General features: G+C 41.3%; 1 long non-coding RNA gene across 1 annotated transcript; it reads right to left on the bottom strand.

The window, feature by feature from the left end:
• Positions 1–26,192: 26,192 nt before the first annotated feature.
• LOC129052843 (uncharacterized) lies at positions 26,193–58,763 on the bottom strand. Its single transcript, XR_008517963.1, has 3 exons — positions 58,708–58,763; positions 29,565–29,745; positions 26,193–26,382 (listed from the first exon to the last, which is right to left on the bottom strand). It is a non-coding gene; the product is annotated as an uncharacterized LOC129052843 (long non-coding RNA).
• Between the last annotated feature and the right edge of the window lie 13,326 nt (positions 58,764–72,089).

Genomic DNA, 72,089 nt, shown 5'->3' with positions numbered 1-72,089 from the left:
ATTAAAATGAAAAAGTCTTGCTTCTTCTTAAACTCCTCTTGAAAAACTAAATCAAACCTGTGGGTCTGGAGGGGCACAGTGTCTCATGCCTAGAATCCCAGCACTTTGGGAGACTGAATGAAGCTGGTGGATCACTTGAGCCCAGGAGTTTGAGACCAGTCTGGGCAACATGGCAAAAGGCAGTCTCTACTAAGAATACAAAAATTAGCTGGACACGGTGCCAGGTACCTGTAGTCCTGGCTACTTGGAGGGCTGGGGTGGGAGAATCACTTGAGCCTGGGAGGGCGAGGCTGTAGTGAGCCGTGAATGTGCCACTGCACTCCAGCCTGGGCAACAGAGCAAGATCCTGTTTCAAAACAAACAAACAAAAAACCTGTGGGTCATCCTGTGGGGTGCTGTGATCATGAATCTAGGATTTGAGACAGATATGTACCCTGACCACCAAAAATCCCCTGTTGCCACCATGGGCAACATGCAAATGAAGGGACTCTGAGGTTGGCTAAGAATTTTCTTCTTGAAGCTATGATTATAGATGACTGGAGGAGGAATCATAATAGTAACAATAAAACTCTTGACTTCAAAGGATCAGGCAAAAAAAAAAAAAAAGAGAGTTCTACAACAGCAGAAGTTTCTTTGCATTAAGCTGTTGGGAGGGAGGGTGGGAGGGAGGGAGGACAGCCGTCTCCATTGCTGTTGCATGGTACAGCTTAGGCTATCGTGACCATGTGTTTTATTCCCCATACACTAGTAAACTGAACTTTGCAACAGCAAATATTTGTGGGAAGAAAAGGATTTTAAGGACAGAAATTTAAAACACCAAGCTGGGTCAGAAGAGTGAGAGAATCCACATCGATTTAAATACACAAGACATTCTCTAACATGAATCCTGGTCCCATCTGGTGTTCACTGGTAAACCAGAGAGGCTGTATTAGTCCATTTTCACGCTGCTGATAAAGACATACCTGAGACTGGGCAATTTACAAAAGAAAGAAATCATGGTTCCATGTGGCTGGGGAGGCCTCACGATCATGGCGGGTGAAAGCCATGGCTCACATGGTGACAGACAAGAGAACTTGTCTAGGGAAACTCACCTTTATAAAACCACCAGATCTTCTGAGCCTTATTCACTACCCTGAGACTAGCATGGGAAAGACCCACCCCCGTGATTCAATTACCTCCCACTGAGTCCCTCCCACAACACATGGGAATTGTGGGAGCTACAATTCAAGATGAGATTTTGGTAAAGAAATAGCCAAACCATATCAGAGGCTAAATTTGAGCTGTGTCTTTGTGTCAGGGTCTTGCTTCACAGTTTGCTTATCCTCATTCCTTCTGCGAACCCTGGAGGTACTCAGACACAAAGATGCACTTTGGGGACCTTTTCTGGGTCCAGTTGAGTTCCCCGCATTGTAGTTCGTTATGATGATGGGTCCAGCCCCTACAGCAACTCCAGGACACAGGTCCAGAGAGCCTTGGGGTGCAGAAGGTGCCAGAGGCTTGAGGCAGATTCAACACAAGTGAAATCACCAGGAAGCATGTCCTGCTTCCCCTTTGGGAGTTTTGAAGAGCCAAGGAAAAGTACTGTCATGCATCTTCAAAGAGGATAAATGGAAGTTGGCATGCATGGGTGTATCATTGCATACAAAAATGCAGTGCTTCCTCTAGGTCACCAATAGGGAAAGTGAGACATAACCTTATGCATAGACTTTCTAGATGGATTGATGGAAACCACATCTGCGTCACATAATGTGTCACCAAAGACAATAAAAATAGCCTTCTCAGAAACACCTCTTGGACCATCTCAGAGTAAAGCACTTGGAAAGGCTCAGTGGGCACACGTCTTTGATAAGCAATCTGGCTTTCCTTTCAGGAATCTCATAACGTCATCCTTACCATCGTTTAGAGAGGAGGACATCTAAGGAAGTTGGGCAAATTCTTGGGCTGTGAACTTGATCACCCAGTTGAAGAAACATGCTGACTTAGAGTGTCACTTTCTAGAATTTACAAAAAAAAAAAAAAAATTCTTACTTTGTTAAATGTCATCGCATTCTGCTCTTGTACGGTTCTGCTATTTTTACATCGACGTGTGCGTGTCTCTTCCAAACACGACCTCATTTGCTTGTGTCGGTGGGTCTTTGAACGTCCATGGCAAACAATTTCAGAATCACTTTCTCACCAAGGATCCTAAGAAGTTCTTGACCTTGTGTGGTGTTTTTTCCACTTATCCATTGCCAAAGTCTGACAACAGATGTCTGAAACACTCAACTTTTTTCTTTCTTTTTCTTTTTATTTTTTGAGACAGAGTCTTGCTCTGTCGCCCAGGCTGGAGTGCAGTGATGCGATCTCAGCTCACTGCAACCTCCGCTCCTGGGTGCACGCCATTCTCCTGCCTCAGCCTCCCAAGTAGCTGGGGCTACCAGCACCTGCCACCACGCCCGGCTATTTTTTTTTTTTGGTATTTTTAGTAGAGACGGGGTTTCACCGTGTTAGCCAGGATGGTCTTGATCTCCTGACCTCGTGATCCACCTGCCTCAGCCTCCCAAAGTGCTGGGATTACAGGTATGAGCCACCGCGCCCGGCCAACTTTTTTTTTTTCTGTTCAAATTACACTTTTGGCAGAAAACAGGCATTTGAGCTTCCAGAGAAGAAATAACGCAGGTTTTCTTTTCCCTGTGGCTTTGAATGTATTTGAGTAACATTGGCTTATTTTTCTTCCTTTTACATCTTGAAATGTAATACAATTGTTTAGTAGGATGTTATGTGTAATATAAATATAATCACTTTACAAGGTCATTGCTAGGTCATATTCTATTCATGATTTTACATCCTCGACATGTCTACATTTCTAGAGTAGCATGGTAGAAATAAAATTCAGGGCCAGGCAAGGTGGCTCACACCTGTAATCTCAGAACTTTCTGAGGCCAAGGCGGGCGGATCGCTTGAGCTCAGGAGGTCGAGGCCAGCCTGGGCAACATGATGAAATGCTGTCTCTGCTAAAAATACAAAAATTAGCCAGGTGTGGTGGCGGGTGCCTATAATTCTAGCTACTCAGGAGGCTGAGGCACAAGAATCACTTGAACCTGGGAGGCGGAGGCTGCAGTGAGCTGAGATCGCACCACTGCACTCTAGCCTGGGCGACAGGGCGAGACCCTGTCTCAAAAAAAAAGGAAAAAGAAAGAAAGAAAATTTACTAGAGCTACATGAAATTAAAATATTTCAGAAGTGAATTCTTGATTTTGTGACTAACGAGTGGCTTAGCATAATGTGGAGATGACGATGTACTCATGGAATATGAAGGGAGAATGATGTTCTCTGTCCAAAGATTCTGTAACAAGAAGGTAGTGAAGTCACCTAAAGGGCCAAATATCCCATTAGGACATTTCAGAATCGTTGGCTTCTTTTAGCCATCACTTCTATGATTAAATGCCTTTGGAGAATTCTGCTTGCATTACATGTCTTTAGCAAATGAATCAGTAAAAGAAAATAGAAGTTGAAAGTCTGTTTCCATCATTAGTTGCCCACATAATAATGTAAACACCCTGATGTCTTCAGCATGGAGCCACAGAGGTTCTGCCTACAGAAACACTTGTGCTCACTCTGGGCCCTCAAACATTGATTTTAACAGCGTGGGATACCGGAAAAAACCTCCCGAATGCACAAGAAAATCTCCATTAAATCAAGTTTGCTGATAAATTTCAGTGACCTGTTCTTCCGAAACTCAATTCAACGTACACTTTGACAACCAAGTTCTCCGTCTACCCCGACTGCAACAGAGGCTGGCCTACCGTGGCTGTTTTAACTTCTCCTCTGAGTGCATCTTTCCTGTTTTACATTATGCAAACCATTCCCAAATTTTTTAAACCAGTTTCCCATGGCTTAAGCAATGATCCCAGTAATATCGCTCCAAGCTTCAAGGGGGATTCTTACACAGGTTTCTCTGCCAAGAGCAGCTTTTGCCATGCACCTTTCCAAATAATAGTCATGTACTGGCTGGGAGCGGTGGCTCATGCCTGTAATCCCAGTAATTTAGAAGACTGAGGCAGGCAGAGCACCTGAGGTCAGGAGTTTGAGACCAGCCTGGCCAAGATGGTGAAACCCCGTCTCTACTAAAAATACAAAAATTAGCCAAGCACAGTGGCAGGCGCCTGTAATCCAAGCTACTCAGGAGGCTGAGGCAGGAGAATCGCTTGAACCTAGGCGGCAGAGGTTGTAGTGAGCCGAGATCATGCCACTGCACTCCAGCCTGGGTAACAGAGCAAGACTCAGTCTCAAAAAAAAAAAAAAAAAAAAAAAGTAAAGAAAAGAAAAAGACCAGTCCTGTACTAATGATGATGTGCTGATTTTATCCACAGATACGGCATTCAAGGAAGCGCAGCTCCCTGCCTCAGAGTGTCCTGTAGAAACGTTGGAAAGTCCCCGTTCCTGGTCTTTCAGCTTTGCTGTACTAAATGATTCTCCAGTGGTGGGGATTACAAATAGACTCTAAGTCCACATGTTTTTTTAATTTATTTCATTGAATTATATTATTTTATTTTTTGTTTTAGAGACAGAGTTTGCTGTCACCAGGCTGGAGTGCAGTGGCGTGATCATAGCTCACTGCAGCCTGGAACTCCTGGGCTCAACTGATTCTCCTTCTTCAGCCTCTGGAGTAGCTGGGACTATGGACATGCACTACTATGCCTGCCTAATTCTTTTAAATTATTTTTGGTAGAGAGGAGATCTCACTGCATTGTCCACGCTGGTCTTGAATTCCTGGGCTGAAGAGAGCCTCTTGCCTCAGTTTCCCGAAGTGCTGGGATTATATAATGAGATATCGTCACTAGTAAAAATAAGAAAAGTAGCCAGGCATGGCAGAGAACACCTGTAATCCCAGCTACTTGGGACGCTGAGGTGGGAGGATCACTTGAGCCCAGGAATTTTAGGCTGCAGTGAGCTCTGATCGTGCCACTGTCCTCTAGCCTGAGTGGCAGAGCTAAACCCTGTCTCAAAAAGAAAAAATAATAATAAATGAATGAATCTTATACAGAATTGAGTGTAGGAACTCAGAGAAATGTTCTTCTCTCTGCAAAGTTGCATTTCTGAATGCTAATTCATGTGTTGCTATAGAAATGATATCTACCATTTACACCAGTCCTCATCGCGGTCTAGGCATTTTACGTGCAAGAACATACCAGGAGTTTCAGAAGAGGCTCTACACAGAGAGGAAACAGGTCCTTATTAACAGGTTTTAGTATTTGCTTTTTTCCACTTTTCCATATCATAGAATAGTGGAAGAGAAATGTCTATGTCAAATCTCTAGAACCTCAGAATGTCACCTTATTTGGCAAAAAGGTATCTGCAGATGTGATTAAGTGAAGGATCTTGGGATGAAATCATAGTGGATTATTTGCGTGGACCCCAAATCTACCAGTGTCCATATAAAGAGAAGAGACACAGAGACACTCAGAGGAGAAGGCCACATGGAGACTGAGAAAGAGACTAGAGCAATGTGGCCACAAGCCCAGGGACACCTGGAGCCCCCGGAGCCGGGAGACGCAGGAAGGAGCCTCCCCTAGAGCTTTCAGAGGGAACTGGGTACAACTGTATAGTGGCCCCTGGAAAGATCTGTCCACATCCTAATGCCCAGAGCCTGTGAATGGGACCTTATTTGGAAATAGGGTCTTTGCAATAAGTTAAGGATCTCAAAATGAGATCATCCTAGAGTAGGGTGAGCCCTAAACCCAATGACCTGTGTCCTTTTAAGAGACAGAAGAGGAGACGGAGGCAGAGACTGGAGTGATGGGGCCACAAGCCCAGGGATGCCTGGAGCCTCCAGGAGCTGGGAGAGGGAGGAAGGACCCTCACCTAGAGCCTCTGGAGGGAACTGGATACAACCGTAATGGATTGAATGGCGACCCCAAACATGTTCATGTCCTATGCCTCCGAACCTGTAAATGGGACTTTGTATTTGGAAATACAGCCTTTGCAGATATAATTAGGAGAAGGATCTTGAGATGAGATCATCCTAGATTAGGATGGGCCCTAAGTGCAATAACAGGTGCCCTTCCAAGAGACAGAAGAGGAGACACAGACACACAGGAGAAGGCCACGTGGAGATGGAGGCAGAGACTGCAGTGATGCAGCCACAAGCCCAGGGATGCCTGGAGCCCCCAGGAGCTGGGAGAGGCAGGAAGGATCCTCCCCTAGAGCCTCTGGAGGGAGCATGGCCCTGTCCACACCTTGATCTGAGACTCCTGGCCTCTAGGACTGGGTGAGTACATTCCTGTTGTGTTAACCCACCCAGCCTGTGGTCATCTGTTGCTCGCTCTAGGAAATGAGAACACACCCTGATAGCAAATGTGCTCTCAGTAGATGCAAGTAAATACAGCTTCAGCCTTGGAGCCTAATATCAGCCATCCGGTTGGGTTCACACAGGGATTTGCAAAGGGACAAGCAGCAAGTGGAACTCTGCACTGTGGCGTATTTTGAGCATCTTCTATTCCCACTGTGGTATCCCTGGATTTCCCGGGCATATAGAGTAGGGGAGCTTTGGTAGATCAGGGTTCCAGGGTGAGATTTGGGCTCAGATGTCAGAGAGCAGGGCTTGCCCAAGCTTCCCGGGAGACGCCAAGAAATGGGCGTGAGTGAACATAGGGTCAGGAACCAGAATGGTGGACTCTAAGAGTTTCCTAGGGTGTCCAGGGCAGATGGGTGAACCCAGTCGGCCTCCTGCGCTGCAGCCCAGGTGAATAAAAGGGAATCATCCCAGGAGGGAGTCCCTGAGTCACTTCCAGGGCTGGACTTCGAAGTTCTGGTGACAACGTTGTGATCAGGGAGAGAGCCACATCGAGTTCCCAGCTGATCTGGGTTCTGCCCCACAGGTGTGTCATCTCCCTGGTTTTTCTCATTCCCATCCTGCCTGCCGGTCCTCAATCCCCCTTCCCTGCCCCCTCCTGCCCCTATCTGCCCTCAGAGGTGGCAGCTGCCCCTCACCTGCCTCAACTACATCAGGTGCTCCTGCAAAAAAAAGGGGGAGGCAGTGAAGAAGAGGAGAAACAGCATCTGCAATTCTCATTCCCCCACGTATAATCACAAAGCTTACTAATGTGTTTAAGTTGATGTAGGAGCTACCATGCATTTCCTGATCTTATTTGATCGCAAAATATCTTTTTCTTTCTTTCTTTTTCCTTCCTTCCTTCTTTTCTTTCTTTTTCTTTCTTTCTTTCCTTTTCTTTCTTCTTTCTGTCTCTTTTTGTTTTGTTTTTCTCTTTTTTCTTTCCTCTTCCTTTTTTCTCTTTCTTTCTTCCTTTCCCCTTCCTCTCTTTCTCCCTCTCTCTTTTTCCCTCTCTCCCTTCCTTTGTGCCTTCCTTGTTTCCTTCCTTCCTTTCCTTCCTCCCTTCCTCCCTCCCTCCCTCCTTCCTTTCTTTCTTTTTTCTTTCCTTCTTTCTTTTTCTTTCTTCTTTTTTCTTTCTTTCCTCTTCCTTTTTCCTATCTTTTTTTCTTCCTTTCCTCTGTCTCTCTTTCTCCCTCTCTTTTTCCCTCCCTTATTTCCTTCCTTTCTTCTTTCTTTCTTCCTTTTTTCTCTCTTTTTTATTCCTTTCCCTTATCTCTCTTTCTCCCTTCCTTCTTTCCTTCCTTCCTTTCTTCTTTTTTGTCTTCTTCTTCCTCTCCCTCTCTTTATTCCTTTTTCTTCTTTCCTTCCTTTCTTTCTCTTTCTTCCTTTGTGTTTTCTCTTTTTTCTTTCTCCCCTTCTGCCTTTCTCCTTCACCTCCCTCCCTTCCCTTCCTCCTTCCTTCCTTATTTCCTTCCTTCCTTGCTCCCTGCCTTCCTTTTTTTTTTTCCAGAGCCCTTTTTAATATCTTGAAGAACCAGTCCCTTGCAGAACAGCCTGGGAAAAATGCTGCTGTACCATTAATGTCTCCCAGGTTTTTGACTACCATCTTTGTGAATTCCACAGTAAGCTCCAATTTCAAACTTCCTCTTGAGTTTTCAAACCATCTAGCGACTGTTCTGCATGTTCAACACAAAGAACCTATGATATTGCGTCATCTCAACTCTCCAAATTATGCATTCCCAGGCTCTCCTATTTCTCAAAAATTTTACATGAAGCTCTCATATCTCTTTCTCTAATATAATAATCTCTCCATTTTATTCCCTCTTTCCCATCAGAAGCCAATCAGCCACTTTGGTTGAATAATTATTATGAACTGAATTATGCCCTTTTGCTCCAAACTCATGGATTTAAGCCATAAATCCTCATGTGAGATTATGTGAAGACAGAGCCTTCAGGGAGGTGATTGGGTTTAGGTAAAATCATAAGGGAGGGGTCTTAATCTGATATGCCTGGCAAATTTATAAGAAGAGGAAAAGATTTCAGAGTTCTCCCTTTGCACACACGCAGAGGGACAAACATGTGAAGACACGGAGAGAAGGCGACATCTACAAGCCAATGAGAGAGGCCGCAGGAAGAACCAGCCCTGCCCATGCCTTGATCTCAGATTTCCAGCTTCCTGTATTGTGGGAGAGTAAACGTCTGTTGTTTAAGCCTCCCAGTCTATGGTATTCTGTGATAGCAGCCTGAAATGGACTGTGACACCTCATAAGAAGAGGAGATGAGGACACAGACACACACACAGAGATGACCCTGTGAGGACACAAGGAGAAGACGGCATCTACAAGCCCACGAGAGAGGCCTCAGGAGGAACCACCCCTGCCCACATCTTGATCTTGGACTTCCAGCTTCAAGGACTGTGGGAGAATCAATGTCTGTTGTTTGAGCCACCAGCTCTGTGGGACTTTGTTACGACAGCCTTAATGGATGGATATGCTGTTCTTTAAGCCTGTGGCCATTACCGTTCCTCTCCTCTGTCACCATCCTCAACCTTCATCAACCTTCATCAACTGTAGCACAGCTCATAAATAGTTCTGAAAAGATTCTTCTGAGTTTTCCATGGGCTCACTGCCAAGAGAAGTTGATTGAGCTACAGAATTTTTTTAAATGTTCAATTATATGCAAGTTATGCGGGACTCCACTCCATGGCGCAGAAGTGGAATAAAGATGACCCTTTTAATCAGTTCCATTTCCTTCTAAAGTTGTTGTTGCTGTTCATTTTTTTTTCTTTAAACATTCTTTGAACAATTTACCACCCTTTTGCCAAAGCTTTCATCATTTTCCATTTCTCCCTGGACTTCTTCCATCTTCTCCAGGTCTGAGTTCGCCATAGCCTGCCTCTCAGCTGCGAGTCTACAAGCCCGCTCTTCTTGGAATTGAGATCTAAGAACACTGGAGATTTTTAGGAGTCCATGAAAATATTTAAAAATGTAATTCAAGTGCATTTATGGCTTGGTCTTGCTAGATGAGGTGACTCATTCTACAGCAACAGAAACACGCTATCTAAAATAGGATTTTAGTTTCTCAGTCATTTAATGTGTATCTCATATCCAGGGCTGTTCAAAGCACACATGCTCTTCGACTTTAACAATAGGGCTACACCCCAATAAACCTGTTATAAGTTGAAAATAGTGTAAGCCTAGGCTGGACACAGTGGCTCACACCTGAAATCCCCGAACTTCGGAAGGCAGAGATGGGAGAATCACTTGAGCCCAGAAGTTTGAGACCAGCCTGCGCAACATATTGAGACTCTGTCTCTACAAAAGAAAAAAAAATTAACTGGGCATGGTGGTGCACACCTGTAGTCCGACTTGGGAGGCTGAGGCAGAAGGATCACTTGAGTACCAGAGGTTGAGGCTGCAGTGAGCTATGATTGTACCACTGTCCTCCAGCTTGGGCAACAGAGTGAGACCCTGTCTCAAAAAAATAAAAAGAAAAAAACAAAATTGTAAGTCTAAAACGCATTTAATACACCTAACCTACTGAATCCTGATACAAAGATTCTATTAAGGAGTTTATCTGGGTGGCGAGCCAGGAAGCACCAACAGAAAGTGGAATAATGAGCTACAGAGTGGAGAAAGTCCCTGAATGGGATGTTTACCAAGCAGGTGACCAACATGGATAACCAGGGTGAAGACCCCGGCTGAAGTAAGCTCCAATTTCAAACTTCCTCTTGAGTATTTCAAACCACCTAGCCACTGTTCTGCACTCTCAACACAAAGATCATATAATATTGCATCATCTCGACTCTCCAAATCATCCATTCCCAGGCTCCCCTATTTCTCAAAAATTTTACATGAAGCTCTCATCTCTCTTTCTCTAATATAATACTCTCCCCATTTTTATTCCCTCTTTCCCACCAGAAGCCAATCATCTACTTTGGTTGAATAATTACTATGAACTGAACTGTGCCCTTTTGCCCCAAATTCATGGGTTTAAGCCCAAAACCCCCATGTGAGATTATGTGAAGACAGAGCCTTAAAGGGGGTGATTGGGTTTAGGTAAAATCGTGAGAGGGATCTTAAACTTTATAAGAAGAGGAAACCATTTCAGAGTTCTCCCTCTGCACACACACAGAGAAACAACCACGTTAAGACACAGGGAGAAGACAGTGTTTACAACCTACAAGCCAAGCAGAGAAGCCTCAGGAGGAAGCAGCCCTGCCCACACCTTAATCTCAGACTTCTAGCTTCCGTGACTCTGAGAGAATCAATGTCTGTTGTTTACAAGCCACCCAGTCTATGGTATTCCGTGATAGCAGCCTGAAACGGACTAAGACATCTCATAAGAAGAGATCAGGATGCAGAGTGCTGCGAGCTTTGGAAAGAGTAGAATACTCTTTCCAGCTGTGGGATAGGCGAGTGAGAGTACTTGCCCTTCAACACTCATCAGTCCTTAGCTGAGGGCGGTTCTTTGTGGGAACTCCTAGATTCTCAGCACTATGGCTTGACTGACACATGTCCAACTATCGGGCTTCCCGGGTCAGATAAAGACTCCAAGCAAAGGAGCACAGAGACTCCCTGTTGGAAGCATTAAGGTCAGCGTGTGCTATAATATAATACAGGAAGGAGGTGACATTACAGATCAGTGAGCAAATGAGGAACTATTCAATAAATAGAGCTGAGACAATTGGTTTTCCATATGGAAAAAATGAAAGCCATATGAACCCTCCCTCCACTACACATACACATATTTCCAGATGGATTAAAGTTAAACCTCTAGAAGGAAATATAGGAAAAATATCTCTCTCATCTTGGAGTCCAAAAGGATTCTTTTTTAAAGACACAAAATATTAACCAGTGAAGGAAATGCCATGCTAACAACTTACCCTTAAGAACTTTTGTTTTTCTAAAGACTCCATAAATGAAAAGGAAATGCCAGTATGGGAGAAAAACTGCGCAAAATCTTCGGAAAAGAAGAGATCAAATGATTTATATCCTGGACATATACAAAGCTTCAGATACATAGAAAAGATACAACTCCTTAGAAAACTCAGAAAGTCAAAGAGGAGGCATTTCAAGCAAGAGACCTCAAAACGTTGGAAATGATGCTTGATTTTGTTAATTCAGGGAAGATAAAACCACAATGTGATAAATATCTTATCCATTTAATTAGCGAAAGTTTCAACATTCTGAAAATGTCAAGCATTGAAGAGAATCTAGATCAACAGAGAGTGCTTAGATAATGATATCTGTTGGGCAAATTAATACCACCTCTTTGGAAATGTTTTTTTCCTTGAGACAGAGTCTCACTCTGTCCCCCAGGCTGGAGTGCAGTGGCACAATCTCAGCTCACTGCAACCTCTGCCTCCCGGGTTCGAGCCATTCTCCTGCCTCAGCCTCCCAAATAGGTGGGACTACAGGCATGCGCCACCACACCCAGCTAATTTTTGTATTTTTAGTAGAGACGGGGTTTGACCATGTTGGCCAGGCTGGTCTCCGACTCCTGACTTCAAGTCATCCGCCTGCCTCTGCCTCCCAAAGTGCTGGGATTACAGGTGAACCACCACCCCCAGCCGAAAACGATTTTTGCATCATCTGTCAGCTACATTCACGTGCCTATGCTTAAGCACTTCCTCTCCTGACTGGATATCGTAGGTAAACACTTGCAGTCATGCCTCCAAACACACGTACTACATTGTGTCCCTGTTGGTAAATAGTCAATCCTGGAAGGGCTCCAAATACCCATCAACAGGAAAATGTACAAATATAATGTGGTCCACCCACTCAACAGGGTATTTTGTACCCCCCCCAAAAAAAAAGAAGAAGAAAAAGAATGAAATACAGACACATGCAACGATATGAATAAATGTAAGCAAAAGAAAATTGAGTGAAAAAGGAAGTCCACAAAACTATTATGAAGTATGATACTATTTTTTTTGTTTTCTGTTTTGGTTTTTTGTATAATTTATTATTTCATTTTATTTTATTTTAAGTTCTGGGGTACATGTGCAGGATGTGCAGGTTTGTTACATAGGCAAATGGGTGCCATAGTGGTTTACTGCACCTATCAACCTGTCACCTAGATATTAAGCCCAGCATGGTTTTTTGTATAAATTTAAGGGGTACAAGTACAATTTTGTTACATGGACACATCGCATAGTGATAAAGTATTGGCTTTTATTGTAACCATCACCCTAATTACTTACATTGTACCCATTAAGCGAGTTCTCATCCCTCACCCCCCTCCCACCTTCCAAGTCTCCAATGACTATTATTCCACACTCTGTCCATGTGCACGCATTATTTGGCTCCCACTTATAAGTGAAAACATGCAGTATTTGGCTTTCTGTTTCTGGGTTGTTTCACCCAAGATACACAGATAGCATCTAGTTCCATCTGTGTTGCTGTAAAAGAAATTATTTTCTTCTTTTTTTTTACTGAGTAGTATTCCATTGTGTGTGTGTGTGTGTATATATATATATATATATATAATATCACATTTTCTTTATCCATTCATGCACTGATGCACACTAAAGTTGATTCTGTGTCTTTGTTATTGTGAATATGCTGTAATAAACATGTGAGAGCCCAGTGTCTTTTTGATATGATGATTTCTTTCCCTTTGGGAAAATACCCAGTACTGGGATTGCTGGGTGGAAGGGTAGTTCTATGATACCATTTTTTTAAGTGTCAAATCAAGCAAATTCTGTATTACCTATTAACAGTGTAGATGTATGTCTAATTTAAAATCAAATATATGTATCTACATGAATACACACGCACTTACAGTTTAGACTTATTAGAATATATAGTAACACAGTTTTTAAAACAAGGAAATGATAAAATCTAAATTCAGAATAGTGGTGAATGCCAGGTAGAAACAAAATAAGGGATGAAATAGGGAAAAAACAGATGAATACAAGATATTGTTACTAATGTAATTATTATGTTGAACAATAGGTATTTTACAGTTCATTATATTATTATGCCTGACATACTTCATATTTTGTATATGGCAAATATTGCATTTAAAATAGAACAAACGCTGGGCATAGTGATTCATGCCTGTAATCCTAGTACTTTGCGAGGCCAAGCCAGGAGGACCATGTGAAGCCAGAAGTTCAAGGCCAGCCTGGGTAACATGGCAAGACCTAATCTCTACAAAAAAATTTTTTAAAAAATAGCCAGGCATGGTAGCACAAGTTTTGTATTGGCCCATTCTCACATTGCTATAAAGAAATACCTGAGACTGGATAATTTATAAGAAAAGAGGTTTAATTGGTTTACGGTTCTGCAGGCTGTACAGGCAGCATAGTGGCTTCTGCTTCTGGGGAGCCCTCAGGAAACTTACAATCACAGTGGAAGGAAAGGGCAAGCAGGCGTCTCAAATGACAGGAGCAGGAGCAAGAGCAGGGTGGGAGGTGCTACACACTTTCAAACAACCAGATCTCGTGAGAACTCACTCACCATAACACAAACAGCACCAAGGGGATGGTGCTAACCCGTTCATGAGAAACCACCCCTAAGATCCAATCACCTCCCACCAGGCTCCACCTCCAACACTGGGAATTACAGTTCAGAATGAGATTTGGGCAGGAACAACATCCAAACTAGATCACACTTGTAGCCCCAGCTACTCAGAAGGCTGAAGCAGGAGGATTGCTTGAGCCCAGGAGTTCAAGGCTACAGTGAGCTATGGTTGTGCCACTGCACTCCAGCCTGGATGACAGAGCAAGACCCTGTCTCTTATAAAGAAAATTAAATAGATAAAAAGTTAATTAAATAGAACGAACTATTTTTTACAAAGGTAAATAACTGTAGCATTCTTGCAACATTTTATTCCGTTATATGTATGCATCTTGTGAAGTCTAATTCTGTTGAAGAAATTCTGCCCAAATCACAGAGTACCCAGAAAATTGTCCTTCTATTTCCATTCTGTTTATTCCAGTTCAATGCTCAGTATGACAGTGTGAGTTGAATATTTCTCTAAAACAATACATTTTATTAATAAGACTTTGATTAATTTTTTAGGATAAACATGTGGAAATATAAGGTATTTGAAGTTTCTCATCTATGTAGACACCTTCAAGCTAAGAAAATAATGGCTGGAAAAAATGAAAACCATGTAAAATGTCTGCTCGTGTAAAACTTTAGAAAAGGTTGTTATGTATCAAGAAAGCTGTCAGCTTCAAATCACCTTTAGAGAGAACGGAGGGCATGGCCTTTAGAAAAACCTGCCAAAATAGCTGATGCACTTCACCAGGAAACGTCCACATGCATTTGCAGTTGGATTTGCATTTACCATAATACTACCAGCTTCCTATTTACGTTCTGAAATTAATTGGGATGGACACATGAAGGGCCTTCACGAGAGCTGATCAAGTTCTATTACTTTCATTGTGTCTGCCTTCTAATAATTCACTAACCCTAGCCCACATCGTATTTTTCTATATTTCTATTGCATTTAATAATAAAAATATAAGCCAGGCGCAGTGGCTTGCATCTGTAATTCCAGCACTTTGGGAGGCTGAGGTGGAAGGATCACTTGAGCCTAGGAGTTCGAGACCAGGCTTGGCTACATAGAGAGACCTTGCCTCTGCCAAAAAATTAAAAAAATAGCTGGGCGTGGTGGCACACGCCTGTGGTCCCAGCTACTCGGGAGGCTGAAGTGGGAAGATCGCTTGAGCCTCAGAGTGTGAGGCTGCAGTGAGCTATGATTGTACCACTGCACTCAGCCTGGGTGACAGAGTGAGACCCTGTCTTAAAAATAATACAGATAGCAATATAAACTAATAATAAAATACACATTTTAAGAAAAATAAGAAAAATGTAAGCATTGATTCATTTTCTATACTTTATCATATGGCTTCAGAGCTGATGTGGTACAGATACTAGCTTACTCTGGCATGCTTTAGAGAGGAAAACTCTAAAGGGATTTAAACTGGATTTTAAAAGAGAAATTTAGAAAAGAAGAGAAAGAATATCTGGGAGCAAAGAGAGAAGATGTGCATGAGTTACAACTGATACATGACTTTGGAATTCAGAGCTGGTTATGAACAAGGTGTCATAGATGACTGGGGAAACGGCTTCCTTTAAGTTGGGGACAGCAGAAGGAATGGGAGAATTTGTAACCCAGATGCAGCAGTTCTCATATGGCAAATCAGAATGTAGGGAGACACGAGAGACTCCAGTTATGGGGTAGCAGGAGAGAAAACAGTGTGTGAGGTGGACTGTGGGAGAGGCAGATTGGACTTGGGAGTGGTTGAGTTCTCTTCAAAGCAGGCTCTGAGGTGGCGTTTAGTTCACCAGATGCTTATTACAAATGCTGATTATTGGAAAACAGAATTGCATTTGACATGAGGCTGTGTGGTCCAGAGAAATGTCATTCTTTCTTGAGTGATGGCTTATGCACTATGCCTGAGACACAATAAATTTTACCACCCGCATTTTCCTTCCAAGAAGTCACAAAGGAAGGTTTCATCCCATTCTGACTTCTCCGGTTAGTGGAGAGAACACTTGCAAATTTCCAAGTTGTCCCTTTGAAACTTTCTAGGAATGGCATATTGATTATAGATAGATAAGTGAGAAGGATAATAGGTGAGTCAATAGATTATAGATAGATGATTAGATAGATAGATGAGATAGGTAATAGATTATTAGATAGATAATAGATGGATAGATGATAGAGATAGATGATAGATAGATGAATGGGTGGACAGATGGAAGGATGAATCAATAGATAGATAGATAGATAGATAGATAGATAGATAGATAGATGATAGAAAGATAGAGTAGATGGATACATACATAGATACAATATATGGATAGATAGATGACATACATAGATATAGATGGATAGATACATATATAGGATAGATGGATAGATAGATGAGATACATAGAAGATAGATGGGTAAATAGGTGATCGAATAAAGTGATAGTTGATAAATTGATAGACATAGATAAGTAGATATATAGCTAGATAGACATAGAGATAGATATAGATATCTCATATCTATGTGCCTATTTAGGAAAGCTTGGAACATTGCTGTTTCTCAGCATGGCTAAGGATGCTCTTATTTTTTCTTCCTTATGAAGTGTTCATAGGCTCTAGTACAAGGAGAAGGCAGACACATAGCTGGGAGTTCAGGAGTTAATGCAGGGTGAGGCCAAAGTGTGTAGTTAGAGGCACCCCACCATTTCATTATTAATTTTTTGCAAAAAAGAAAAGAAAAAAAACCCTCCCCTTCTTGTTATGAACACTTGAAATTCTTATTCCATGTGCCAATTCCTCATCTTCCTCAATCAGGCCCACTTCGGTGACACTTCATCATCAGAAATGTTGCAACTGGCATGCGGTTGGAGGTTGGTTCTTAATGGGGAAGGGCCGTGAGTAGTGGGCAAACATAAGATAGAAAAGGAGCCCAGAAATGGAGAGGACATAGCGGTGAAGCTGTTTCACGTCTTGTATGCTTGGGCAAGGCATCTTTTCTCCTCCGTGGCAAAAGGCATCTGAGGTCGTGTAGGAGACCAGGAGCACCAGAGAGAAACAGTGGCAATGACAAGTGGGCACTGGCTAGGTGTTGGGGAAACAGGAACAGCAGCACGGCTGTGACAAGGACAACAGCTGACAGAGTGTGGTTTGGATGAAGCTTGTGTGGCCAGGAGACTGTGGGCTGGCTAAGGGGGACCAGGTGGGTGGTAATGAACAGAATGAAGCCAGGAGACGGGATGTGCCTTGGGCAACACCTCACCCCATTTTTCATTTTCCTTCTGGAAACAGTGGAAAAAATAAGCTGGCAGGAACAACAAACACTTCCCCACCTGGCTTTCCCAATTTATTTTGCATGAATTGCATGCGTTGTTTTCGATGGCATCGTACCTGTGACTGAATTCACTAGTGATGGTTTCAGAAGGAAAATAGTGAGATGGTCTGGAGAGAAAAAAAGGAATAGAATAAATCACTTAAAATAATGGATCTAGCATTAACCTTCTTCAATCTTTTGTGTGCGTGTGTACCCTTTAAGAAATCAATAGAAGGCAACTAACAAAATAATTCCCTCTGAATAATGTAGAAAAAGATCTTATGGATCTAACAGAGGGATTTTGTAGTTATTATCAGACTATATCTAATTTTTTTTTAAGACAGGGTCTCTCTCTGCCACCCAGGCTGGAGTGCAGTGGTGCAATCATGGCTCACCGCAGCCTCAACTTCCCGGGCTCTAGCAATCCTCCCACCTCAGCCTCCCAAGTAGCTGGGACCAAAGGCATGTACTACTCTGCTGGATTTTTTTTTTTTTTAGACATAGAGTTTCACCGTGTTGTCCAGGCAGGTCCTGAACTCCTGGCTCAAGCAATCCTCCCACATAAGGTTCACAATTAAAAAAAAAGAGAGAATAGCAAGAAGTAATTACACAATCAGCCCTCCATTCTGTGGATTCAAACACTCATGAATCGGAAATACTAAAAAAAAAATTCATCTGTACTAAACAAGTACAGACTTTCTTTTTGTTGTCCTCATTCCATAAATAATACAGTATAGCCATTATTTACATAGCATTTACAGTGCATTCGGTATTATAGGTAATCTAGAAATGATTTAAAGTATACAAGAGGGTTGCACAGGTTATATGCAAATATTACACAATTTTATATCAGGAACTTGAGCATCCATGGATTTTAGTATCTCTAGGAGGTGGTTGAATCAAAAGCAAATCTCTCTGTTTCTATTAGGTGAGGACTATGTGATAAGCATAGCTGGTAATTTTTAACAATGCTGCCCCTACCTGTACAGCAGATGGAGGGCCAATTTCTTATTGCTATTCATGACTATGATGTGGAGAACATTTCTTGCCTGAGTTGAGATTTTCACTCTATAGAAGCACATTTGCTTATTGCTAAACTCTCTGGGTCCAGTTATGAGCATGGCTCTATCCTCAAATATAATATGCAACCTACCTAGGTTTATAAAAAATCAGTTCATAAATGTCTTCTAGCCCAAGGGCAGAGGTCTATATGGTGACGGTGAGGAACCCAAAAGACTTCTCCCAAACTCCTTCCTGCCAAGGAGACAGAGTAGCTGCTAATTTGAGGGCCACATAACCAGAACGTTTTAGATCAATTCCTATTTAAAATATTCTCTCAGGCAGGGCTTGGTGGCTCACACCTGTAGTCCCAGCACTTTGGGATGCCAAGGTGGGAAGATTGCTTAAAAGCAGGAGCTTGAGCCCAGGAGCTCAAGACCAGGCTGGGCAACACAGTGAGCCCTCATCTCTTAAAAAAAATTAAAAATAATTAGCTGGGCGTGGTGGTGCATGCCTATAGTCCCAGCTCCTTGGGAGGCTGAGGTGGGAGGATCACTTGAGTCTAGGAGGTCTAGGCTGCAGTGAACTGTGATTACACCACCGCACTCCAGCCTGGGTGATGCAGCAAGACCCTGTCTCAAAAAGAAAATAAAAAAGAAACTTATTTTACCCACATGGAGGAAAAAAAGAAAAAAAGGAAAGATGGGAATTGCTCAAAGAAGAGAAAGATGGAATAGGAAGAGAAAGGAATGAAGACGTGCATTTATTGAATCCTAAGTCACATCAGACATACAACAAAAAGTAGCAAGCACATATAACAAATCTTACTCTATAGATGAGGAGATGCAGGTTTAAAGGGTAACTGGAAAGCAAATGGCATAGAAATAAAAGATGAGTTCCAGGACAAGATCTCCAATGTGAGTTTTCCTGGCTTTAACATCCGTCTTTCTCCCATACCCTCCCAGGCCCTTGGTGTGTGGGTTGAGCTTGGTTGGGAAAATATGGCCACCATATTGCTAGGAAAGAAACCAAGGGTGGACTGTTACCAATGCCCAAGGGACATGAGTCACTTCACATTTTCTTTCCTCCTGACTTTAAATACTCAGTGCTTTCATTTCAGATCAAAAATTAATTTCTTTTCCAGAGACAGAAGGATCCTAAAATATTGTTGCCTTGGCTCCATAAACCCGACATTTTAGAAGAGTAATTCAAAGAGAAGTATCATTAAATGAGAACTTAGAATTGGAGAGCCTCAATTGCCCTCTGTTTTCCTCAGGGGAAGAGCACAAAACAAAAGACGACAACCAACCAATCATCACCATCCCTATGGTGGTTCTGAGCCTTGGTCATGCCACATGCATCCTCCAAATAGCACGTTTCTCATCACCCTGGGTGGATGATGGAAAAGTCAAGCCACTTATTCCAACACATTCCCAGCAATATTAATTGTTGAAAATGATGCATGTGTAATTTAAAAATCAATGCTCACCCACAGTGGAGCCAACAGAAATGTCAGTATGTCACAATCTCTGATTTTCCTATACTTATTTCTACTGCAAATAAGAGAGGGGAAAATCGCAGAGCCTGAGATGTAGATTTATATATGACAATATAGTTCTCCTCCTTCAATAATCAGGATGTTACAGTCAAGAAAACAGGCTGTCAATGTTCAACTCACTAAACTAGGTAGTATAGACATGTATGTATTTAAATTTATTCAAAGGTGATAAAAGGGAATTCAAACAAGAACTAATGAGGATAAATATTATACAATATTCTCACCTGAGATGAAAAGAGAACTAAGCTTAAAGATAATGGATATTTAAAATAAGACACAGCTGGGTTCAGTGACTCACACCTGTAATCCCAGCGCTTTGAGAGGCCAAGGTGGGCAGATCAATTGAACCCAGGAGTTCAACACCAGCCTGGGCAACGAAGTGAAACCACATTTCTACTAAAAATACAAAACTTAGCTGGGCATGGTAGTGCATGGCTGTATTCTCAGCTATTTGGGAGCCTGAGGCTGGAGGATAACTTGCGCCCAGAAAGCAGAGGTTGCAGTGAGCTGCGATTGCGCCACTGCACTCCAGCCTGTGCGACAGAGTCAGACTCCATCTCAAAAAAATGAAATAGGACACCCTATAAGGTATAAGGACACAAGTATTAATTATTATACTCCATTGAACTCCTAGTCATTACATCGAGGATTTACCTTGTGCTTAATTTTATCAGGAGATATAAAGAAATCACATGAAAGCAGAAAATATATCTGTAAAAACAATAATAAGGATATAAGGAAATAATTAACCCACAAGTATTTAGTCAATGTGGACCCTGATTAATTTGGGAGAGTTATAAAACATAACCCACAGCCTCCCAGAATTAAAATATTGCAGCTTTCTTTTTTTAAACATTCAGATTGTATTTTTATGGTCTCTAACATGTACCACATATGACCACATATGTAACATATAACTGAGATTTCAATATGTATCAATTAACATTGTAGACTAACAAGCTTTACTGACAATAAAATCCAATTTTTTCTTCAATTTTTAAACACAAAATATCCAAATAATTGCATAATTTAATCTCAAGCATTGAGACACAAATAAAGATGGAATTACTTGGGGGGTTTCTGATCACGTGAAGTACTGTTTTTGTATTACTATGTGTGATAAGGCTATTCCTATACCTCAGCAGGAATTTTCACTTAGAAGTAGAAAATCATTTTCTTTCAAACCTTGAAAAGATGAACTCTGCCCCTATTCTTATCCAAAGATAATATTGCTATGGAGTATAGAGATTCTTCTTGCCTATGCAAAATGTGACCAAATAGAAATCACTATAGGAAGTCACAGGACATTGCTAAAAGTTTCATGTTTCATACAAAGGAAATTTGAATCTTCATCTCCCATTATCTTTGCACCAAAGCCTGACCTCAGAGCTGGGCTAGCTGCCGAAACGTTGGTTCTGACAAAAGATAGTGACTATCATTGAAACCAAATGGATTTAAAGATCCAAGAACTGTGGAAATGGGACTCAAAGGAATTCCAGCACTAACGTTCCCTCTCTGTGTGGACTACATGTATTCAAGCTAATATGAACTGCAATTTTCGTGATGTTGGATGCACAGTATTTCGAAATTACCCAAGGCAAGCGTCCTGACAGAAGTTCTGGCTAATTTTAACAGGTTAGGCAAGAAAGAAAATGGAAATAGGTCAAAGAATTTCTAAAGAGAGAAGAAAAAAACAGAAGCTCTGTTAATTCTTCCCAGTCAACTGTATGTGTCCTATAAAAAGCTTGGGTGTTCTGGTCCTTGTAGCTCCTCAGCAAAATAATTGTACACGAGTATAATTTTGAGGATACGATACTACATACATTTGGGAAACTCTTACTGAGCCCCTGATACCAACCTACATCCTGTTTCTACATAATTGTTGCTGGAAGGGTCCAAGTTTATTTGGAGGGGTAACATTCTACTTCTCTGAGGTCATATATTCCAAGAGAGGCTTTTGATCAAATGCTGGTCGATCAAAGCTAACCATGAGTGGTTCCATTTCTTGTGCCACGTGTGGGTTGAGGACAGGCATACACCACCACTTTGTCTAAAGACACATAAGGTTACATTTTCTGGGGTGCTGTATTAGTCTGTTCTCATGCTGCTAATAAATACATACCTGAGACTGGGTAACTTATAAAGGAAAGAGGTTCAATGGACTGACAGCTCTACATGGCTGGGGAGGCCTCAAAATCATGGCAGAAGGCGAAAGGGAAGCAAGACATATCTTACATGGTGGCAGGCAAGAGGGCATGTGCAGGGGAACTGCTTTTTTATAAAACCATCCGATCTCGTGAGACTTATTCACTCTAAAGAGAACAGGAGGGGAAAAACCCACCCCCACGATTCAATCATCTCCCACCAGGTCCCTCTCACAACACATGGAGATAATTGCAATTCAAGGTGAGATTTGGTTGGGGATACAGCTAAACCATATCAGGTGCTATTAGCAAATGTTTCCTCTCCTACCTGGGCGTGGTGGCTCACACCTGTAATCCCAGCACTTTGGGAGACTGAGGCAGGAGGATTGCTTGAGCTCAGGAGTTTGAGAACAGCCTGGGCAACATGGCAAAACCCCATTTCTAGAAGAAATACAAAAATTAGCCAAGCACAGTGGCATGTGGCTGTAGTCCCAGCTACTCGGGAGGCTGAGGCTGGAGGATCATTTGATTCCAAGAGGCAGAGGTTGCAGTGGGCCAAGATGGGGCCACTGCACTCCAGCTTGGGTGAAAGAACGAGACTCTGCCTCAAAAGAAAAAAAAAGTTTCCTCTGTCTTTGTTGTCACCTGCAGACACTGTCAGACTTGCTTGGGACATCTGGTTTCTATCTAAAGAGCATCAGAGGAGCTAGTATGTAAGCAGAGTTAACATAAGAGCCAGAGTCTCATCAGTCCATGCCTAGTACCTTCTCATCACGTGCATCCTTATTGTGTGAATTTGTTAGGTTGATATTTTATGTCAGTTTCAGCTAGAACTGATGGAAGAAATCCAAATCATCCCAAACATAATTTTTGTTTGTGCAGACCCTATAGTCTGGAACCAGATACAGGCACATCCAATAGTGAGCTCTGCGACAACCACATTGATCATGCCGACTGCAGCATTGAATTCATTTCTAGACTTTTTCTTGTCTGCAGCATTTAGATAAGATGTTTAGCCTCTCCACAATGTGCTGCCAGATAAAAACAGAAGGTCTAAATTCATTCAAGGACAGAGATGTGGCTGTTGGAAGATAAGTACAGAGAAAGCATCCTTTGGACTGAATGACAAAGGGTGGGAATATTTTTGGTAGAGATGGGGTCTTACTATGTTGTCCAGGCTAGTCTCAAACTCCTGACGTCAAGCAATCCTCCCACCTCGGCCTCCCAAAACATTGAGGTTACAGGCAGGAGCCACCATGCCCAGCCAAAGAGTGATAATTTATCAAGAAGAACAAACAGGACAGTGATGAGTGATCATTGCATGAGAGAGACCTCAAGAAAAGTGAGTTTGGGAGAGGCCTCTAGACTGGGAAATCATACACCATGGGTCATTGCTTTAACAATGGTCTTCTCATTAAAAGATGAAACCAGAAATACAGCTGTAGACAACATTGATGGTCTAGCAGAGGAAACAGTGAAGCCAGGAGACAATTTGACACAGAAATAAGGGCATGAAAATCTAGCAAATAAACATGGAAGCTCCAAGAGCAACAGCAATGATTATGGTGTCGGCAACATCATTAGGGTTGAGGTCCCTGCAAAGTCATGAGAGTCCAGCCTGCACCCCAAACCCCTTCACATTGCATCCCTGTCACATAAGGGAGATAGACTCACGTTTAGCGTGGAGCCTGCATTTCACCAATGGGAAGTTAGATGCCAGATGAAAGTCTGCCCCAGAGGTAAACTCAATTCTCCCTCTCTAAAACAATGGAAACCTTCCATGATGCAATTTTGATTATTGCTTTTTGCTAGTTGAAAAATGATAGACAAAATTCATGAAATCAAAAAGTATAAGAAGAAAATTAACATTGTCCCTCATTGCTTCACTCAGAAATTATAACTGTTAATGCTGATTTTTTTTTATTTTAAAGGGAAATATATTTTATTGAATGGAAAGAAAAATACCTAAACTGAATATCACAAAATGAGATATGTAGTAATCAATGTTGCTAAGGAAAACAACAATGCCTACAATTATGCTAAGAAAAAAGTTTAAAACTCTGAAAATAGTGAGTTTTTAAAACCATACAATGTTTTATGAGCTTAGCATTTTCAAAAATCAAAATATAGTTTTTATCTTTGATTTTAAAACTATAAGACTGAATTGATATCTAAATAAACAATCCAACAAGCACTGGGTTAAAATTTTTAAAAAAAAGAAAAAAATTAAAAGCTTTAAATTTTAAAGTTGAAGAAAAACATTTCTTTAAACTTTTTTTAAAGAAGAAAATATTTAAAGGCTGAAGATGATCCTCTAAGAAAATTTAATATATCTAATAAAGTGGGAAATCACTACACCTAACATGAGGAAATTATTTTAATTGAAACTCTGCTATTAATCCAAAGAGAATTTAATATATTCAAAGGGGTTTTTCTTTGTTTGGGAATTGCCTGGCCAAGGAAGAATTCTGTTTTGTTTTGTTTTTTTTCTAGAATTACTGTTTCTTACATTTGATTAATTATTGAAAAAATAAAAAAACAAAAAAGACCTACCACATTTTGGTTTGCTTCTTGAACAGCAAGTAATTTTTTTTTCCCAAAGATTATCTTCCTTTTGTTGAAGAAGCACAGGCTTTCATCTCTACGTAAAAAAACTTTTGAATCCCCCTCTAGCCTAGAGATATGCAATTCCTTCCTGACAAAATTCTTCTGGGAGCCCTGTGATTTCCTGTTCTACCTTAATCCAAGTGGATTAATCCAGCTGCTTTTTGAATTTTACCACTTATTTCCTCTTAATCTGGAATATATCAAGTATTTACTTTTTGTTTTGTCTTGTTTTCAGAAAAGAGCTTTGGAATGAAAACTTTCTAACCTTTTGCATATGAAAAACTCCTCCTTTTTTCTTCCCTCATACTGATTCACAAGTCTAGCCAGATTTGGAATTCTAGAAGAAAAAAATATTGTTCTCACAGGAAGCTGGATGCCTTGCAACATTGTCTCATAGCATCCACTATTGCTGTTGAGAAGTTTCATGATTTCTGATTGTGGTTGCAACTTGGGTAACTTAATTTTATTTTTATCTTGGGGAATAAAGATCTTCACTGGTACCAGTGCAACAGTTAGTTCATGCTGAGTAACAAACCACCCTGAATTTGAGTGGCTTCAAACAACACTGATTTGCTTAGCTCACAGTTCTCTGGGTGGATAATTTGGGCAGGGCTCAGTGGGGCACTCACTTCTCTGTGGTCAGCAGGCTGGTCAGCTAGGTGGCCCTGGTTATGGGGGAATAGGGGAAATGGGTCCCTTGTCTCATCACACAGCAGGTGGGGTTGCACTTCTTCACATGGTGGCTGGATTCCAAATTCAGGAGAAAGGAAGCTGCAAACCTGTTGCAGCAAGGCTTGGAATCAGCATGACCTTGCTTTCCCTGGATTTCAAGGTCAAAGCACATCCCAGAGCAAGCCCACACTCAGTGGAGAGGGAAGTGACTCTACCTCTTGATGCATTGTGTCATAAGAATGGTGGACTTTTCTGCAATCTATGGTAGTCAGCCTTCTAGCATGTTTTTTCTTAGTATCATTTAGTAACACTTTTCAATTCCAAGATGTAAGTGGTTGTTTTCTGTCAGTTATGTATCTATTAATATATACTAAATATATGATGTGTAATCAATATATTAATTATTATAGTTTACTCTTGAACAATGTGGGGGTTAGAAGCACTGATCCCTGCACAGTTGAAGATCCACCTGTAACTTTGGACGCCCTCAAAACTTAAATACAAACAACCTATTCATATATACATATATAATCCCTTTGACCACATATACATATATGTATATGTCTATTTTATAACGAAATATTTTAATTTTATAAATATAAATAAAACATTTAAACATTAGCTATATAACTATATAAATATTAACATGTACATACATATAAAACATTTTATAATTAATATACAGTTATATTACTTTATAATTTATATTTAAATATACTATAATATATTAATATAATATTAATATACTATATTATATATTGATATACAATATAATATAATATCAATTTGTTATAAATTATTTATTAATTTGCTATAAATTATTATTTTATTATATTATAAATTTTTAATTCATAATATACAGTTATATTAATTTATGCTTTATAAATATATACATTATATAATTAATATACAGTGGATCCTTGAACAATATGTGTTCAGGAAGCATTTTTTAATGTCAGAACTGGGAAGAAATCTTGGCCAGAAACCTCACCAATATTATAAACAGTAAATTAATACATATCGTGTATGTTTATATGTATTATATATGGTATTCTTCTAATAAAGCAAGCTAGAGAAAAGAAAATGCTTTTAGGAAAATCATAAGGAGGAGGAAATGGATTCACTATTCATTAAGCGGAAGTGGATCATCATCAAGGTCTTCATTCTCATCATCTTCACATTGAGGAGGTGGAGGAAGAGGAGGAAGAGGAAGGATTGATCTTGCTGTCTCAGGGGTGGCCGAGGCGGAGGAAAATCCTCATATACCTGTGTTGCTCAAGGGTCTACTGTAAATTAATTGTAGAAATATATGTATTTAAATGTTAATATTTATAAAGTTGTGTATCTAATCATGTTTAAATGTTTATATTCATAAAATTAATAGATTTTGTTATAAAATAGACATATATGTATATGTATATGTGGTCAAAGAAATTATACATATTTATAAATAATTACGTTTAATGTTATATATTTATACTTATGTAAAAAATATACATTTATATTTACATACATATATACACACATAATTTCTTGGATTATATTCTTCTAATCACTGTCTTTTTCCTCTGTGTTTTGAAATACTTACTAAGGAGACATTGGCTTTTATGAATCTCATTCAGGGTTTCTCAACCTCAATACTACTGACATTTGGGGCATTTTTTTTCGTGGCAGGGTCTCACTCTGTCTCCCAGGCTGGAGTGCAGAGGCTTCAGGGTACGAATTCAGTTTTCTGAATTCTTTTTGTTTCTTCTGCATGACCTACATTTCTTCCAGGAGGGTTCTTGTATACAGCACTGTATTAGTCCATTTTCATATTGCTATGAAGAAATGCCTGAGACTGAGTAATTTATAAAGAAAAAGAGGTTTAGTGGACTCACACTCCCACATGGCCGGGAAGGCCTCAGAATCACAGCAGAAGGTGAAGGAGGAGCAAAGGCATGTCTTACATGGCAGCAGGCAAGAGGGCGTGTGCAGGGGAACTGCCATTTAGAAAACCATCAGATCTCATGAGACTTATTCAGTATCATGAGACTAGCACAAGAAAAACCTGCCTTCATGATCCCATTACCTCCCACCAGGTCCCTCCCATGACTTGAGGGAATTATGGGAGCTACAATTCAAGATGAGATTTGGATGGGGACACAGCCAAACCATATCAAACACCCCTGGCATAACTAACTGCATCTTAGAAAAAGACTCCATTTGATGTTTCACAGGGCCCTGTGCAAAGAAGGATAAGAGGTTTTGCTTAATAAACAAACGAAAAAAAAAAAATAAAGACTGCATCCAACCAGATAGGGACATAACCAAGCACATTCTTCTACCATCAACCCTCAACAGAGGATTCTGTGGTCATAAAAAGAGCAGGACTTCAGCAGCTCGAAACAGCTGTCTTAACTGACAACTGTCTTGCTGTCACTCCTGAAAAGAACTTGGCATCAGCCACCAAAGGCTGTGCCACATCAAAGCCTTTGCCTTGCGAGACTGATGCACAGCCAGGCCCAGACCATGACATTCTTCTTGTCCACATCACTCTATTTAGACTGGTTTCTTAGCCATTTCTTTTCTTTCTTTTTTTTTCACAGGGGTCTCACTGTGTTGTCTAGGCTGAAGAGCAGTGGCACCATCTTTGCTTACTGCAACCTCCTCCTCCCGGACTCAAGCCATCCTCCGGCCTCAGCCTCCTGAGTAGTTGGGACTACAGGTGCACACCACCACGCCTGGTTAATTTTTGTGTGTGTGTGTGTAGAGACAGTGTTTTGCCATGTTGGCCAGGCTGGTCTCAAACTCCTGAACTCAAGGGATCCTCTCACCTCGGTCTCTCAAAAGTGCTGGGATTACAGGTGTGAGGCACCGCGCCCATTTCTCCTATCTCTTTTTCCTCTTGATGTTCCATGTTACTTTGTTTGCCAGGGAATGTTTAATCCGTAACATTTATTTATTGAATATGTAATCATTATGTATGGTTTGCAATATCAACTGACTTGTGGAGTGGCTTGAACCTGTGTGCCCGCAGCTCTGACTACCAAGTGAACAGGAAGCACTAAGGAGAATTGCCTCCTTGGGAACTCCATGCAGCTTGTGGCCTTTGTAATTGCAATAGCATCAATAAAAGACTGACATTGTGGAAAGACACAATTATGCATGGAACTGGTTATCTCCAACCTTGCAACTCTCATGAGAGTCAGACCTTCTGTTTGTTCATTTTAGAACTGGTTCATACTGTTAATTTCCCTCAACTATCTGCCAGTTTACTTACATTGTGGAATTATTTTTCTAGGCAGATTAGAACACCTAGGAGGCTCAGGCTTCCCTGGCAGTTTTGGAGAGCTCATTCTCTTGCTGATGGGGAGACAGCCCAGCGAAAGACTCTGCAAGCCAGGGCCTATCTAACTCTATGTGTCCCTCTAGGTAAGGGCTGAGGTAGGCCGTTCAGCTCAGAACCACCACAACAGCCAAAATAAGAGGGTGTTCTTCTGGAGTCACAGGATTTAGAGCACATTACTCCACAGATCAAAGCCAACTTTCCTTTGCCCTCTAAGTCCACGGGGGAGATCTGAATTCATCCTGGACTTCTGTCTCTTTGTTGTCCTAACTCCCATGACAGAAGTCCCCACCTCACCACCCCAGGGTGGTTCCTGCTTTGTCTAGAAAGAGTTCTAGGGGTTTTTACCAGGAGCATATGAAACCGTGAGATGCTCTCTGCAAATGACAGGAAGAAGCCAAGTGGCCCAGCTGTTGAGGTAAAAATAAATAAGTTCTTCATCTCATTACCCAGTTGATTAATTCGGAACTCAATCCTGATGACTGGATTTCTTCTTTTTCATTTTGATCTTGAAAATTATCTCAGAAATGACTATTGACTCCACATCATAAGCATTTTTTAAAATTGTGTAAAATATGTGTAACATGAAATTTACTATTTTAGCCATTTTTAAGTGCACAGTTCAGTGGTATTAGGTATAGGCACATTGCTGTGCAACCATCACCAACATCCATCTGCAGAACACTTCATGTTGCAAAACTGAAACTCTGTCCCTATTAAACACTAACGCCCCAATTCCTCTCCCCCTAGCCTCTGGCAATCAACATTCTACTTTCTACCCCTGACAATTTGACTACTCTAAGGGTCTCACATATGAGGAATCATATGGTATTTGTCCTTTTTGTGGTTGGCTTATTTCACTCAGGACAACATCCTCAAGGTTCATCCATGCTGTAGAATGTGTTAGGATTCCCTTCTTTTTTAAGGCTGAATAACATTCCATTGTATGGATGGATCACATTTTGTTCACATATTCATTCGTCTATGCACATTGGTTGTTTCTATTTTTTGACTGTTGTGAAGGATGCTTCTGTGAACATGTGTGTACAGCACAAGCATATTTTTAAAAACATTTCAACCACATGAATGCCTGTTTCTCTTATCACTGCCCATCCTTCTCTAATCTATTCTCCTACTTACCTTCAGAGCAACTTCCTGTTCCCAGTGAAGCAGAGGCTGGGACATGTGTAGAAGTTGTCTCTTGTCCCTGCCTGTGCCTGTGATCCAACACATCAGATAAAGATCTTCAGTCAGTACCATGAAGGAAAGGACAGAACATTGATTTCATTGGCCTCATGGTACCTGTAATGGCCAGCACCTCCTATGATAAAAAAACTAGATTTGTTAATGGTTCTTGTGGTAATAGGGTTTCTTTCTTATTCTCTTTAACATTATGACCTTCCTCTCTCCCTCCCTTCTTCCTTCCTTCCTTGCTTTCTTCCTTCCTTTCATCCTTCCTTCCCTCCTTCTTTCCCTCTCTTCTTCCTTTCCTTTCTCTCCCTCCCTCCTTCCTTCCTTTCTTTCTTTCCTTCTTTCTTTTCTTTCTTTTTTCTTCCTCCTTCCTTTCTTTTCTTCCTCACTCTCCCTCCCTTTCTTCCTCTTTCCTTCCTCCCTCCCTTCCTTCCCTTCTTTCTTTTTCCTTCCTCCATCCCTCCTTTCTGCCCTCCCTCCTTCCTTCCTTTCTTAACTCTCTTTTCTTTCTCCTTCCCCCTCCCTTCCTTCCCCCTTTCTTCCAGTTATAAAGTCCTTTGCCCAATAATAATTTCAGCATATTGTCTTTAGATGAGATAATACATGCTAACATCAAATAATATATTTTTAAAACACTTAAACATATTCCAAAGTGAAGACTCATGACCAGTGAGTATAAATTCCTGACCAGTACCTTAACTGCACAACCTCTTTTGTGGAATCATTCTACATCTTAGAGAACAAATATAATCTTTCAAACAAAGAAGACATTTCCAAACCACAGAAGAAAAAAATGTACTCAAAAGAAATACAAACTGTGCAAGAACTGAGGTTTCATAAAAATGACAATTTTAAAAATTGCACCTCAATCTCAATGGAGTTCATATTATGTTTTGCGTAAAAGTTAATTATGAGCTACTGCTGTTTTTTTAACTTTCTAGTAATAGCCATTCTGACTGGTGTGAGTTGGTATCTCATTGTATATCTCAGACAGGTGGAGGAGCAAGATAATTTTCTAGGCAACTAAATGTCCTCTGATACATTTTATCAGATTTTGCTTCTGATAAATGGTGTACTACTTTGCAAGAAGTACACCATCGTTTCCATACAGAGTGAAAAATAACGTGCCCCTTGTTTCTCTTTTCATTATTCCCCAACAGATATAGAATCATGGACTCATCTGTAGAACAGAACAGGCTGTTACAGAAAGGAAGGAAATATTGGCAAACTATGCATCTGACAAAAGTCTAATATCCAGAATCCAAAAGGAACTTAAATTAACAGGCAAAAAACAAACAACTCCATTGTATTACTCTGTTTTCACACTGCTATAAGGATACTATCCCAGACTGGGTAATTTATAAGGAAAAGAGATTAAATTGACTCACAGTGCTGCAAGGCTGGGGAAGCCTCAGGAAACTTACAATTATGGTGGAAGGGAAAGGGGAAGCAGGCACCTTCTTCACAAGGCAGCAGGAGAGAGAGCAAGAGCAGAGGAAACTGCTATTTATAAAACCATCAGATCTCGTGAGAATTCACTCACTATCTCAAGAACAGCATGGAGGAAGCCATTCCCATGATTCAGTCACCTCCTACCAGGTCCCTCCCTCAACCCAATTTGGAATACAATTCAAGATGAGATTTGGGCAGGGACACAGAGCCCCACCATATCATCCATTAAAAAGTAGGGAAAAGACATGAACAGGACATTTCTCAAAAGAAGACATACAAACAGCCAACAAATCTATTTTTAGAAGCTCAACATCACTAATTATCAGAGAAAATGCAAATTGAAACCACAATGAGATACCATCTCATACCAGTCAGAATGGCCATTACTACAAAGTTAAAAAAATAAAAATAAAATAAAATAAACCAGCAGATGCTGGTGAGGTGGTAGGGAAAAAAGGACACTTATACACTGTTGTTGGGACTATAAATTGGTTCAGCCACTGGTGGATAGCAGTCTGGTGATTTCTCAAAGAACTTAAAACAGAACTACCATTGCACCCAGCAATCCCATTATTGGGTATATACCCAAAGGAATATAAATTGTTCTACCATAAAGACAAGTACACGTGTGTGTTCACTGCAGCACTATTCACAGTAGCAAAAACATGGAGTCAATCTAAATGCCCATCAATGGTAGACTGGATAAGGAAAATATGGTACATATACACCATGGAATACTATGCAGCCATAAAAAAGAACAAAATCATGTCCTTTGCAGCAACATGGGTGGAGCTAGAGGCCATTATCCTTAGCAAATTAACACAGGCACAGAAAACCAAATACCACCTGTTCTCTCTTAGAAGCAGAGCTAAACACTGAGAATATATGGGCACAAAGAAGGGAACAACAGACACCAAGGCCTACTTAAGGGTTCAGGGGTAAAAGTGCAGGTTTGTTGCATAGATAAACTAATATCATGGGGATTTGTTGCACAGATTATTTTGTCACCCAGATATTAAGCCTAGTACCCATTAGTTGTTTTTTCTGATCCTCTCCCTCCTCCCTCCAAAAGCCCCCAGTGTGTGTTGTTCCCCTCTATGTGTCCATGTGTTCTCATCATTTAGCTCCCACTTATAAGTGAGAGCACGCGGTATTTGGTTTTCTGTTCCTGTGCTAGTTTGCTACGGATAATGGCCTCCAGCTCCTTCCATCTCCCAGCAAAGCATCTCATTCTCTTTTATGGCTGTATATGCACCACATTTTCTTTATCCAGTCTACCACTGATGGGCATTCAGGTTGATTCCATGTCTTTGCTATTAAGAACATGTTTATATGCATGCATGTTGAACCCCTAATTTCTAATGCATGAATGTTTTTGTGTCCAGTCTCCTTGAGTCATTTGCAAGATGTCATCCTCCACCAACTTGGCTTCTTAGCTTACAGAATTCCAGAAACAGTGTGCTCAATTAACGTTATAAAGGCATTGTTTGCCAACCACAGCAATAAACTAATGAAGATTCAAATATTTAAGAAGTCATTCAAAACCTGAGAAGACTAATGAAATTTGTTGCACTCAGATTTTCTCTCAGGCCATGCTACTGTTTTGGGAGACGTATTTTATTTTTCTTTTAATTTCCCTAAGTTGTAATAAAACAATTATATTTGTGGTTAAGAGGATCAATTCCAAACCAATGTTAGCTTCTTTAGATGCACTTAAAAAAATCAAATCCTTCTTCACACTTTCTCACGGAAAATTCCATATCCGTTTTTCATGTCAAAATGCTGTATTGATTACTTGAAAGGACGCTTATGAATGCCAATAACTGAGTTCTCCCCTCTAAGATTAACGAATAAGTAATCTTCTAAAAGTGCTAGTTCAGCATTTGGACGTCAATTTACTTTTGAGCAACCAATGTGCTAGGTTATTGTACCTGACGTTGCAGAGACTTCAGGAATTGTAATAAACTTATCATTTAATGATACAGCTGCAAAGGTCTTCAATGGCACCTTATCAAGCATAATATACTTTCATGAGAGTAGAGTCTAACAAGATGTCTTTGTTGTGGGAAAAATTCAGAAGCCAGTAAAAATATAAAAGATACATTCTGTGTTGGAAATGTCTCCCTCGCCATTGTGAAAAAAAACAAATACTTGATTATTATGTTTATGTGGCAATTTTTTTTTGAGACAGAATCTCATTCTGTTGCCCAGGCTGGAATGCAGTGGTGCAATCTCGGCTTACTGCAACCCCCACTTCCTGGGTTCAAGTGATTCTCCTGCCTCAGCCTCCCAAGTAGCTGAGATTACAGACATGCACCACCACGCCCTGCTAATTTTTGTGTTTTTAGTAGAAAAGGGGTTTCACCATGCTGGCCAGGCTGCTCTAGAACTCCTGACCTCAACTGATCCACCTACATCAGCCTCCCAAAGTGCTGGGATTACAGGCATAAGCCACCATTTTTTTTGAATGAATAAAAATGGTCAAATCATAAGAATTTTCAAATCTCCAAGATTTATTCAATGCAAGAGGCTCAGAATTTGTATTGCTTCACCCAGCAGATTCCTCCAGAGCAAAATTGTTGCAGGACTCCATTTTGTCAGTAAAATAAATTGTGTTTATGGAGCATAAAAATTATGCCAAGTCAACATTGGCTCTATTAAAACATCAGTAACTCAGCCATGAACGCAACTTGTCACCTGCTCACCACACACTTCTGAAATATTTGCCTGGGTTTATAAAAACGATGGTATTGAAGTGGATGTGTGCATCTTTCTCAAGGCAGCAAATTAAAAAATGGTTTATTCTGCCCATCCGCAGCTCTTCCAGCCACATGGCATGTGGGTGTAGGCATTACTGAAAGAAGCCATTCCCTGAAATCTGAGACTATGGTTTCAATCCACCTGGCAGTCACCAGACCATGCTGGCCCCCACCAGCCCACAGTACAAAGATTAATGGTTCCATAACCCTTGCACACTGCATCACCCACAAAAATCCTGCATCTGAAAATTGTCTTCAGGTTTTGTCCACTATTTTTCTTGGAAAGTCAGAACTACAGTTCTACCTTATAACCCGTTTCTGATTTCATCAAGTGCAAAGCAGACAAAATAATAATGAGGAAATGGTCAAAACTTTTGGAGGTTCAGAAATTTTTTTAAAAAGCTTTCTTTGTTCTTAATCTTCCCAGCTGTTTAAAACCATTTGTATCAAAGTATGCGAAAGGGTTATTGCAGTTTATCACTTGTCTTTCTAAGCATGAAAGCCAGGTTAGGATGGAAGTCTATTTAGAAACAAATTTAATTAACAACAAAAATACCCACACAAGAGTGTGGGGTGCTCACAGTGTGAGAAATGTGTGGTGTGTGTGTGTGTGTTTTAATCAAAAACTGATGCAAATGTAACGGGACATTGGTTCACTTCCTAATTCCTCCCTGAAAAATAAATTACGGCCTCCTAATGTCTCTTCCTTTGGATCTAAGCACAAGCAGATGTGTGGAGACAAGGAACTAAAGAGGATAAATTACCAGAAAGATGTGCACACCAAAAGCCCGTTATGCACTGTCATCAACTTCAAGGTTGATAGTTTGAATTCCAATCATACCACACAGTTCTTATTAGAATCTTATTTGATACCTCCAAATCACAGAGAAATGAGATGGGCTCTGTCTTGCCTAATCTCATGTTTTCTTGCTTGCTTTTTCTTTTTTTCTCTTTTTCTTTCCCTCTGTTTCTTTCTCTCTCTCTCTCTGTCTCTCTCTTTCTCTCTCTCTCTCTCACACACACACACCTGCAAAGAAAAATAATAGACTTTGTTTTGATAAAATCGTAAAATCCAAGATTGAAAAGAATGTCTAAAGTCTCCATTTCATGCATTCCAACTAAGACAGGGTAGGTGTAAGAATTGGTCAAGTTCATTGTTAGAGGGGACAATCCCCGTATGACCACCCACACTTCTGACATCAACTGCATATTTTGGGGTCCCCAAGACAACCCTCAGTTTGGCTCTTTGGATAGAAGGATGACAGACCTCACCATTACACTCATGGTTATGGCTTATTACGTGGCAAGGATACAGATTGACACAGCAGCCAAGAGAAGAGGGATGTGGGACAGATAGAATCCAGGAAAAGTTGCAAACACAGAGCTCCTGCTGTCCTTTCCTTGTGGAATTGTGGACAGCACTGAGCCTCACAGTCTTAGCTCGTGCAGAATGCCTGAAGCATCGCCAACCAGGGAAGCTAGCCCAAACCCCAGTGTTCAGAGTCTTCATCTGGGGCTCCACAGTCAATGGCCCAAAGAGTTGACCTCAATCTGTAGCCCCTCCAGAGGTCTGAGCTGATACTTCAAGACCCAAAGCTCCCACCCTTAACCATATTGTTAACACCTAGTATGTCCATCTCATACCCTAAAAATCTCTGCTATGAAAAGCCCCCCTACCCTAAATCACATTGCTAGATTGTCCAGTTACCCCAGGTCCCCTGGTACATAAACACATTCCTACTAGGCAGGACATTCCAAAGGCTAGTGTGCACCTCTCAGGAGCTGGGGGCAAATCCCCCACCCCTCTTTGAGCAACATTAACCCTTTACTTTCACAGCAGGGCCCACTGCAAAAGTTGTTTTGTCTAAATTATGAGAAAGAAGCTAATGGTCTCTTAGCACTGTCTGTATGTGTTTGTATAATTAAAACATTATATACGTCTTGAATATTTATCAGTATCGTGACTACGGAGTTTAGTTTTAGTTTTTTGGTACTTCCTGAAATTTGTGCCTGATGAGATTGTGTCATTAGACATTCCAACCCTGCCCTAGGCACCACAGCTGACAATAGTATTAAAATATTATATATAGTGTGTGTATATATATATATATATAATGTAGTTTACATGCACATATAAAATTTTAACCAACTCTATACATGATATACTATTTATATATATATATCTTTTATATATGTATAACATTTTAAGCAACTATATAATATAGACATATGTATATGCATAAAATATAACATGTATATATATATGTAATTTTTAATCTGTGTATATATATATATATATACACACAGATGTATACAGAAGTTCCTAGATTTACAATGGGGTAACGCATTGATAAAACCATCATAAAGTTGAAATATTGTAATGTGAACCTTCGTTAAGTACAGATACTGTTTGTTTAACAATAGGGTTACATGTTTAACAATAGGGTTACATCCTGATAAACCTATCATAAAAGCAAAAAAGTCCTAAATTGGCTGGGTGTGGTGGCTCATGCCTGTAATCCCAGTGCTTTGAGAGGCCAAGGCAGGAAGATTGCTTGAGGACAGGAGTTCAAGACCAGTCTGGATAACATAGGAAGACCTCATCTCTATTTAAAAAACAAAAATATTAAGAATATCTGGGCCAGGTGTGGTAACTCACACCTGTAATCCTATTGCTTTGAGAGGCCGAGTCAAGATTGCTTGAGACCAGGAGTTTGAGACTGGTCTGGGCCATATAGTGAGATCCTGTCTCTACAAAAAATAAAAATTTAGCCAGGCATGGTGGCTCACACCTGCAGCCCCAGCTACTTGAGAGGCTGAGGCAGGAGGATCCCTGAGCTCGGCAAGTTGAGGCTGCAGTGGGCCATCATTGCACCCCTGCACTCTAGCCTGGGCCACAAAGGAAGATCCTGTCTTAAAAAAAATAATAAAAAATGAACTGTAAGTTGAACCCATCTTAAATGAGGGACCATCTATATATGTACATACATGCATACACATATGCACAATTTTTTATATGTACAAACGCTGTATGTCTAAAAACATAATATATATGTATGTATAAATAGAATTTTTAGCCAGCAGTGGTGCCCAGGACAGGGCTAGGATGGGGAAATTGAGCTAACTGTTTTGAGCACAAAATTTCAGTGGTCACCAAAACTTCAGTGGTCACCAAAACTTCAGTGGTCAAAATATGAAATACTTTAATTCCATATCATAAAAAATCAAAGTGAATGAAAAAATTGTGATTAACAAAAGATCCAAATTTTTAGTGAAGATAAATTCCCCTACTCTGAAAGAGCCTATTTTCATGTCCACGTGCCCCTTTTGAGGCTAAAATATACCCACGAATGGCCAGGAAACAGATACACCTTTTTTCCTGTATTGCCTCAGGAATATTGTTGGGATAAAGAAGGTGATGTGGGGTGAAGACATCATCATTGGAGTAACACACTGAGGGCTTAGTTGTGCTTCATTCATGCTCTGCTCTTTCGAAACCACAGCAAGCTGGCGTTGAAATGACCACCTTTGTCGTCATTTTCAATGGCTGTTCATGAACTGGAATGGTACCAAGAGGACTGTTCTCTGTAGTAGTTTGCTTTTTGCAGAAAACTGGTTCCTAGTGTGTAATCCACAAGAACTGGATGAGTTTTTCTAATCCAGAAAGCAATAGTGGTTTCTGAGCCACGGTCGGTGACATAGGATTGGATGTTAAAACATGGAAGAGTTTTTTCTAGGACTTTTATCTATGCAAAAGAAGAGTAATCATTATATCAAAAAGACACCTGCACTCTTATGTTTATCACAGCACAATTTGTAATAGCAAAGTCATGGAATCAACCTAAGTGTCCATTAGCAGATGATTGGATCAAGAAAATGTGGTGCGTATGTATATAGATAGACATAGATATGCATACACATATATTAGGTTGATGCAAATGTAATTGCAGTTTTTGACATTAAAAGTAACAGAAAAAGCCGCAATTACTTTTGCACCAACATAATAACAGCTATATAGAGGTACAGATATATAGATATGTATAGATATATAGATATATAGAGGCATAGATATATAGATATGTATAGATATATATAGATATACAGATATGTATAGATATATATAGATATACAGATATGTATAGATATATAGATGTGTAGATATATAGAGGTATAGAGATAGATATTTTAAAAATTTATTCTTTGTTATGGCTGCATAGTATTCCATGGTGCATGTATGTACATACATCTGCACACCCATGTACATACATATGTACATTCAGGCACCATGGAATACTACACAGCCATAAAAAAAGAATAAAATCATGTCTTTTGCAGCAACATGGATGGAGCTGGAGGCCATTATTCTAAGTGAAATGACTCAGAAACAGTAAATGAAACGCCACATGTTTTCATGTGTAAGTAGAAGCTAAACACTGGGTACACATGGACATAAAGATGGAAATAGGAGCCACTGCAGGTTTCTGCTTCTAAGTGGGAGGTAAATAGGCATGCACATAGACACAGAGAGTGGAATAACAGACACTGCAGACTCAGAAGGGTGGGAGGGAGGTGAAGGATGAAAAATTACGTCATGGGTACAATGTACACTATTCAGACCATGGGTACACTAGAATCCCAAACCTCACTGTCAGACAATATAACCATGTAACAAACCTGCATGTGTGTCCCTGAATCTAAAACAACATTTAAAAAACATGTTACAAAAAATTAAAATATTTTTTAAAATTTAAATAACGAAGTGAAAGAGCCCAGAGGAGCTCCTAGTAGAATTTAACTCACACCAGTAGCCTTGGGAAAAGGAATTTTTTCCAGGAACTTCACGACTAAATGCAGAGACACCACTAGTGTGTAACCCAGAAAGCTTCTGGGAGCACCATTCAAGAGAAAAACCATGGTGGACGTGGAGCCAAGGGGGCTCTGGTTGTGGTTTCTCAAAACCTAGCATATACACAGAGAGAACTGGCCAGTCCAGCAAGAATCATGTTGAGATTTTACTATCAGAGTTCTGTGTTCAGACATATCAAACATGCCAATGCTATGGGTCTATAATCTGCTTGTAAAAGTGCAGTTTATAGGCTGAGAGTTACTTTGGGTGATGCACTCTAGCCTGAGCTGTGGCGATGACCCCTCCAAAGCCCTAAATGTGCAGGAGAACATGGACCATACTGAGATGTCTGCAGCGCCCCCTAAAACACGCAATAAAGAAGATCCTGCACCCATACAGTAACCCCTTCTTCTCCTCTGACCATTTTCATAGGAACCAGGGAAGGAAGGACAGAGGGAACCTACCCTAGGGAGTGGAAGAAGGGTCCTGTTAGCCGGTGGCCTAGGTTGGGAAGACCACCTCTACGTTTTCCATGGCCACATTAGTATTGCTGCTCTTCAGGTGACAATACAAGTGCACGTGTGCTCAATGCAGCAAGCATAACTGTACCTCAAAGCCAACACCTTCCAAAGCAAACTCTCATGTATTTTCAGAATCAACTTTTTGGTTACTGTGAAATAACTAAAAACGGCTGGCTGTACACGGTGGCTCATGCCTATACTTCCAGCAATTTGGGAGGCTGAGTTGGGAGGATCGCTTGAGGCTAGGAGTTTGAGACCAGTCTGGGCAACACAGTGAGACCCCGTCTCTACAAAAAATACAAAAAATTATTTTTTTCGCATGGTAGTGCATGCCTGCGGTCCCAGCTACTTGGGAGGCTGAGGTGGAAGAATCGTTGGAGCCGAGAAGTTTGAGGCTACAGTGAGCCAAGATCACGCCACTGCACTCCAGCCTGGGGAGGGAGGGAGACTTTGTCTCAAAAACGAAACAAAACAAAAACATAAACTAGAAATAACTGTAAATTTGAAGAATTAATTCTCCAAAAGCCTCCTAAAAAGAACATAGCAGTATACTCGTCCTCTGAACCCCTTTAGGGTAAATTCTTCCAGCCTACTGGGCCTTCCGGTTGGCAAATAACGAAAACCACGAAAGACATCTCCCCCCAAAAGAACTCTCTCTCTGAGAATATGTGCTGTAGTTACTTATTTGTGGTTTTCTTGTCTGATAAACTATGCAAAGCTAATCTTATTGTTATTATCATAATTATTTTGAGACAGGGTCTTGCTCTGTTGCCTAGGCTGGATGTGAACATGGCTCACTGCAGCCTCGACCTCCTCTTCACAATAAACCTTGCTACCACTCACTCTTTTGGTCCGTGCCATCTTTAAGAGCTGTAACACTCACCGCGAAGGTCCGCGGCTTCATTCTTGAAGTAAGCGAGACCACGAACCCACCGGAAGGAACCAACTCCGGACACATTTTGTGACTGGCTTCTTTCACTTAGCATTCTGTTTTGAGGATCATCCATGCTATAACATGTCTGCACTCTTCCTTTTCTTTTCTTTCTTTTTTAAAAGACTATTTTTTTAGAGCAGTTTTAGGTTCACGGCAAAAGTGAGCAGAAGATACAGAGATTTCTCAGATACTCTCTGCGCTCTTCCCAAACAGCCTCCCCCACTATGAACATCCCCAACTAGAGCAGTACATTTGTTACAATGAACATTTGTTACAATGATGAACACACACTGGGTTCATAACATAACCCCAAAAGCCCAGAATTTACATTAAGGTTTACTGTGTTGCACATTCTGTGGGTTTTGACAAATACATAATCACATGTATCCACCATTATAGCCTCATACAGCACAGTTTCCCTGCCGTAAACATTCTCTGCTGCACCTGTCGGAGGTGTTTGAACCAGAGCAACTCCATCTTGAATAGGGGCTGGGTAAAATAAGGCTAAGACCTGCTGGACTGCATTCCCGGGAAGTTAAGACATTCTAAGTCACAGTATGAGATTGGAGGTCAGCATGAGATACAGGTCATAAGGACCTGGCTGATAAAACAGGTTGTAGTAAAGAAGCCGGCCAAAGCCCACCAAAACCAAGATGCTGACGAGACTGACCTCTGGGCATCCTCACTGCTATACATCCACCAGCACCATGACAGTTTACCAATGCCACGGCAAGGTCAGGAAGTTACCCTATGTGGTCTAAAAGGGGGAGGCATGAATAATCCACCCCTTGTTTAGCATATCATCAAGAAATCACCATAAAAATGGGCAACCAGCAGCCCTCGGGGCTGCTCTGTCTGTGGAGTAGCCATTCATTTATTCCTTTACTTTCTTAATAAACTTGCTTTCACTTTACTTTATGGACTCACCCAGAATTCTTTCTTGTACGAGTTCCAAGAACCTTCTCTTGGGGTCTGGGTTGGGCCTCTTTTCCAGTAACACTAACACCTCCAGCAGGCTCCTGGCATGCCCTAAGGTAGGGCTTAATTCTCTGTAATACTGCCTTGGCAAGTCAAGAGCCACTTTGGGCCTTCCTGCCTTTTTATTTAAGCACCAGGATTGCTCCTTCTGGCTGGGGACAGAAGAAAATATCTTGCAGCCAAAGTATTGCAACAGAGACAGTTCCTTGGAAGCCTCCAGGGCCTTTTTGGTTTTTTCCTAGTTCCTCCTTAAGTGTATCTGCCAAACAGAACCCAACTGAGCCTGTGTCCTCATCAAAGTCTCCCCAGCCCCAGGATAGAAGCCTCCAGCACTTTTTAAACTCTCCCTCCCTTCTCTCCACCTCTATTGGTGAGCTCATCATCAAAGCCTTTCCCTATTTATTAATGTGTTTTGTTTCTTTTTCAGCTTGCAAAGCTACTGTCATCCTGCTGCCCTATGGGGTTACCCTGCTAAGTTCTCTAAGCAATGGAACTGTTCTCCGAGGGTCAGTTATACATATGGAATTTTAAAACACTGGACAGGGAAGCCACATTGTAAACAAACTGAACATTAGTGAATTCCAATGCAAGAGTATCCGCTCTCTCAGGCTGATGATTTTGCAATGGCCCGAGTTCAAAGTAAAACATTCGTTAACAGATCTGACGTGCTGTAGGAAAAAAATGAATGTTTTCCTAGGGAGAGTGTGGTTATTTCACTCTCCAGGGGGGAAAGTATAGGAGAAACCTCTCCACTTCTCCTAAGAAACCTCTCCAACTCTCATGCTCATCTTTTCCTCATCCCAGGGGAGAAGGAATGACTTTTTCTCTTGAGAAAGTTGAGTCCCAAACTGAGCATGTCCTCATTCTGACCTGCCTTCAGGGAAGGGGGGCTGCCTCTCTTCCCTGCTGTCTTAATCTCGAGGGCAGCAGATTCTGCCTCTATACTGAGATTTCTTCTACACAAAGCAACGAAGATGAGTTCAAACTCCTTTGCACAATTTCAGTCCGTTTTCACTCTGCTGATATAACATACCTGAGACTGGGTAATTTATAAAGAAAAAGAGGTTTAATGGACTCACAGTTCCACATGGCTGGGGAGGCTTCACAATCATGGTGGAAGGCAAAAGGCATGTCTTACATGGCAGCAGGCAAGAGACAATGAGAGTCAAGTGGAAGAGGAAACCCCTTATAAAACCAGCAGATCTTGTGAGACTTATTCACTATCATGAGAACAGTATGGAGGAAACCACCCCCATGATTCAATTATCTCCCACTGGGTCTCTCCCACAACACATGGGTATTATGGGAGCTACAATTCAAGATGAGATTTGGGTGGAGACACAGCCAAACCATATCACCTGGGTTGGGACGCAAGCTGAAAGATCACACCCGTTGATCTATCTCCTATTTTTTTTCCTTCTATTTCATCCAGATAAACTCTTCCAGAAGTTCATAGTAGGCAAAATAATCCTACAGTTTTGTCCTAGAAAGATGCTCAACTATAAAAGCAGAGAGGACAGAAAATGTTTGGCTGTAATGTCACATACATAGGTCAGCAGGGAAGTCTGAGATCAAAGGTTTGGCAGGTTGTGCAGGGTCTAGATTTTATGGGAAAAAAAGTATGTGTATATATATATATATACACACACATTTTATGTATATATACACAAATTTTATGCATACACATATTTTATGTATATATACATACACATACATAAATACATATGTGTATATATACACTATATATATATATATATATATATATATATGGAAAAAAGGTTGGCAGAGTTGGTTCCTGTATTAGTCTGTTCTCACACTGTTATGAAGAAATACCCAAGACTGGGTAATTTATAGAGGAAAGAGGTTTAATTGACTCATAGTCAATTCTGCATGGCTGGGAAGGCCTCAGGAAACTTACAATCATGGCAGAAGGTGAAAGAGAAGCAGACACCTTCTTCACAGGGCAGCAGGATGGAGTTAGTGCAAACAGGGGAAATGCCAGACTCTTACAATACCATCAGAGATCTCACTCACTATCACAAGAACAGCATATGGGGGAAACCACCTCCACGATACAATTGCCTCCACCTGGTCCTGCCCTTGACATGTGGGGATTATGGGGATTACAATTTGAGGTGAGATTTGGGTGGGGACACAGAGCCAAACCATGTCAGTTCCTCTGAGTCTCCGAAGGAGAGACTGTCTCATGCTTCCTCCCTCTCTTCTGGTGGTTTGCTGAGATCTTGAGCACTCTTTGGTTTTAGAAACATCAGTCCTATCTCAGCCTTCATCTCCCCATGGTATATTCCCTGGGTGTGTGTCTGTGTCCTAAGTGCCCCCCCTCCTTTTTTTTCCTTAAATATAGAAATGAGGTCCCACCATGTTGATCAGGCTGGTCTCAAACTCCTGGCCTCAAGCGATCCACTCATCTGGGCCTCCCAAAGTGCTGGGACTACAGGCATGGGACACTGCACCCAGCCCAAATTCCATCTTTTTATTAGGACACTAGTCCTTGGATTTAGGACCCACCCAAATGACTTCATTTTAACTTGATGACATCTACAGAGACCTCACTTCCAAAGAAGGTCACTTTCACGGGTATTGGGGATTAGCACTTTATCATGTGAATTTGGGGGACAGGAGGTCACTATTCAAACCATAACCATGTGTTGTCCTTAAAGAAGAACATTGGTAATTACACCAAGTGATAGAATTGCATATATCACAATATTTCATTTCTGGTAGAAAACTTATTTATATCTGAATTATCTACAGTGAACACATGTAGTCTGGTATTTCCATCTGTGGCTGAAGAAGGAATTCCAAGCCAGATTTGAGGTTTCACAGGGTGGCTTTCAGCAGCCAGGGGTGTGGAGTAGCTGGTAGCTCAGGCCATGTTACTCTCAGGATGGACATGAGACTGTATGCATTCAATCCTCTCTGTACAAAGAGCATCCCTAAGAGAAGGACCAGAGCTTGAAGAGTGAAGATTTATTAGATTACCTGTTGAAAAACAATGATTGGGAATCTGAACTATTTTTTCTTTGAGACAGAGTCTCATTCTGGCTCCCAGGCTGGAATGCAGTGGCACGATCTCCGCTCACTGCAACCTTCGCCTCCGGGGTTCAAGTGATTCTTCTCCCTCAGCCTCCTGAGTAGCTGGGATTACAAGCACGAGCCACCACACCTGACTAATTTTTTTTTTTTTGAGATGGAGTCTTGCTCTGTCACCCAGGCTGGAGTGTAGTGGCACGTGGTGCCATCTCGGCTCACTACAACCTCCGCCTCCCGGGTTCACGCCATTCTCCTGCCTCAGCTTCCCTAGTAGCTGGGACTACAGGTGCCTGCCACCACACTCAGCTAATTCTTTTGTATTTTTAGTAGAGACAGGGTTTCACTATGTTGGCCAGGCTGGTCTCGAAGTCCTGACCTCAGATGATCTGCTTGCCTCGGCCTCCCAAAGTGCTGAGATTACAGGAGTGAGCCACCGCATCTGGCCCTGGGAATTTAAACTTTGTCTACATGTATGTGTGTTATTTACCAATATTAAAGTGAAGTGTTTTTCCAAATGAAATAATAGTTGAAAAAGACCTCCACTAAGCTGAATTTCTTTTTTTTTTCTTTTTGTTTTTAGAGACAGGGTCTCACTCTGTCCCCTAAGCAGGAGTGCAGTGGTGTGATCACAGCTCAATGCAGCCTCAATCTCCCAGGCTTGGGAGCAATCCTCCTGCCTCAGCCTCCTGAGTAGCTGAGACTACAGGTGAGTGTCACCATGCCTAGTTAACTGTTTAATATTTAATTTTTCATAGAGATGAGGTCTCAGTTTGTTGCCCAGGCTAGTTACAAACTTCTGGCCTCAAGCAATCCCCCGACCCTGGCCTCCCAGAATACTAGGACCACAGGCATGAGTCACTGCACCCAGCCTGACTTTCTTATAAACACTATTTTGTTATCTTTCATTACCTTTTCTTTTTTAGGCACTCTCCATTCTTTTATACATCTCTGTAGTGAAATAAATATTGGCATAGACATCTTAACATCTGCTCTGCTAAGAATCCTCCTCAAAACTAATGTAAGTAATAAACAGATAATTGTATTTATGAGTATTCTCTTAAATGTCAACTTTGTTCCAGGGTGTATGTCCAAATGTAAAGTCAGCTTAGGAATATGGAATGATGCTTTGCTTTGTCTCGTAAGTTAAATCTCCAGGATTCTTCTGAACTCCAAAGATTGTGTTGGCCAGCTGGGCATGATGGCACATGCCTGTAATCCCATCACTTTGGGAGGCCAAGGCAGGTGGATCACTTGAGGCCAGGAGTTTGACACCAGCTTGGCCAACATGGGAAAACCCCATCTCTACTAAAAATACAAAAATTAGTCGGATGTGGTGGCACATGCCTGTGGTCCTAGCTACCCAGGGGACTGAGGCAGGACAATTGCTTGAACCCAGGAGTTTGAGGCTGCAATGAACTATCATTACACCACTGCACTCTATCCTGGGCCACAGAACGAGACCCTGTCTCAAAAAACAAAACAAACAAACACCAAAGACTATGTTGCAAGTACTGACAGGTGAAAGAGATTCATGCCCATCTCTGATGCCTATCCTCCAAGAGCCTTTCTTGGTGCCAAACTTCTCCCACCATCCCACCTGGGCCCTTTACTGTTTCCTGAGACCCCCATTCCTGCCATGTGGTTGTGCACTGCTTCCCGCAGAGCTGAGAAAAATAGCTCTTCTCCAGGCTTAGGCCTGGACCGTGTCTGTTCTTCGACATTATCTTCAAAACTTGAAGTTCACGTGATTCTTTTTTGATTTAAAGAAAACATATATCCTGGCCGGGTGCAGTGGCTCAGGCATGTAATCTCAGCGTTTTGGGAAGCTGAGGCAGGTGGATCACTTGAGGTCAGGACTTTGAGACCAGCCTGGCCAATATGGTGAAATCCCGTATCTACTAAAAATACAAAATTAGCTGGACATGGTGGTGCACACCTGTAATCCCAGGTACTTGGGAGGCTGAGGCAGGAGGATTGCTTGAACCTGGTAGGTGGAGGTTTCAGTGAGCCGAGATCACACCACTGCACCCCAGGCTGGCCAATAGACTGAGACTCCATCTGAAAAAAAAAAAAAAAAAAAAAAAAAGACATTATATTCAGAGAGAGAGAGAAAAAAAAACTCAGTGTCTTCCTCCAAATTCAATCCTGTCCACCAGTTTAAAGCAGAACTGTGCACTTCAATTCAGCTCACGAAAATGGACTACGTACAGTAGGGGGTTGTGGAATTGTTAGAGGGGTAGGAGCATTTGCATGGTGAGACTCCAGGAGCAGTTCAGATGTGTTCCTGTTTTGTTTTGTTTTTTTTACCACCTACACCTCATGGCTAGCCTAGACAATGCGTTTCCAGTATTAGAGGCAGGAATGCCTAGACATTGATAGAGGAACCGCCAGAACCACTAATGAGAATGTGTTACACTGATTTGGGAGATGCCCAGAAAAGCAACAGTGGAACATGTATGATTTGACCTCAGTAAGGAAAAGAAACATTTCTTTTTTTTTTTTTTTTTTTTTTTAAACAAGGTGTCTCTCTCTCACACAGGCTAGAGTGCAGTGGTACGATCACAGCTCACTGCAGCCTCGATCTCCTGGGCTCAAGGATCCTCCTGCCTCAGCCTCACAAATACTCACTACCACGCCTGGCTAATTATTTTAGTTTTTGCAGAGATGGGGTCTTGCTATGTTGCCCAGGCTGGTTTTGAACTCCTGGGCTCGAGTAATCCTCCTGTCTTTTCTTCCCAAGTAGCTAGGACCACAGGCATGTGCACCACCACGCTCAGTTAACTATTTTATTTATTATTTTTTTTTGCAGAGATGGTGTCTCCCTATGTTGCCCAGGCTGGTGGTCTTGAATTCCTGGACTCAAGCCATCCTCCCTCCTTAGCCTCCCAAAGTGTTAGAATTACAGATATGAGCTACTGTGTGCGACCAGAAGGAAACATTTCTAAAATAGGAAAGACTTGCTCACATAGTGCAGGCACTATGGGACATCTGACGTGGGCAGAGTGAGGCCAGAGGGTTGTGTTTTTGAGGAAGCCTGATTACTGAAAGAAACAGCTACCAGAGGCTCCCAAACGAGCTTCTACTACTCTCTACTCAGCATTTTTGCCAAGACCCCACTCTGTCAAGAAAGCTTGAGCCTGTTAATCAGCAAGTCATTCTTGAACTAGAGGCTAAAGTGGAACATTGCAAAGACCTGTTCTAATAAAACCAAGAATATGATCATCAGCACTCTTTGTCCTGTTCATAGACTGTTTCTCCTGGGCTGAGATGCCCATGTCTTAACATCTCAGTCACAGATTGCTTTTCCTGGATGGAGATGCTCATGACCCACCATTCGGTCATAGATTACTTTTCCCTGAAATCATAACATCACCACCCACCATCAGAGTCAGAGATTGTACTCTTCTTATTTATCATAAGAACATCCCTGACCTCTCCTCTTGATTTTAGATATATAGTTATGAATAAATAACCCAGTGGCCCCACAACATTGACATATTTCCATGTAGGAAAATCTTCCAAAAATCTTCAAATATGTGGTTGTCATTACTTAGAATAAGACAGAGCATTTATGTAGTTATTTGCTTTTTTTGAGACCATGGGCAGCCTACATGTATAACTTGAAAATGAGGAATTGCAAAAGGGAAAATGTAAACCAAAATATAATATATTCAGCATAGAAAGAGATAGTGATCGTTGCCTTAAGTAAAGACAGTGACTCATACAACAAATGCTGACTTGAATGGAGGTGTGAACATATCCAGATACGTGCAGTGTGTCACACAAGCATCTAATGAAATGAAACAAAGCAAATAAAAGACCCAAGTCCAAGCTGCCATACCTATTGGAGACACATAACCATGGTTAGAGGAGAAAACACCCTACTCATCTGAGAGAAGCCTATATTTCCAAGGACATGCACCTCTTTTCATAGAAATGAACTCTTTAATCCATTTGAGTCAGGAAACATTCAATTCACTTACGTTTTATGACTCTGTAAACTCAAAAATTCTCTCCCTAATTATAATGTAGCTTTGCATATATACTTCTTAATTGGAGAAGACTATTGCCTTAGGTTGATGCCTAACAGTTAAAATGTTTACTGAATTAACATTATAAATGAATTTGAATAAACATATAGCTGACATTTTGGTTGTCATTCAGAATCTTTTGCATGCAATCCAATGAATTCAGCATGAGGAAGTATCATGGAATTCAGCAAACTAAAAACATAATTTTGACCCTATTCAGTACAGGTAAATAGAATATGTACAGTTAACCTAAAATATAATTCTCTGGATTAAACAAAAACATAATCTAACAGTAAAAACATAATTTTCTGGATTAAAAAAATTTTAGGACATTTTCTCTAAGGTTCTGTATGAAGCTTATCCAGTGATAACTGATCCCATCTCACCGCTTTTCCAGGTGTTTGTAAGTCAGCTACAGGATTGGCCAGTGGTCTTATCTTCATTCATTCACCAAGGTCATGAGTTTGCCTGTAGTGGCTCAACTCAAGCTGTTGAAGATGTATAGGAGAAGATCCTATATACAAAAATGGACCTTTGTAAACTATATCTTCTCCAAAAGCCTGAAGGTATTATTGCATTGACATTCTGTGAATAACGACAACTTAGTTAAAAACAGATTTTGATTTCAGCTCCATGAAAAACTGTCCCCTAAAACAAGGGGTAGATTAGTTAAAATAAAGAAAGAAAAGAAAATCAGAACAATAACAGAGTAATTGGCAGGCATATACAATAGTCTTTTTTTCTTTCACATCTTTCCTCAATAATTACTTTGCCATGGAACAATGATCTGCTGATTAAGGTAACACAGATTGTTGTATTTCAGAGAAAAATTGTTGTATTTCAGGGGAAATACTGAGATCAGGCTACAGGGTAATTGGGGTAAAGACAAAGTCAGAGGAGTCAAAAACGATACCAGAAATGTGGAATCTGTTAGAAGATTTCTCATTCCTTCCGTTCATCACTGAGACCAGCACGATCTGAGGTCAGACCAGCGATGCAGCCATCATGCTGACTTATTTCTTTCTTTTATTGTGAGGAATTTTGGTTCTGGGAATGAGAAGCTTAAGTAACACATGTCTAAAATTCCTAATCCTTCACAGGTCAGCCTTCACTGTTCATTAAGCACTTTAGGATCTTGTGCTTTGAGTCAGTGGCTGGGAAAGTTCACTTCACTTCCCAAACTGGATTTCATAATTCCTTTAGCAGATCCCCTTGGCTGAATACAGTTACCACTGAAGGTTCCTTTCTCTCTCTCTCTCTCTTTTTAAATTCAATCATTTTTCTCTCTGGATATTCTCATTTCATGAAGTCTGGATTTCTTTTAAAACCCTCTAGCATGCCTTATTAAAGATTTACATGGAATAGGTAATATTCTGTATAAAAACACACTTTACTACTTATTCCTGACTTAAAAAGGAGCAGCAGCTCAGTCAGCTGACATTTCCCAAGAGTGAATCATTCCTTTTTTTTTAAATGCCTGAATGAAAATTCACCTTGAATGACCCGTAGAAGTCAACACCTCATTCTCAAAGATTGATTGAAAACAAAACATAAAGTTGTATTCTAAACAAAGAATAGAAAGGAAGAAAATCTCTCTATATTACAAAACAAAATAGGGGAAAATTATGTCGTTTTTTTCTCATACAGGACTCAGAGAATTTCATTAAGAACAGTCAAGATAACTCAGGTCCGACTTTTTGTTTTGAAGCTGAAAAAGCTGAAATCTAGAGATAAGGTGATCTGTTCAGAATCCTACAAAGAAGGTAATGCACCAAACTGAATGGCTTCTCATCAGAGTTTAATCTCTTTTCATCCTGCTTTGCTGTAGGTGGGAGTCTTGTGCAACTGATATGTTAAAAAATAAGAGGCCAGGCACAGTGGCTCATATCTGTAATCTCAGAGCCTTGGGAGGCCGAGGTGAAAGGATGGCTTGAGGCCAGGAGTTTGACCCAGCCTATGCAACATAATGAGACCTCCCCCCACCCAATCTCTACAAAAAATTAAAAACTTAGCTGGGCATGGTGATGCACAGCTGTAGTCCCAGCTACTGAAGAGGCTGAGGCAGGAGGATCACTCGAGCCCAGGATGTAGAGGCTGCAATGAGCTGTGATTGTACCACTGCACTCCAGCCTGGGTGGTAGACTAAGATCCTGTCTCTAAAAAAAAAAAAAAAGAAAAGAAAAGAAAACAGATTGAATATTGCTTAATCAGTTAATCCCTAACCTGTAATGATATACAGCTTTCGAGGTCCTCACATTTTCATTAATTTTCTCTATTTATCATACTTTTCCATCCCCCTTTTCTTTTTTCTTTTCTTTTTCTTTTTGAGAGAGAGTCTCACTCTGTCACCCAGGCTGGAGTGCAGTGGTATCATCTCAGCTCACTGCAACCTCCACCTCCCAGGTCCAAGCGATTCTCGTGCATCAGCCACCGGAGCAGCTGAAATGACAGGCGTGAACCACCGCACCAGGCTAATTTTTGTATTTTTAGTAGAGACGGGGTCTCACCATGTGTGCCAGGTTAGTCTCGAACTTCTGGCCTCAAGTTATCCCCCTGCCTCGGCCTCCCAAAGTGCTGGGATTACAGGCGTGAGCCACAGCGCCCAGCTCAAATTTACTTTTACAGTATCTGCTTTTAAAATTGTGCACCAAAAATTCAGGCTGTTTCTATTTTCTTTGATATAGTAGATTCATGTGTGTGTGTGTGTGTGTGTGTGTGTGTGTGTGTCCACGCACGCACGTGAGTTTGTGTGTGTGCTGTTTGGTTAGCCATTATTTTATCATCTTCTCCCTAAATTATGCATCCTAAATTCCAGCTCCCCTTTAAGCGAGGTGTGTCGGCTCTGTGTCTGTAGGGTACATTCTATGTGCTTGTGTGAATCTGCCTGTCACTCTCACAAAAGACACCACTTCTGCAAGATCAAACACATTTCTCACGACTGCACCACTGTCCATATTTCTTTCCTGGAAGCTTTATGTCAGTGTCTTAGATTAGCTTATTTATTTCCCACCGACTCAGGCCTTCGCACCAACAATGTGCCCTTGCCATTTCTGCAATTGAAAATATGTCTTCCTCTTTGAAGTTATCCCATTAAAACCTTTCCTGAATCGCAATGAATGTGTCCTGTTATTCTCTGATATTTTCCAACGGAAGCAGGGATCTTCATCTTTGATCAAATATCTCATTCTCTTTTTCATAAATTCTTCCCAAATTTACATGTCCTTACCTATGGCCAAATAATGTAATTTTGAGTAATCAATTTTGGCTACTCTCATGTGATACTCAGTTAAAGGTCTTATAATTTCCAGGCAATAGTATCCACTATGTTTTTTAAATATTATTATTTTAATTATGTAATTATGTATTACTGAGGCAGGGTCTGAAATGCAGTGGTGAAGTCACAGCTCACTGCAGCCTTCACTTCCTGGGCTCAGGTGATTCTCCTACCTCAGCCTCCCAAATAGCTGGGTCTACAGGCACGTGCCACTACGCCCAGCTAATTTTTGTATTTTTTTGTAGAGATGCGGTTTCTCCATGTTGCTCAGACTGGTCTCAAACTCCTGGTTTAAGCAGTCCTCCCACCTCAGCCTCCCAGTATGTCGGGATTACCGGAGTGAGACACCGTGCCCAGCCCAAATATTATTTTTTTTATTGCTCAAAATGGTAAAATTACAGATACAATTAAAGAATATAGTATGACATATAGTATCCATGATCTCACAACGCAGAAAGTCAACGTTAACATTTTGGAAAATTCTTTAAAGAAATAGTGGTTTGGGGCCGGGTGCAGTGGCTCATGCCTGTATTCCCAACACTTTGGGAGATCAAGGTGGGAAAATCACCTGAACTCAGGAGTTTGAGACCAGCCCGGGCAACATGGCAAAACCCTATCTCTACCAAAAATACAAAAGTTAGCTGGGCATCACGGTGTGCGCCTGTAGTCCCAGGTACTTGGGAGGCTGAGATGGGAGAATCACTTGAGCCTGGGAGTTTGAGACAAGCCTGGACAACATAGTGAGACCCCCTCTCTACAAAAAAAAAATACAAAAATTAGTTGGGTGGTGATGTGCACCTGTGGTCCCAGCTACTGGGGAGGCTGAGGCAGGAGAACTGCTTGAGCCTGGAAGGTAGAGGTTGCAGTGAGCTGAAATCGCACCACTACACTCCAGCCTGGGTGACAGAGTGAGACTCCATCTAAAAAAAAATATATATACGTATATAGCTTTTGTAAAAGAGTGAATCAATCCTACTTTATTAAAGTCTATAAATGGCTGTTTTAAAAACAGGGAAATGATATTTTACACAATCCTATTTATCTTTTTTTTTTTTTGAGATGGAATCTCTGTCTGTCACCCAGGCTGGAGTGCAGTGGCACAATCTCAGCTCACTGCAACCTCCACCTCCCGGGTTCAAGCAATTCTCCTGCCTCAGCCTCCCAAGTAACTGGGATTACAGGTACGTGCCACCACGCCTGGCTACTTTTTGTATTTTTAGTAGAGACAGGGTTTCACCATGTTGGCCAGGCTGGTCTTGAACTCCTGACCTCAGGTGATCCGCCTGCCTCAGCCTCCCAAAGTGCTGGGATTACAGGCGTGAGCCCAGCCCCTATTTATCTTTTAAATGATCACTGTGGTTCCCTCCTAGTGACACAAGTGACTGAGCAAATGCACTCACGCTTGCTCTTACCATTGACACATGGAAATGCAGGTTAAAAAACAAAGTCACTTAAAAAATGCAACCTCAAAGTCCTAGACCTGAAGACAGAAACTGCAGCCAGAGTAATAAATGTGAACTAATTCCCTAGCAACTGCTTGACATCGCAGAAGACGGAGGGTTCACACAGGCTAGAAATGAAACCTCCCCAACAGAGAGACAAAAAAGCCAAAAAGCTGAAAATTAGTTCCCTCAAGAAGCCCAGGGTAACTGCTCAAAGGGTTCACCTTGCCTGCTACCTAGACAGAGTGGATTTATCAAGATAGGGGAATTGCAATAGAGAAACAGTAATTCACGCAGAGCAGGCTGTGCGGGAGGCTGGAGTTTTATTATTGCTCAAATTAGTCTCCCTGAGCATTCCGGGATCTGAGTTTTTAAGGACAACTTGGTGGGTCTGGGGAAGCCAGTGAGCCGGGAGTGCTGATTGATCAGGGATGAAATCATAGGTAATTGAAGCTGTCCTCTTGCTGAATCGGTTCCTGGATGGGGGCCAGTTTATTGATCTGAGTGGTGCCAGCTGATCCATCAAGTGCAGGGTCTGCAAAATCTCTCAAGCACTGATCTTAAGAGCAGTTTAGGGAGGGCCAGAATCTTGTAGCCTCCAGCTGCATGACTCCTAAACCACAATTTCTAATCTTGCACTAATGTTAGTCCTAAAAAGGCAGTCTAGTCCCCAGGCAAGAAGAAGGTCTGCTTTGGAAAGGGCCGTTATCATCTTTGTTTTAAACTATAAACTAAGTTTCTCCCAAAGTTAGTTCAGCCTACACCCAGGAATGAAAAAGGACAGCTTAGAGGTTAGAAGCAAGATGGACTTGGTTAGGTTAGACCTCTTTCACTGTCTCAGTCACAATTTTACAAAGGCGGTTTCACCAGGACATCAACAAAACAGTTGCTTTATCGTGTTTGTGCAAACAAGGCAAGGCCTAGAGAAAATCCTGGGAAGCCTAAAATTTCTTAAAATAGAGATTAAACCCTTTCCTTTGCTTAACTGGTCAAACACTACTCTATGCAGTGAGAATTTGTGGTATCCTCTTTCTCCATCACCCCACAGGTAAAGTCCATTCTCAAAGCTGGGAAACAAAGTTTGTCAATTTGGAATTGCCTCTCATGGAAGTCAAAAATAGAGCTGCAGTCATAATTTGGTATTTTTTTTAAAAAAAAAAAAAGCTTTTTTTCCTCCCTGAAGTTCGGTTTGCTCCATGACAATCCTCCAGCTTTTGGTGTTGCAGAACGATCTTGTCTTTGTTTTCTTAAACTGCATTATGCTCCCACGTATATTACAAACGTTTGGTGCTTATCAATGTATGTTCTTAATAGATGGCACACTCCCAGTAGGGACAGCATTTTTTCTTATTGCCTTCGTGTCTCTGACATTGCTTCCTTTACAGTGAGTGATACAGCTTGGATCTGTGTCCCTGCCCAAATCTCAAGTTTAATTGTAATCCCCAATGCTGGAGGTGGGGCCTGGCACGAGGTGATTGGATCATGGTGGCAGTTTCTAATGGTTTAGCGCTATCCTCCTAGTACTGCTCTCCTGATAGAGTTCTCGGGAAATCTGGATGTTTAAAAGTGTGTGGCACCTCTTCTTTCTCTGTCTTGCTCCTACTCTGGCTGTGTAAGACTCCTGCTTCTCCTTCACCTTCTGCCATGATTGTAAGTTTCCTGAGGCCTCCCCAGACATGCTTCCTGTACAGCCTGCAGAAACATGAGCCAATTAAACCTCTTTTCTTTATAAATTACCCAGTCTCAGGTAGTTCTTTATAGCAGTGTGAGAACGGACTAATACAGTGAGCAACAAGAAACCTTCAATTCTTTGTATTTTATTAGAACAGATAGATTTATTTCTTAATTGATGCAGAGCAATTGAATTGGGGGTTTAAAAAATACATAGTGGCCCAGCAAGGTGGCTCACACCTGTAATACCAGCACTTTGGGAGGCCGAGGCGGGCAGATCACCTGAGGTCAGGAGTTCAAGATCAGCCTGGGCAACATGGCAAAATCCTATCTCTACTAAAAATACAAAAGTTAGCCGAGGGTGGTGGTGCACACCTGTAGTCCCAGCTACTCAGGAGGCTGAGGCAAGAGAATCACTTGAATCTGGGAGGCGAAGGTGGCAGTGAGCCAATATTGCACCACTGCACTCCAGCCTGGGTGACAGAGCAAGACTCCATCTTAAAAAAAACCAACCAAACAAAAGCATACTATCACACAGTCTGGAATTCTAAATCAATTCTGCATAGATTCTCTGGATCACCTTACATCTGCAATGGTGTTATAATGATATAGTAACATATATGCACTTGTCAAAACCCAGAGAGTATACAATGAAAGTGGTAAACCTGATAGAAACCATGGACTTTAGTTAAAAAATAATGTAATATGAAAGGAAAATACATCTCATGATCCCAAAATTACTAACCCAAAGGGAAAAGTCAAGCTGGGAACTGTGTCGGGCAAACCTGCCTCCCATTCTGAGACTTGAAGCCGGTTGGGCTTCTGGGTGGGGTGGGGACTTGGAGAACTTTTCTGTCTAGCTAAAGGATTGTAAATGCACCAATCAGCACTCTGTGTCTAGCTAAAGGTTTGTAAATGCACCAATCAGCACTCTGTGTCTAGCTAATCGGGTGGGGACTTGGAGAACTTTTGTGTCTACCTAAAGGATTGTAAACGCACCAATAAGCACTCTGTGAAACAGACCAATTAGCACTCTGTAAAACAGACCAATCAGCACTCTGTAAAATGGACCAATCAGCAGGATGTGGGTATGGTCAAATAAGGGAATAAAAGCAGGTCACCCAAGCCAGCAGCGGCAACCTGCTTGGGTCCCCCTTCCATGGTGTGGAAGCTTTGTTCTTGCTCTTCACAATAAATCTTGTTGCTGCTCACTCTTTGGGTCTGCACCACCACACTCACCACAAACGTCTGCAGCTTCACTCCTGAAGCCTGCGAGATCACGAACCCACCGGGAGGGACAAACAACCCCGGAGGGGAGGAACGAACAACTCTGGATGCGCCACCTTTATGAACTGTAACACTCACTGTGAAGGTCTGCAGCTTCACTCCTGAGGCCATGGAGACCACGAACCCACCGGGAGGAGGGAACAACTCCAGATGCACCGCCTTTAGGAGGGTCCGCGGCTTCATTCTTGAAGTCAGCGAGACCAAGAACCCACCAATCCAGACACAATTCTATTCCTAAATAAGATAACTGTAAAGATAACAAAGATACATCCCTTCCTCACAATTTGCCCACACGGAAATTCCTTGTGGACAAAGGGCAGAAGGAACTCAAAGTCATCCCTTGGCTCCTGCGAGACCAATGTATATCAGATGGCTTCGTCTGCCCTATTGTTTCACTAAGCCAGACTGAGGCACAAGTGACTAATTCCTGTAAATTTTGAATTCAGTGAAAGGCTAATCAGAAACTCAAAAGAATGTAGCCATTTTTTCTGTTATCTACCTATGATCTGCAAGTCTGCTCCCCCTTAGAGTTGTCCCGCCTTTCCAGTTTAAACCAATGTACGTACATCTTACGTATATTGATTGATGTCTCATGTCTCCCTAAAATGTATAAAACCAAGTTCTGCCCTGACCACCTTGGACAAAAATCATCAGGACTTCTTGAGGTTGTGTCACCAGTGTGTGCTTAACCTTGGCAAAATAAACTTTCTAAATTGACTGAGACCTCTCTTAGATATTTTGGTTCAAAGTGTCAACATTGCTTTATCAATTGTGACAAACGTATTACACTAATTTGAGACTGGAAAATGGATAGAATGAGAGGGTGTAAATGAAAAATAAAATTCTAAGCGTCCTAGCCAGGCACAATGTCTCACACCTGTAATCCCAACATTTTGGAAGGCCGAGGCAGTGGATCACTTGAGGTCAGGAGGTCAAGACCAGCCTGGCCAACACGGGGAAAACCCGTATCTACCAAAAATAAAAAAAATTAGCCAGGTGTGGTGGTGCACACCTGTAATCCCAGCTACTCGGGAGGCTGAGGCAGGAGAATCGCTTGAACCTGGGAGGCAGAGGTTGCACTGAGCTGAGATCACGCCACTGCACTCCAGCCCAGGTGACAGAGCGAGAGACTGTCTCAAAAAAAAAAAAAAGAAAAAAGAAAAGAAAACATTCTAAGCCTCCCACCCCCAATCATCTGAATGGACCCCTCCTCTTGGACAAGGGCTTTCTAAGTTAACCTGAAAAACTGGTTCAGGCGATGGCGGGAAGGGAAGATCAGACAAGCTTCATTATACCCTCCTCCTTTTTGGAATTCAGGAAAAACTGCCTAGCATTAACATCACCACACGCCTTAAGTTTGGTAAGAAATATTTACAATCTATTCTCTCTGAAGCCTGCCACCTGGAGGCTTCATCTACATGATATTAATAAAACCTTGGTGTTCACAACCTTTTATCATCATAATCCAGACATTCCTTTCTATTGATAACTCTTTCAATCAATTGCCAATCAGAAAATTTTTAAATCTACCTATGACCTGGAAGCCCCCCCAGCTTGGAGTTGCCCTGCCTTTCTGAATTGAACAAATGTACATCTTACATGTATTTGATTAATATCTCATATCTCCCTAAAATATAAAATTAGCCTGTGCCCCAGCCACCTTGGATGCATGTCCTCAGGATCTCCTGAAGGTTGTGTTATCAGAGGTGTTTGTACCGGAGCAACTCCATCTTGAACAGGGGCTGGGTAAAATAAGGTTGAGACCTACCGGGCTGCATTCCCAGGAAGTTAAGGTATTCTAAGTCACAGGAAGAGACAGGAGGTCGGCACAAGATATAGGTCACAAAGACCTTGCTGATAAAACAGCATACTGTAAAGAAGCCAGCCAAATCCCACCAAAACCAAGACGGCAATGAGAGTGACATCTGGTTGTCTTCAGTGCTCATTATACACTAATTATAACGCATTAGTGGCTAAAAGACACTCTCAGCAGCACCCTGACAGCTTACACATGCCATGGCAACATCGGGAAGCTACCGTATATGGTCCCAAAAGGGGAGGAACCCAGGTCTGGGAAATGCCCACCCCTTTCCCAGAAAACTCATGAATAACTCACCCCTTGTTTAGCATATAACCAAGAAGTCTTAATAACAAGAAGTATAAGCAGTTAAGCAGCCCACACCGCTGCTCTGCCTATGCAGTAGCCATTCTTTTATTCCTTTAGTTTCTTAATAAACTTGCTTTCACCTTACTCTATGAACTCACCCTGAATTCTTTCTTGTATGAGGTCTAAAAACCTTCTCTTGGGGTCTGGATCAGGACCCCTTTTCTGTAACAGTGTCACGGGCCATTAATCACTCATATTTGACTCAGCATAAATTTCTTCAAATATTTTACAGAGTTTGCCTTTTTTTCATCAACAAGGCTATATAAGACCTCTCTGTATTTTCTGGTTATTTTTCTGTAAACCTAAAAATGCCCTAAAAATAAAGTCTATTATCTTAAAGCAAACCAAAACAAGAAAAACGAATGCCCTTTATTTGTGTACTTGTATTTTTACTAGAAAACTTAGCTTACAAATGAAGATACTGAGTTACTCTCACTCTTCATCTCTGGTACATGTAGATTCTCTGCAGCGAAACAGTTTAATGGTGCTCATGCCTCCCCATGTGCAAATAATAGCCCTCCTTCCCCAGCCCTTGCACTGATGTAGGATTTCATGCGTGATTAAGCCCCGTGGTTCTCTTCCTGCTCACCGTGGGGGCTGCCTGAAAAGTCCACGGGAGGTCAGCACACAAAAAAAGACCAGAATTCTGAAGTAACCCAACCCAAGGATTCAATACCTTTATGTGGCTTCATTTTCATCCTTAGGTGATAATCTACTTCAGTTAGGAACACTGCTTTCTAACTGAAGCTTGTTGACTCAGAGAGACGCTTGCAAACAATTTTTTTGCTCCCTACAAAGTGATGTGATGTGTCTCCTCTTTGCCTTATGAATATTCCTTATTCATAAAAGCAGACCGACTAAAATTTGACATCCAGTCCAGTCACCTTTCTTTCTGGGTCTGTATAACAAAAAGGAAACTATTCATTAAAAAAGAAAACAGAGAGTTTCGATGTATAAACAGAACCGTCTTTCTTCTAAGAGACTGTGACTAATCAGGAGGCTACATGAAAATGTAATCCATTTCCAGCTTGCAGACAAAACATTTGGCCATGCTGGGGCCACTTGTTCCCCTCTGTAAGCCTTCACCTTTTTACTGGCAAAATTAATTTGCGAATGAGGATACTAGTAATCACCAAGAATAATGATGAAGACCTTAACGAGCATCGGGTCATATTTGTAGCAGTATTTTTTGTAAAAGGGATGGCGTCCTGATTAACGGCTGGTAAACTTTCATTATTGATAGTAATTACTTTATCAAAATAATGTTCACCAGACAAAGCTTCTCTGCCTCCATCCAAATTCTTCCTTGTGTATGCTTGCTCTCACCTGTCCAACCTTTCCAGGGATCAGGAAGCCAAAAAGTAAAGGGCATTCTATCCCTGTTTCTCCTTTACACAGCCACTTCTTCCTCTAGTTGTAAGATACATAAGTTGCAAAATGTTATCATTGAATGCTATTCTCAGGAGGAAATGCTTCCTGTGTTAGCCAGAGTTCTCCAGAGAAACTACCAATAGGAACCAGGAGGAGATAGAGAGATATGTGATACAAAGTCACAAGTGTAACAAGCTATGTTAGTGCCTTTTGTTTGCCAGGGGAATGTCACAAAATCCCTGACTGAGTGACATAGCCCAGCCCTGTGGAAGAATGCCCTGAGGGTGATAAATGGTATAAATCGAGCACAGGTTCCCACATCTCTTGCCTGAATCGCTGCATTTTTAGAAAAGATGGTTTCAGTGCTCCTAGTCCCTGCCCCTTCCCACACATAGTGTCCGACAGGATTAATGACTATGCCTCTGTAATCTATAACCAGTTGTTCCCTGGCACCCAAACCTTGATGAGAACTGGCTCTAATGTAACATCTGAGCACATCTGAGGTGACTTCTGAGAACATGTGTTGTGACTTCTATGACTTCTGAGCACATTTGTTGTAACTTCCGAGCACCTGCAGAACCTCTACCACCTGTGTATAAGCTATGGGCTGAAACACTGTTTTGGAGCAGTCTAACAGAAACTCTGAAAGATTCCAGGATTGCAATCTTCAGTAAGATACTGAATAAAACTAATTATTTAAAAGCCTGATTTTTCCTTTTGTTAAGGTTTTTTTTTTAATTTTTTAAATAGAGACAGGGTCTCACCATCTTGCCCACACTGATCTTGAACATTTGGGCTCAAGCAATCCCCCTGCCTTGGCTTCCAAAAGTCCTGGGATTACAGGTATGAGTCTCCATGCCTAGCCCTGATTTTTTTGTTTAGTAGTTAGATACATAGATAGACGATTGATAGATAGGTACATAGATAGATAAGATACATAGATGATAGACCCAGGGCATATATATTATCATATATATGGTAGACTCCCCTTTCACCTGGAGGAATAGACCCAGGGCATATTTTACCTGATATATGGTAGACTCCTCTTCTACTTGGAAGAATAGACCCAGGGCATATTTTATCATATATATGGTAGACTCTCCTTCCACCTGGAGGACTGGAGCCAGGGCATATATTATCTTATATATGGTAAACTCTTCTTCCACCAGAAGGACTGAACCTATTGAGTGTCCTTGGGATGTATTGGTTAATTTTATATGTCACCTTCAGTGGGCTATGGTATCCAATTGTTTACTCAAACCAGCCTTGGTGTTGCTGTGAAGTTATTTTGTAGATGTGATTAATGTCTACAATCAGTTGACTTTAAATAAAGGACATGACTCTCCATCATGTAGAACCTCATCCAACCAGTTAAAAGCCTTAAGAATAAAGACTGGGGTCCAACCTGGGCAACATAGCAAAACTCCGTCTCTACTTAAAATACAAAAATTAGCCAGGCTTGATGGCCCACGCCTTTAATCCCAGGTACCGGGGAGGCTGAGGCATGAGAATTGCTTGAACCCGGGAAGCAGAGGTTGCAGTGAGCTGATATCACACCACTGTACTCCAGCCTGGGCAACAGAGTGAGACTCGGTCTCAACAACAACAAAATAAAACTGGGGTTTTCCAAAGACGAACAAATTCTGCCTCAAGACTAAGGTATAGAAATTATGCCTGAGTTTCCGGCCCAATGCCCTGCAGAATTAGGAGTCGAGGTTGCAACATCAATCTTACCTGAATCTCCAGCCTACCACCATGTCTTGAAGATTTTAGACTTTCCAGTTCCCACAGTCGTGTGCCAATTCCATAAAATAAATCCCTACGTACTTCTATATCCTATTGTTTCTGTTTCTCTGGAGAACCCTGACTACCACTGCAAAACAAAAACGACCGACCCATCATCTCAAATGCGGTAGCACTGGCAGTGTCCAAGGAAGAGGTAAGCTGTGCAGGCAAGGCATTCAAAACATGGTCCAAGGAAGTGCCTGAAAAGGAGGACACATTAAGAATTATGGAATTCTAGATGAGGAGCGGAGGGTCCATTTTTATATGAATCTATTTCACAACTTGAGAGTTTTCCAAGTCAGTGGGCTTTAGCATGGGAGGACATCCAGTAGATTTGGAGGTTATGGGGACTTTGCTGACCAAATCCTCATGCAGTCAACACTACAATAGAAAACCTCACTGGGTGGATTTAATGGTGTCACTGTGGACATGAGTCTACAGCTGTATGTAAGGTAATATATGTCCTGGCTGCAGGAGGGGAGTCTATCATGTATATAATAATATATGTCCTGGCTCTAGTCCTCCAGGTGAAAGGGGAGTCTACCACATATATGACAATATATGCCCTGGGTATATTAGGGTTCTCTAGAGGGACAGAACTAATGGAATATATATATATATATATATATATATATATATATATATATATACATATATATGGAAGTTTATTAAGTATTAACTCACACGATCACAAAGTCCCACAATAGGCCGTCTGCAGGCTGAGGAGCAAGGACAGCCAGTCCCAGTCCCAAAACTGAAGAACTTGGAGTCCAATGTTCAAGGGCAGGAAGCATCCAGCACAGGAGAAAGATGTAGGCTGGGAGGCTAGGCCAATCTCTCTTTTCACATTTTTCTCCCTGCTTATATTCTAGCTGAGCTGGCAGCTGATTAGATTGTGCCCACCCAAATTAAGGGGAGGCCTGCTTTTCCCAGCCCACTGACTCAAATGTTAATCTCCTTTGGTAACATCCTCACAGACACACCAAGGATCAATACTTTGTATCCTTCAATCCAATCAAGTTGACATTCAGTATTACCCATCACACTGGGTCCTCCTGGTGGAAGGGGAGTCTACCATATATATGATAATATATACCCTGGCTTCAGTTCTTCTGGTGGAAGAGAAGTCTAACATATATAGATAATATATACCGTGGCCAGGCGCAGTGGCTCACAACTGTAATCCCAGCAGTTTGGGAGGCAGAGGCGGGTGGATCACAAGGTCAGGAGATGGAAACCATCCTGGCTAACACAGTGAAACCCCATCTCTACTAAAAATACAAACATTTAGCCAGGCGTGGTGGGGGGCACCTGTAGTCCCAGCTACTCGGGAGGCTGAGGCAGGAGAATGGCGTGAACCCGGGAAGCGGAGCTTGCAGTGAGCCAAGATCATGCCACTGCACTCTAGCCTGGGCTACAGAGTGAGACTCCTTCTCAAAAAAATATATATATAAAATATATATTTTAAAAAAATAAATCTACCACATAGATGATAATATAAACCCCCTGCCATCCTCCAGTTGGAATTGGAATTTACCATATATATAGTAGTATATGTACTGGGTCCAATACTTCGGGTGAAAATGAGGCCTACTGTGTATATGCTAGTATATGCCCTGGCTCCAGTCCTTCAGGTGAAAGTGAATTTTTTTTTTTTTTGAGACAGAGGCTCACTCTGTCACCAGGCTGGAGTGCAGTGGCACCATCTCAGCTCACTGCAACCTCCGCCTCCCAGGTTCAAACGATTCTCCTGCCTCAGCCTCTGAGTAGCTGGGACTACAAGGGTGCACCACCACGTCCGGCTAATTTTTTGTATTTTTAGTAGAGACGGGGTTTCACCATGTTGGCCAGGATGGTCTCAATCTCTTTACCTCATGATCCGCCCACCTCAGCCTCCCAAAGTGCTGGGATTACAGGCATGAGTTACCACACCCGGCCGAAAGTGGATTTTATTTTATATATAATAGTATATGTCCTGGTTACACTCCTCCAGGTGGACATGAAATCTACCATATGTATGATAATACCTGTCCCCTTTCCAGGCCTCCAAGTGGAAGTGCAGCCTACCGTATGTATGATAGTATATGTCCTGGGGCCAGTGGCCCAGGTGGACATAGAGTCTACCATATATATGATAGGTAGTTCCATCATTCCAGTTTTCCTGGACATGGTCATCATGTATACATGCAAAAAGAGGTGAGGTTTGGTAATTATCTGGTCAATTTGATCAGTTCAAATTGCCAAAGCCATTATTCAGCCCTGAAAGCACTCTTCCTGTTCTTTTTCTAAGATATATCACCTTTGAGAATGTTAATATTTAAATAACACCAGCACATCTTTACAACGGAATAACATTTTGCAATTTTTTTCTGAATAATGCACATTCCCCAAATCTCAGTCAAATTTTATTTTCTTAAATCATTGATCTTCCTAATTCACTTTTTTTTTTTTCAGACAGAGCCTTACTCTGTTGACCAGGCTGGAGTACAGTGGTATGACCATGGTTCACTTCAGCCTCAACCTCCAGGGTTCAAGTGAATCTCACATCTCAGCCTCCCAAGTAGCTAAGATTACAGGCACATGCCTTCATGGTCAGCTAATTTTTGTATTTTTTTTTTTTTTTGTAGAGATGGGGTTTTGCCATGTTGCCCTCTCGAGCTCCTGGGCTCAAGTGAGCCTTTCGCCTCCCAAAGTGCTGGGGTTACAGATGTAAGACACAGCACCCAGCCCTAATTCACTTTTGAAAGACAAACGTTTCCCCCAGGTTAAAATGTTAAGTGTATTTTTAGAGCTCCAAGTATTTTTGGCTTTGATGTAGACATTGCAGCTTCTTTAACAAATTCCTTTTTCTTTTTGCTTTCCATTTAGTCGAAAAACAATTCTGGGAAAACCAAACATGATCTCATTATGTGTTGGAGTTTCCTGTTCTTCAAAAATTTTAGTTAGTCATGATTTGCTTGGTCTCACAGTGTCTGGCATTTTTTCTAGTGCAGGCAAGAAGTGGATGAGTTTCTAATTCATCAGATCTGATAATATGAATTGTAGAACTTAGGCATCCCCTATGGTAAAGAAGACATGAAATCATCATCAATTTCACTAATTAAGACCACTTTTCCTTGCTTATTCATCTTCATGGCCATCAATGCTTCTTGCTCACGATCCTATAAATCAATGGTGTTGAGAAAATCTGTAAAAATTGCAGAAAGAAGATATTAATAACTTGTGTGTGCATAGTAGTCTATGGTTTTCTTCTCATTTAATTCCTTGTGAAGAAGATATAGTTACTGTGGAGATGTGTTACAAAGGAGTATGCTCGTGTGTGGTGAGGGCATAGATCTACTTTCAGGACTCTACTTTTATTTTCTACCCTATTCTAAAATACCTCTACTGGTTTTTTTTCCCCAGAAAACAATATAACTGCCAAGCTTAAGGAGAAGTAAGTTATATATCCTCCCTAACACAAGCCACTCTTTATTCAAATCGAACTATATTTTGAACTAATATTATTTTTGAGGACCAATAATTCTTGATCACCAATTACACACACACACTCTTAAAATCAAGCATAGCCCCTAAATCCCTATTGCCAATGCTCTAATATCACCTCACATGTGTTCATTTGTAAATTGTTTTTCTCCTTTTTCTAGGTCTGACTTCTACCTGAACTGGTCATATAATTGTCATATGTTGGCCAGCTCCAGACAAATTTATACACTAAGTAAATTTCTATCCCCGTCTCCAACTTCTGCTGCCTCTAAATTCAACCACTTTATGCTTTAAAATTCACCCTTGCCTCTCCCCTGCTCACAATGCAGGTCTTTGTTCTGTCACTCATGAAAGAAGTAACCTGAGATGCCAGTTCACAATGAGGTATTAAGGGCTTTGAGGCGTATAGAAAGCCTCCCAAAACACCCAGAGTTCCAAGCCTGTGGAAGAATAAAAACACATGCAATCATGACACATGTTTTTCATCTAAAGGACTAAAATAATTCAAAGGAGGTCAGCATTTTAAAAATTAATTAGCGCTTTGCCTTTTGGTGAAAACCAAGGATTCGTCTGTTTTGCAGAAAACTGAGGTCATGATTTCTTTTTACTTCTTTCTTTTTCTTGTTCTTTTTCTTTTTCATTGAAGCAGATGGTTTGCATTAAAAAATGATCTTTGCTAAGGGAATTCCAGTCTTTGGGGAGAGTCCTCAAATTGAAGTTTCGGGAGGTGCCAAGCCAATCTCAGCCAATTTGCAGAAAATAACCCTACACAGCAAGACACAAAGGCAGCTCACATTTCTGTCCTGCAAAATACTAGGAGGCAACGAGTCTCAAGGTCACCAAGAGGGGCAGCTTCTGTCTCTAGCCAGATCCTGGTAATTCCCCAGGAGCTTACTGGGGAACTTGGACATGCAGTCTCTTTCTGGAGCCAGAATGGCCATCACGGATTCAGCTGATTCGCTCCATTTCCAGAGCCCAGAAAGCCTGCTGAGGTACAAAGAGTGCAAATCTTGGTTAGCCTTGTGCTTCCCCAAAAACGCATACTCTCTGGGAGCAGTTCTCTAGATAAGCCATGCACCCAGTGACCTCATCACTTGCCTCTGATAGTCTATGCCCCTAGTCCCACCCACAATCACCAAGTCCGTTCTGCTCTGTCTGTCTCTGCCTCTGAGGCAATTCTTCAGAGGGCGTTCCATTCTTCGGGTCTCCTCCGTAGTCTTGTTGCACGGTTTATAAACTCCCTAACTCCTACACACTGTAGGAGAGAAAAAGTAAGATCTTTTCCTCACCCATCGCAAGGTTAATGGCTGAGACCCTGATAAGAAAAGAAAGATTAGCCAGATACAAGAAAGCATACATATTTATGTAGTATAAATTGTATGTGATACAGGAGCTTTTAGGATAAAAACCTGAAGACCCAGGGAAAACTATACAGAGAGAGATAGTGTCTGGCTCTGTCTCCCAGGTTGGAGTACAGTGGTGCAATCTCAGCTCACTGCAACCTCTGCCTCCAGGGATCAAATCATCCTCCCACCTCAGCCTCCCAAATAGTGGAGACTACAGGCATGCACCACCTCACCCGGCTAATTTATATATATATATTTTGTAGAGACAGGGTTTCACCATGTTGCCCAGGCTGGTCTCGAACTCCTGAACTCAGGCAATCCACCCTGCCTCAGCCTCCCAAGGTGTTGGGATTAGAGGCGTGAGCCACCATGACCAGCCAGAAAACTATATTTTTGTGGGTGATCACACAGAAGTGTGATTGAGGGACAACAGGGCTTGATCTAATGGAAATAAACTGGGGTGGAGGGAACTTAGCAAGGGCTGCATGTTAAGATTCTTCTCTGTGTCTGTGTCTTCAGAAATAAAGATGTTCTTTCTCTCTGGAGATAGAGAGGGCACTTCTTGAATGAAGGTCCTAGGACCTGCTTCAGGGAAAGATTAGAGAACTCTTCCCAGGTTTCTTGACTTGATTCAGGGAGCAGAGTGATCAGAGGAGGCTTCCTGATGCCTGTGCATCTGCTGAACTCTTGCTGATGAGTGGCAGGTGGAAAGGCTACCGTGAGCAAAAGAAGAAGGGAGTAGAGGTTCCTAGCAGGAAGGTGGGGTTCGAGACCAGCCTGGGCAACATGTTTCAGGGGAAAAGGGTGAGGGAAAGGTGAGAGTAGGTTTTCTCCTTCTGCTGTTGTTGTTGTTGTTTTTTTTTTTTTTTTTCAAATGCCAAAATGCTGTATTTTGGGGTAGTGTGTGCTGAACCCCATCAGAGTCTCCCCTTCTGCGTGCATAACGTGTTGGACACACTGGCCTCCCAGTTCCATGATTAACCTCCCCAGCCATCCCGATTCCATAAGGCACTTCCAGAACCACTATTTGCCTGTCATCACTCAAAACGCACAACACAAGTGGCTCTTCCTGCAATTCCAGCTCTCAGTGATCACCACAGGACCTGCCATCTGAACTCATGGAAATGCCAGTCGTTGACTCTCCCACTTCCTCTCTGTGAATACACCCTCTTCAACTTTCGATTTAATTATTTTCTAAGTTGGAAAATTGTGTTTCTTGTTCAACAAGGCTATCTGACCATATGTGGAATTTGCATCTCCTCTGCACCTCTGTTATTTGTTTTGCTTTATTCTTTCTTTCTTTCTTTCTTTTTGAGTCAGAATCTCACTCTGTCATCCAGGCTGGATTGAGGTGATGTGATCTCAGTTCACTGAAACCTTGAACTTCTGGGTTCAAGCCATCCTTCCACCTCAGCTAAAAATAATTCTCACACCAAAGTGGCATATTTGGAGATGACATACTCTGACACCTTTCAGAGTATTTAGGGAGATATAACACACACACATACTTTATACAATTTTATTTAAAAAATTATGCGTTTGTATTTGTCATTATATTCACTGATTCAGGGACACATCTGTTGAGACTTAACTAAGTAACCTAGAAAAGAAGTCATAAAATTTTGTCCCAAAAGCCAAATCTGGCCCACAGCCTGTTTGTGTAAATAAAGTTTTATTCAAACACAGCCACACCTATACATTTATATATTGTGCATGACTGCTTTTGCAGTATAATGATAGAGTTGTGTAGTTAAAACAGAGACTGAATGGCTCACCAAGCCAAAAACATTTACTATTTGGCCCTTTGCTGAAAGCGTTTGCCACTCCCTGAACTAGAAGATTAAATGGAAGAAATATCTGAAACTCAGAGTAACAATACAGAAATAAAAACCATGGAGGGAAAGGCAAAAAACTTGAATGACATATTTGGGAGAGCAGCAATGCGATACTCACACATCACAGTGTGCAAAAAAATGGAACAGATGCAGGAGAAAGAATGACGAAACAAGTAATAGAATAAAAATTCCCTGAGGTCAAAACACTTAAATAACTATTGTTCCTAGCACATGTTCTCAAATCCTTATCATTTAGAGAAGTAATATACAAATGGACGGTGACTAGACTATATATAAAGACAGAGGTCTAGCTTATAAACTGTAGTAACTCATCCAGGAAGCCAATAGGAAGCCCTATAGCAACCAGCCCAAAATGTCCAGAACTTGATCAATAACTATGAGCTTCCCTAATTTTTCCCCTACTTCCAACTCAGGACCAAACAGAGAAACCCAAATTTTTCCCCTAACCAGTCACAAAGGATGCCTCACTTCTAGTGAACCACCAACTGCTTCCAATCAGAACACACCTAAGTTTTCCCTTTTTCTCCACTATAAAGATTCCCCATGGCTCTGCCGGCCTTTGAATCTCGGCCAGACGTGAGTGATGATGGCTGATTCCTTTGCTACAGCAAGCTCTGAATAAACACCTTGTTTGTTTTCATGTGGGTGGCCTTCACTTATTTCCACACCTTCATCTGTAAATTCATCATTACCTGACCACTGTTGCCTGCCTCTTCAGTACCTGCTGCACACCAGCCAATGCTAACCAATTTTAGTTCTCCAATATCTGCTATTTTTTCCCTATGAGCCAAGGCACTGGGGCATCTTTCTGCTAGAAACCCCAAGCAGGAACCCCACCTTCCTGCTAGGAACCCCTACTCCCTTCTTCTTTTGCTCAAGGTAGCCTTTCCACTAGTCATTCATCGGCAAGGGCTCAGAAGGTGCACAGGCATCAGGAAGCCTCCTCCGATCACTCCATTCCCACCTTAAGATTACATCTAGGTCATCTATCCCCATGCAACCTGTACCAGGGGCAACCAATGCCCACTAACTTCTCAGCCCTTTCTTCTAGTATGTAGCTCATGAAAGTTCATGAATCCATCCTGCTCTTCACTGGATGGACAATGACAAGCACAGTGCCAAGAATATCTTGATTTGTCAGAATGCACCTATAGATGAATTACTGTACAAATTGCAAGGTTCCTTTTGGTTACCAAAGTGATGATTCTGCCATGAATCTGTCTAACGTGGAGTTTCACAAAGGGGTTTGCATAAACAGGAGAGGTTACCTATGATCTGCACACTTTCTGTTTATCCCTGTACAGACAGGAGCTTTGCTTATGTCAGTTGGATCTTTGCTTCTGGGTTGAAAATCTTTGATTTATGGGTTGGGATGATGTAGTCATCTTTGTCCATTTGTTTGTGTCTATTAAGGACAGAGGAGCAAGCTCACTTTGCTTGAAGCCAAAGTTTTTTTTTCTTGTCCATTGAGTCTGCTATAATAAAATACCTAAGACTGGATGGCTTATAAGTAACACACTGATCCTGCACAGCTCTGGAGGCTGGAGACCCATGATCAAGGCATGGCAGATTCTATGTCTGGTAAGGACTCATTTCCTAGTTCATAGACAGCACCTTCTCACTGTGTCCTCCCATGGTGGAAGGGGTGAGGGAACCCTCTGGGGTCTCTTTTATAAGGGCAATCTTCCCATTCATTAGGCTCCATCCTCATGACCTCATCACCTCCCAAAGGCCCCAGCTCATAACACCATCACTTTGAAGGGAGGATTTCAACACATGCATTTTGTGAAGACACAGACATTCAGTCTGTAACACAACACCTTGAGGAAGTTTTTTTTCCTTTTACATCTCAAAGAGGAATTGAATAGCTATCTGCTGTAAACTGATATACAAAGCATACAAACACACACACAGTTATTTCATCATTTAAAAAATGGTCTTATAGCAGATATATGTCTGATTGCCTGAAAACTATGTGTACACTTCTGGTTCTTAAGGTTTTTTATAAAATAGCAACAGACAGGACAGAAGTGACAGATGCTATTCCCCAGTATTCCAAATATTATGTTTCTCTGTTTTCTTTTCTCACTATGTTTTAGATAAATGTGTTAAAAATGTTTATTATTTAAAAAATAGCTACGTGCAGTGGTGCACCTCTGTAATTCCAGCTACTCCGGAAGCTGAGGCTGGAGGATTGCTTGAGCCCAGGTGTTTGAATCCAGCTTGGGCAACATAGCAAGACTCGGTCTCTACATAGATAGGTAGATAGATAGATGGATAGATAGATAGATAGATAAAAATACAGACTGCATGAAAGGGTAAGAACAAACATAAGCCTTTCCATCTCTTTACATTCCTGTAACTTCAGTTATAGCAACATATACCGTTTCACTGGGAAAAGGTTTAGTGCATCTATTAACATGTAATTTTAACATAAAAGACATTAAATTACAGATACTCTTTGGAACTACTTTGCTGCTCAGTTCTCTATCATCTTTTCATTTGACAATGTAAATAAATACCTTGTCCTTTTTCACAGCTATATAATATGCTGTTGCATATATTTATTCTAGGCAATTTGTCCAATCTCTCATTGACATATATTCACATTGTTTTTCTTTACTATAACGTTATCAACATTACAATAAATATAATTGCATCCACAACTGAAAGTATTTGCTTAGATTACATTCCTAAATGTGCAATGGGCTTAGTCCAAAGTTGCACATTCAGAATGCTGGCCTCAGTGTTGCCTGCAAGAGAACCCAATTTATACTATAGTGAGTGCCTGAAACTGCCTTAATTTTCATGTTCACATCAACATTGGCCATTGGGAAAACAAGGTGGAGAGGCTTTGTGGAATTCTTGGACTAGGTGATTCTTAGCCCTGCATGACATTGTACTTTCCCTCCTCCCCATGTGTGTCTGAAATACACAGATACATGGCTATAAATTAAATGAGCCCTACATTTTACAACTTAAGGTCTTCTGTTCATTTTAAGGTTGACCTTCCTAAGACATTGAGTTTGAGACTGCCTTTAAAATTTGTTTTTGAGCTGTAAAAACTTCTAAATAGACACCCAAAGTCTAGTATTTTATGAGTGGATATATCAGTGACTTCCCTAGGCATGAAAAAGAAGATGTAATTGCATATAATTGTGCCTCTCCATGGGGGAGGAAGACGTCTGGCTTCTCACTGACTTCTGACACACTATTAACTTCCCCTTCTTGAGCAACTACTATTGAGTCCTATACAGCAGACTTCCCATTGAACGAGGATATCTGACACTTTATAAATGACTCCGTAGGAAAAGCCATGTTAAAAAAAAAAAAACCTGTAAGTGAAACAAAATTATTATTCAAACAAAACATAAGCATGAATAAGAAAGAATAATGATTTGTTTTTCCAAGTGTCTCATCCACTGAGATCCTACCTTCCGGGTGGTTAGAATAGCAAGGGGCTCCATAAGCAATCTCTATAAAGTGTGTAAATTGATAGGGTTCTTCAGTTTTTTCCCACACAGTGAACCAGTGTTCAACTCACAGCTTTAAAATAAGGTCTATAATGAGAAAATTAGAAAAAAAAAAAAAGCAAAATAAATTTCTTTGATTCACACAGGGGGTAACGGCAGCATGATTTTTTCTCTGAGACCTCCCCTGCCCAAGGCCTTGGGAGCCCACCCCTTGCACTGGGGTGCCCTGGATGGGAGACATGGAGTCAAAAGAGATTATTTTGGAGTTTTAAGATTTGATGACTGCCCTGCTGAGTTTCAGACTTGCGTGGGACCGGTAGCTCCTTTTCTGTTGGCAGATTTCTCCCTCTTGAAGTGGGAGTATTTACCCAATGCCTATATTCCCATTGTATCTTGGAAGTAACTAACTTGTTTTTGATTTTACAAACTCATAGGCAGAAGGAACTTGCCTTCTTTCATATGAGACAATGGACTGGACTTTTCAGTTAACGCTGGAATGAATTAAGACTTTGGGGGGTACTATTGGGAATACGTAATTGTATTTTGCAGTGTGAGAAGAACATGATATTTGGAGAGGCCAGGGGTGGAATTATATGGTTTGAATCTGTGTCCCCACACAAATCTTAAGTTGAATCTTAACCCTCAATTTTGGAAGTGAGGCCTGGTGGGAGGTGATTGAATCATGGGGACGGTTTCTAACGGTTTAGCACCATCCTTCTAGTGCTGTTCTCATGATAGAGT

Source organism: Pongo abelii, chromosome X, assembly GCF_028885655.2.
Source record: "Pongo abelii isolate AG06213 chromosome X, NHGRI_mPonAbe1-v2.0_pri, whole genome shotgun sequence".
Lineage (NCBI taxonomy): Eukaryota > Metazoa > Chordata > Mammalia > Primates > Hominidae > Pongo > Pongo abelii.
Note: the sequence above shows the minus strand (reverse complement) of the source record. Positions and strands in the feature narration are given on the sequence as shown.